Source organism: Zingiber officinale, chromosome 3A (genome assembly GCF_018446385.1).
Source record: "Zingiber officinale cultivar Zhangliang chromosome 3A, Zo_v1.1, whole genome shotgun sequence".
Classification (NCBI taxonomy): Eukaryota; Viridiplantae; Streptophyta; class Magnoliopsida; order Zingiberales; family Zingiberaceae; genus Zingiber; species Zingiber officinale.
Genome location: NC_055990.1, coordinates 141,565,267 through 141,637,355, shown reverse-complemented (window position 1 = coordinate 141,637,355; position 72,089 = coordinate 141,565,267). Strand labels below are relative to the sequence as shown.

The 72,089-nt window shown below is 39.6% G+C and overlaps 2 protein-coding genes across 5 annotated transcripts; one reads left to right on the top strand and one right to left on the bottom strand.

Annotated features, from left to right (window-relative positions):
• Nucleotides 1-35,317: 35,317 nt before the first annotated feature.
• On the bottom strand, nt 35,318-52,442 carry LOC122052573 (RNA-directed DNA methylation 4-like). 4 transcript variants are annotated; one of them, XM_042614161.1, is made up of 10 exons: nt 51,841-52,442; nt 51,674-51,757; nt 50,408-50,502; nt 50,210-50,284; nt 49,635-49,676; nt 48,919-49,070; nt 48,730-48,839; nt 48,476-48,551; nt 48,317-48,390; nt 35,318-35,375 (listed from the first exon to the last, which is right to left on the bottom strand). In XM_042614161.1, the coding sequence occupies exons 1-10, from the start codon at nt 52,250-52,252 to the stop codon at nt 35,350-35,352; spliced, it is 1,146 nt and encodes a 381-aa protein (XP_042470095.1). In that variant the 5' UTR covers nt 52,253-52,442; the 3' UTR covers nt 35,318-35,349. The 4 variants fall into 4 exon arrangements, with proteins under 4 accessions (XP_042470095.1, XP_042470096.1, XP_042470093.1 ...); XM_042614162.1 differs by lacking the exon at nt 35,318-35,375 and adding an exon at nt 47,013-48,239; XM_042614159.1 differs by lacking the exon at nt 35,318-35,375 and having other exon boundaries at nt 47,013-48,390.
• A 2,373-nt stretch (nt 52,443-54,815) lies between these two features.
• LOC122054084 lies at nt 54,816-56,222 on the top strand. Its single transcript, XM_042615925.1, has 2 exons — nt 54,816-55,229; nt 56,055-56,222. The coding sequence occupies exons 1-2, from the start codon at nt 54,880-54,882 to the stop codon at nt 56,146-56,148; spliced, it is 444 nt and encodes a 147-aa protein (XP_042471859.1). The 5' UTR covers nt 54,816-54,879; the 3' UTR covers nt 56,149-56,222.
• The last annotated feature ends 15,867 nt before the right edge of the window (nt 56,223-72,089 follow it).

Below are 72,089 nucleotides of genomic sequence, written 5' to 3'. Positions count from 1 at the left end.
ACGACCCGAGACAAGTGATTGAGCCTCAGTCAGTGCAGATCCAAGAGGATCTTAGTTATGAGAGCAGACCTACCTAGATAGTGGACAGAGCAGTCAAGAGATTAAGAAATAAAGAAGTACCACTAGTGAAGGTCATCTGGCAGAGCCAGAAGCACGAGGAAGTCACTTGGGAGCGTGAGGACATTATGAGACAGAAGTATCCAGAACTATTCTAAGTTCGAGGACAAACTTTTTATAAGGTATGGGGATTGTAACGACCCAATTTTCCCTATTTCAAGTTCTAAAAGTCCATAAAAATATTTAGAAATACTTTTAAAATATTCTAGAGATTTTTAGGAATTTTTAGAGTATTTTTACATAATTTTTGGAGGTCGTTTAATATGTTACAAAAAGAAAGAAGTTTTGACCAAAAATGTTGAAGGTGAGACTCGAATCCAAGACCTCCGACCGAACCCGACCTAACCAAACACAACCAACCAACTAGGCTGCGCGTGATTTGTTAACCAAGTATGTAGTGAGATGTATTTAAGTTATAGTAAAGGGCAGAAATAAAACCTAGGTTATAAAGGGTTAATTTCTTTCCCGAACCCTAATTCCTTTCTCTTCTCCTCACGCATGCGTTGGCGCTTCTGGACTCGGGCGGAAACGCAGCAAAGCTAGGGCTTTGTTCTCCGGCGCCGGCGAAGCCCTTTTCCGGCCAGTCTTCACCCGTGGGTGGTCATCCCGACGAAGGGAGCTTTGAAGCACAAAGGAGCCGTCGAGTTTCAAGCTCCACCCGGAACCCTAGCCGCCTCTCCCTCTCGGTTGTAAGTTCTAAAAGCAAGGGTAAGTACTACTCACCTGTGGTAGGAGTTGTTTTCAGTTTTGTTTCTTCTTGTTTCGAATCTGCCGTGACCTTCAAAGAAGGAACATGGATGTGTTCAAGTTCTTCTGCCGTGCCACCATTCCGGGAAGAATTACTTCAGTTGTGTTATCGGAATTGCACCTGTAGTGAGTTCTGATGTTTAGGGATTCTAGAATAGATCCAAGGTTTTGATTGTTTTCTTGCCAATCTAATGAAGCATGATTTGAGATTTCGGGTTGTATGGTGTTGGTCGCTGCCATGACTATAACTTCCGAATATTCTGGGTTGAATATGATATCACCTCATTGTGGAGTAATTTGGGTTTATAATCTTGCTGTGCCAACCAGTTAGGTGTTAGGAAGATGGGCATAACCAATTTCCTTAAGCTTGCTGTTCGGATTTGAGTTTGTGCCATGAAATGGGTGCAGAATTAGATGTGTTTTTACCTTAGCAAATGCAAGTTTTATGGGAACAACAAACTGTTCCATTGGAGCTTAGAACAATGCATTCTATTTAAGTACAGTTTTTAGTTTTTTCCATTGAATGCAGAATTTTACATTGTAGCTTAGTTTTCCTTGCTAATACCACACACATGATTAGTTTAAAGTTTAGTATTTTAGCCTTGGATTTCCATGTTTCTGAACATGAATAACCTTTGTTATTTAAGCATGCAGTCAGTATTTTCCTTGCAATTCAAAGAGCAAGAACAACCCTTTATTTAGTTAGAATGGGTTTAACATTTTCCCTGCTACTTAGAAAGGCAAGAACAACCTTCATTTAAAATATGTAGTGTTAGTTTCTTGAATTTCTTGAACATGAACAACTATTAAGCTTATCTTGTAGTTTGATTTGCTTGCTTTATTTTATAGCATGCTCAGTTAGTTGCAATTCTCTACTTGTTAGATACACTTGCAGTATTCGAATAGCATGAGCAGTATTGAATTATAATTTAGTTTCTAGTTTCTTGTTTTGATACATATACATATATGTGCTAGATAGCTTTTAATAGCTCTTTAATCTGAAGCATATAGTTAGTTGTTTTTGCTATTTTAATAAGATGAATAGCCAGGTATTTTAGTGGAATAATTATGTGCCCTATTAAACCTTTTGATGATTATGGGTAACTACAAGTAAGAAAAAGACCAAGGTCTAGTTAGAAAAGATAACAAGTAATTTAAAGTAAGAGGCTAGTACCTGACTTCCAAGGTTGTCGTTAAACAAATCCAGGTGACCAATTCCAAGGTCTTGGCCCTGGTAAGACCAAGGTCTTTACCTCATAGGACTAGAGGTGTTGGTGCAACCTTAGGACAAGGTTGACCTGGTTGACCCGACTCGAGTTGACTTGACTCGAGTTGTATTTTGATGTTTGACTTGGGAAGATTGTTGATGCAACCTTAGGTCAAGATTGACCTAGTTGAGTTGCATGTTGATGTTTGACACTCGTGGAAGAGTTGTATTCTTGATGTGAGACAAGAATAGATGGTTGGGAGATTATTGGTGCAACCCTAGGTCAAGGTTGACCTGGTTGACCTGAAAAGTCCAAGTATGGAGACTTGGCAAACGGAAAAGTCCAAGCAGGGAGCTTGGCACGCGAAAAGTCCAAGTATGGAGACTTGGCACTGGAAAAGTCCAAGTACGGAGACTTGGCACGGGGAGAAGTCCAAGCGGGGAGCTTCGCGGAAAGTCCAAGTATGGAGACTTGGCACGGGAAAGTCCAAACGAGTTTGCACGGGAGAAAGTCCAGTGAGTGAAGCTGATGGAAAGTCCCGTGAGTGAAGCCAGGCGGTTGGAGAAAGTCCTGGTGAAGTGACGGGAAAGACCTAGTGAGTGAAGCTGGGCGGTGGGAAAATGTGAGTGAAGCGTGAAAATCCTAGTGAGTGAAGCTAGGTGAAAGGAAAGTCCCGGTGAGTGAGCCAGGTGAAAGTCCCGTGAGTGAAGCCAGGCAATGGGAAAGTCCTAACGGGATGTTAGGCGGTTGGGAAGTCCCGGTGAGTGAAGCCAGGGAAAGTCCTGTGAGTGAAGCCGAGCAAACGGAAAATCCCGTGAGTGAAGCCAGCGGATTGGAAATCCCGGTGAGTGAAGCGGTGAAAATCCTAGTGAGTGAAGCTAGGTGAATGAGAAAGTCCTAACTGGGATGTTAGGCGGTGTGAAATCCTGGTGAGTGAAGCCGTGGAAAGTCCTGGTGAAGACGGGCAAGGGAAAATCCAGATCGATCAAGGGTGATCGGACATCCGGTGTTGAGAAGTCCAAGTGAGTGAAGCTTGGCATATGGAGTCGGAGAGGGCTCGGTAGCTCGTTCTCCGAACTAGGTTAGAGAGGGCACTCTAAACCGAGGAGTTGGATCGGTCTGGTGACCGATCCAGTGATACTCTGGTGACCGATCAGATTCCATTCAGTAGCATACTGTGGAGTTCCTGATCGGTCCACAGACCAATCAGGCGACGATCAGAAGTGAAGAAAGAAGCTCCTGATCGGTCCAGCGACCGATCAGGTGTTTGCCTGATCGGTCTCCACGACCGATCAGGAGACGAGTGCGATTCTCTGAGAGCTGGGATCGGTCTGGGGACCGATCAGGACAGAGCCTGATCGGTCCACAGACCTATCAGTGACGATCCACCTCTTCCCTGATTGGTCTGTAGACCGATCAGGGTTCTAGCCGTTGCAACGCAACGGCTAGTTTCTTCGCTGTCTTCTTCGCAGGTATAAAGGGGTCGAGGGCTGCTGCTGCGCGATGACACTTCTTTCTTCTTCTTCCGGTCCCTAAGTGCTGTTGTGCTTGAGTTTTGTTGAGCTCCTCCGAAGCTTCGCGTGAGCTTCCAGTCGTCGATCAGCTGCTGCTGTTGTCCGAGAAGTTGTTGCTTCACAGGCAGTCGACGAGAAGGCGAGTTAGTGTTTGTACATTGTTCTTGTCCTTCTACTTGTATTCCTTGTATTCTATCTTGCTGTTGCGAGTTATTGTGGCGAGGTTTCTCCACCCACAAGGAGTATCTATTAGCCGGGTTTCCGGGGACTCATCCACCGACGGATTGGTAGGCTTCGTCCACCTTACGGACACGCCGAGGAGTAGGAGTATCATCTCCGAACCTCGTTACATCGCTGCGTCTAAGGTTTGATATTCTTCTTTTCGTTTCTAGTTTATTTTTCCGCTGCGCTAACGAATTGTAGGAAGAAACGCGATCGATTTGGGGCGGCTATTCACACCCCCCTCTCTAGCCGAGTACAAAGGATCCTAACAAGTGGTATCAGAGCCAGGTTGCTCTTCATCGGATCAACACCCGTGGGAGCAAAGCTAGAGATGGATCAATTCGGAGAAGACATCACGATTCCACCCTTCTACAACGACAACTTCACATATTGGAAGGTAAGGATGATGTATTTTCTTAGGACTAATATGTTGAACTGGTTTTGTGTACAAGAAGGGTTTTCTCCTCCAATGGATAAAGAAGGAGAGCCTCTAGAGAAGAACAAGTGGACAAAGGAACAAGTCCACCAATCCACGATCAACAATGAGGTAACTAAAACAATTGAATTTTCATTACCTACTAACATTTTGTGTAAGATAGGTAAATACAACAATGCCAAGGAATTGTGGGATAATTTGGCCAAGTATCATGAGGAGAGCTCCACTTCAAGCCATGAAGAGGAGCCTAGTGAGCCAAGTAGCTCACATCATGGAGGGAGTGAATTGGGAGTTGAGGGCTACTCAACATCCAAGGAAGAAGAGGAGGAGAGTTCCTCTTGCTCAAGTTCGGAGCAAGAAGAAGAAGTTTCCACCTCCGGAAGGGATGAAGGAGAGAGTCATCCATCCCAAACCCTAGGTAACTCAAGCATTTTAGTTTCAAATAAATTACATATATTATGCTTTGAGTGTAGGGAGTATGGACATTACAAGAGCAAATGTCCAAAGAGAGTTAGGAAGACTCCACCGGCGCCAAAGGTCAAGGTAGCCGGAGTCCCAACACGCAAAGGCAAGAAGCACGTGGTGTGCTTTCAATGCAAGCAACGGGGACACTATAGGAGCCATTGTCCGAGGGGGAGGCAACCTCACAAGGACAAGGGATGCACATCGATAGGGGGAGCTAAGGCAAACCCTAAGGTACCTTTTAAGGCACACTATTGCAATTCAAATAAGAAACATGCTAGTAGTTTTATTGCTATTGCAAATAATGATGAGCATGTTAACACTAGAAATCGATACACATGCTTAGGTGCCAAACATGTGAGCCTAGATAAGGATAACACTAGGAAAGCCAACCCTAGAATTACCTCATCTAAGGTTAAGGAGAACCTAGGTAGGAATCCCAAATCAACTAGACACATGCCTAGGAATGCCTCAAAGAAAAATGACAAATCAAAAATTGAGGTATTAGAGAAGGAGAATCAAGTCTTGAGGTCAAGACTTGATACTTTGGAAAAGACTCTTAAGAACTTGGAGAAGTCATCTCTAGGGTTTAAGGGTCAAATTTCAAAGACCAAGGACAAGAAAGGTTTGGGTCACAAACCTAAGTCCCAATTGGTCAAGTCCACTTACCATAATGTTCCATTCGATTATGGAACAAAACCTAGGGCTAGGAAGACCACCACCAAGGTCACAACGGGAGTCACCCCTATAGTTAACCTTGATGAGACCCAAATGACCAAGGCTTCAAAGCCTAAGAGGGTCATTAGGAGGGTTGCTAGGGAAGTCATCCCTAGTGAATATTTAGTGAACCCAATGAGCTCAAATAGGTATTGGGTTCCTAGGAGCATCTTCTCTACCCCATAAATGGGTTAGAGAGTGTCAACTCCAATAAGAAGGGTAGTTAACCCAACTTTGAGGAAATTGACACTCAAGGAGCATTTTCAAGGTTTTGTGAACCTTTTGAAAATGAAATGGAATTATCATTCACTCCTTGGAAGAGTAAAGTGTGCCAAAGTGAGAATATTTTAATCTTATTTGGCACAATTTAAGGAAACCTAGAGAAAAACCATATTTGGGATCTTGGTTTTCTCTTAGGGATATATGGGCAATCTAGGGTTAGATTTTAAGTTAGCTAAGGCTAAGGATACTTAGATAGGGAATTTAGGTATTTTATTTGTGCTAACTTACCATGATTGGTTGCCATATGCCATGCCATGACATCATATTTATCTTATTATCATTTGAAATATCATGATAATGCTTAGGTTATTTATATGTCATGTGTTAGTTTAGTTTCAAACTTTATGCCATGACATCATGACATTGGCACATGTTTTCATTTATGATATCATTTTATGCCATGTCATCATCTCTTGCATTAATAATCAATTGAATTGATTTAAGGATGAAAAACACATTTTGATATTGAGATCAAATTTGTGTTTAGAAAATGCATGAGAACTTAGCCTAAGTTGACCTTAACCCATATCTCACATCAAATTGACTTGGATGTGTTTGATACACTTTAGATGTGTGTGAGATATTAGACTCATGAGTTAGGATCAAGGTACATAGGTCTTGTACCTAGATGAGCCTAATTCAAGAAATGGGGATCATAGGGAAAGCTTGTGTACAAGTCATGTACATCTAGCCCTAAGATTATGGTCCTAAATTCAAATGGTTTTAAAAGCATTTTAAAATTGATTTGAAAAACCTTGATGAAGCTTTCCTAGTGATAGCATTCATCATTGGACATTGTGATACAAAATTGACTTAACTTTGAACTATTTCAAAGCTTTTGAATTTTGTATCAAGATTGAAAAATGGAAACTATTTTCATAGAAAATTATTTTTCCGTGATAGAATATGTTATGAGGAATGTATCCTCAAAATTTCACAATTTTTCGAATTTTCTGGAATTTATTAGGGGTTTCTGAATTTCGGGAGAAGAAAAATCAGAAATCCCTGTGATCAGTGTCTGGATCGGTCACTGGACCGATCCAGAGTGCTGTGGATCGGTCTGGTGACCGATCCAGTGAGGTCTGATAGCGTGCCAATGTGCTGAAATTCGACTGCATGTCTGAAATTTCGGCTGACAGTTGGTTTTTAGATTTATAAAGGTTTGAAACTCTCCAAGACATTGTTGGTGCAATGGTCAAGGGGGAGTTGGCCTTTAGGGGGAGTTTTAACTATTAGTCAAGGGGAGTTGACTTTTAGGGGGAGTTTTTACTCCTTGAGGATTAGTGATATGGGATTATCATTAAGTGGATTGTTGAGCTTAGTATCAAAGGGAAAATAAGAGTTTCAATGAAAGGTATGGGACTTTCATTAGGAAGAAACTCTTGACCTTGATACCCTCCTTTTTTCTTTTTGATGTGTGTCAAAAAGGGGAGAGCGTTCATTGGAGAATTATTGGAAAACCCAAGTTAGGTTATCGGGTTAACCTAAGCTAGGGGAAGAATGTCAAGGAATGTTCGAGGAAGAACATTGGAATACTTTTTGATGTGTGTCAAAAAGGGGGAGAACTATTGGAGAACCCAAGTTAGGTTATCGGGTTAACCTAAGGGGAGAATGTCCGGAGAATGTTCAAGCAAAGAACATTGGACATTGGAAGATGGTTGGAAAACCTAAGTTAGGTTATCGGGTTAACCTAACTTGATTATAGTTTTGTCAAACATCAAAAAGGGGGAGATTGTTGGTGCAACCTTAGGACAAGGTTGACCTGGTTGACCCGACTCGAGTTGACTTGACTCGAGTTGTATTTTGATGTTTGACTTGGGAAGATTGTTGATGCAACCTTAGGTCAAGATTGACCTAGTTGAGTTGCATGTTGATGTTTGACACTCGTGGAAGAGTTGTATTCTTGATGTGAGACAAGAATAGATGGTTGGGAGATTATTGGTGCAACCCTAGGTCAAGGTTGACCGGTTGACTGAAAAGTCCAAGTATGGAGACTTGGCAAGCAAAAGTCCAAGCAGGGAGCTTGGCACGCGAAAAGTCCAAGTATGGAGACTTGGCACGGAAAAGTCCAAGCACGGAGACTTGGCACGGGAGAAGTCCAAGTATGGCACGGGAAAAGTCCAAGTATGGAGACTTGGCAGGGAAAGTCCAAACAGGGAGTTTGGCACGGAGAAAGTCCTGGTGAGTGAAGCCAGCGGTTGGAAAGTCCGGTGAGTGAAGCCAGGCGGTTGGAAAGTCCCGGTGAGTGAAGCAGGGAAAGACCTAGTGGTGAAGCTAGGCGGGTGGAAACTCAGTGAAGCAGGCGGTGAAAATCCTAGTGAGTGAAGCTAGGTGAAAGGAAAGTCTGGTGAGTGAAGCCGGTGAAAGTCCCGTGAGTGAAGCCAGTGAAAGAAGTCCTAACTGGATGTTAGGCGTTTGGAAGTCCTGGTGAGTGAAGCTGGGCAAGGAAAGTCCAGTGAGTGAAGGCCGAGCGGAAAGTCCCGGTGAGTGAAGCCGGGTAGATTGGAAATCCGGTGAGTGAAGCGGTGAAAATCTAGTGAGTGAAGCTAGGTGAATGAGAAAGTCCTAACCGGGATGTTAGGCGGTGTGAAATCTGGTGAGTGAAGCCGGTGGAAAGTCCGGTGAGTGAAGCCGGCAAGGGAAAATCCAGATCGATCAAGGGTGATCGGACATCCGTGTTGAGAAGTCCAAGTGAGTGAAGCTTGGCATATGGAGTCGGAGAGGGCTCGGTGGCTCGTTCTCGAACTAGGTTAGAGAGGGCACTCTGAGGGTTGGATCGGTGCAGTGACCGATCCGGTGATCTTCGTTTGCCACGATCGGTGCGGTGACCGATCGAATCGATCGATGGCTCATGCAATCGATCGATGCCGGAGACCGATCAGAACCTCGCGAGAAGAAACCGTGGATCGGTCTGCGGCCGATCCACCCATCTTTGATCGGTGCGGACCGATCGAGAATAGATCGATGGCGTGAGGCGGCTGATCGGTCTATGGACCGATCAGGAGGTTCCCTGATCGGTCCACAGACCGATCAGGGCTTCGATCGCGACACCTGATCGGTCTGGGGACCGATCAGGTGACAAACAGAAGCCTCATGCGCCTAGGCTGATCGGTCCTTAGACCGATCAGGGTTCTAGCCGTTGCGACGCAACGGCTAGTTTCTTCGCTGTCTTCTTCGCAGGTATAAAGGGGTCGAGGGCTGCTGCTGCGCGATGACACTTCTTTCTTCTTCTTCCGGTCCCTAAGTGCTGTTGTGCTTGAGTTTTGTTGAGCTCCTCCGAAGCTTCGCGTGAGCTTCCAGTCGTCGATCAGCTGCTGCTGTTGTCCGAGAAGTTGTTGCTTCACAGGCAGTCGACGAGAAGGCGAGTTAGTGTTTGTACATTGTTCTTGTCCTTCTACTTGTATTCCTTGTATTCTATCTTGCTGTTGCGAGTTATTGTGGCGAGGTTTCTCCACCCACAAGGAGTATCTATTAGCCGGGTTTCCGGGGACTCATCCACCGACGGATTGGTAGGCTTCGTCCACCTTACGGACACGCCGAGGAGTAGGAGTATCATCTCCGAACCTCGTTACATCGCTGCGTCTAAGGTTTGATATTCTTCTTTTCGTTTCTAGTTTATTTTTCCGCTGCGCTAACGAATTGTAGGAAGAAACGCGATCGATTTGGGGCGGCTATTCACACCCCCCTCTCTAGCCGAGTACAAAGGATCCTAACAAGAGGCTCGCTACCTTAGTCTCTATTAGAGAGCGCGCATTAAATGGTACTAAGCCTGGGCCCAAAGAGAAAGAAAAAAGAAGAAAGTAAAAGAGAAATTAAAAGATTAATTTCAAGTATAAAGCTATAAGTAAATGAAACAAGTACCACCTATGTTTAGAATCAATAAAAGTTTAGTTCCTTTAATTCTAAGCATACAGCATGAGTTTCATTACTTTTCTTATCAGTTTAGTGAGCATGTTTAGTTTTATTTCCAGTATTCAGCTTTATTCTGGTTTATCATGAGTATGCAGTTTATTTGAGTACTTTGCTATTAGATGAGTACATGTAGCTTTTCTTTTAGCATTTCAGTTTCAGTATCGTTTGCATTTTTATGCACTTCGAGTTTTTGTGAGATAGTTTAGTACTTACTAAGCGTTTCGCTTATAGATTTGTTTTTTCTCCTACTGCAGATAAAGGAAAAGCTAAAGTATGAAAGGAAGGCGATAAGGTGGTGGTGATGAAGGTGTGTGATGACTGGACTATGGAGAGATCCAGAGTTTGCTAGCAAATGTTCAGGACTTACCTGTTTAGAGTTTCAGTTTATGTTCTAGTTTTCTTCTTAAATACTATTATGAAGTTTTGTGAGATTGTAATTAAATTTTATTCCGCACTCGTAGTTTGATACGTCTTATTGTTGGAGTTATGTTTGATTACTATTGCTAGAATAGCTTTCCTTGAGTAATAGTGGGTTTTATTACTACATGGTTGTGTAATTATATGTTTCAGCCACCTGTGGCTGAGTATACACTGTTTGTATTGTTGATTTGGTCATCGGTACAGGGGAAACTCTGCCGAAATTTTTTGGTAGGAATTCCTCTGGGGCCGTGATAAATCTAACTGATGCTAATATTAGCATAAGTGACACTAGTAAGTAGAGTAATAGATAGGTAGCGGCCACCTTTAGAGAGTAGTAGTAAGAAGGGTGGTTGTTACATTTCGGGTAGTTTAAGTTCAGTTACCCAGTCGGGTAGTTTAGTTAGGGGTGCCAGCTATTCTGGATCCTCCTTCTAAATTTTTATTTGATTTAAATTGAATTTTTGAATTTTGATTTAAGTTCGAATTTTTAATTTAATTTCAAATTTTTATTTTTAATTTAAATTTAATTTCTAATTTTTAATTTAATTTTGAATTTTGAATTTTTTATTTAATTTCAAATTTTTAATTTAATTTTGAATTTTGAATTTTTACTTTAATTTCGAATTTTGAATTTTTAATTTAATTTTGAATTTTTAATTTTAATTTCGTTTAATTTAATTTCAATTTGATTTTGAATTTGACTTTGAATTTTAAATTTAAATTTTAATGGTTTTTCTGTTAACTCCCCCTGGATCATAGCCTCGATATGTCCTATCGAGGTAGTGTATTTGATCCTTTGGGACCCAGTATTGACCATGTCCAACTTGATTAACCAAGTTTGACTTGGGGACCCATGCTTGAATTGTGTTTTTATTATTTCTATTAACTAGAGATAGATATGATTTATATTTTATGTTGGTTCTAAATCCAAGTCCGGATTTGTTATAAACGGCTCGCTGTTTTCCAAGAATTAGGTTTAAATTCTTGGAACCCAAGGTGAACTATTCCAATGTGTCCTTGAGTTCTTTAATTTGATTTTTCAAGTTGGAATTTTCTTCCTCAAGTTGTTGGCCTTGAGTCGAACTTCCAATTTGAACTGGTTCAGTTAAAGCACTCAAGTCAGTCGCTTCCTTAAGGGTTGTTACCTCCTTTTGGAGCGACTTGACCCGGATGTTGGATTTAGCCAATTTCTTAAGCAGGTAAGGAATTAAGTTTTCCAAATTTTCTAAGTCAATACTAGACATTAAAGAGCTTACAGTGGTTTGGGTCCTTCAGAAACGGATACGGATCCGTGGCTTCGCTCGGACTCGGTGTCTGATTCACTCTCGGTTTCTGAATCGGACTCGAACTCGGACTCGATTTCAACAACATGTGCTAGTACTGGTAGAGTGAGAAGGCTCGCTTGCTCTTCTTCGTCCGATTCGGATTCATCTGATGACTCGGACCATGTTGCCTTCAGTGCTTTCTTTGTCTTGCTTGTTCCTACAAATAATGCAACACCTTCCTCGGCCGGAATAGTATTAGTCTGCTCAAATAATTTATTTATTAAAACATGCTTACCTATTTTCGTATCAGGAATACCTTCGTGTAGCTCAATCAGATTCTCCCGCAGCTCCTTGGCGCTTGAGAATGGGCCGGCGTGATTCAACTCCTTATTCGTTAAACCACACTGAAGTGTATACGTTGCTTTTGCGTTTGCTTCTACCTTTTTGATAAGGTTTGCGTCCCAGTTCTCGTACGGTAGTGGCTTGCCGGCGCCGTCAGTTGGCAGTTGAAGCCCAGTTTTGATGATCATCCAGACTTCAAAGTGAGTCTGGAGATACGCCTCCATCCGGCCCTTCCAATATCCGAAATCATTTCCGGAGAAGAGCGGTGGGCGAGCAGTGTTGTAGCCTTCTTGATGGGCCATTTTAGAAAGACAATCTCGCAAAATAAACACAATAAAACTTGTTCCAAGACTTAGTCTTGGATTAGTAGTGCGGGAGATAAATAAAGATAGTAATTCAGAAATTTCAAGAAAAAATAATAAAATATTATTAAAATAATATTAAAATAATATTAAAAAAAATATTACCACAAATTTTTGAAAACATAATATTTCGCTAATTCCAACCAATGGTGAAAAGATGAAAATTAATTTTTCAAAAACAATTTTGGAGGGAAAAAACGAAAGGTGGTTGCACCAGTTCAAAGCGACTCCGCTCTGATACCAATTGTTGGATCGAGAAGCGCTAGAGGGGGGGTGAATAGCGCTCGCGGCTATTTCGTTCGATTTAACACTATCGGAGTAAAATACGCAGCGAAAATGTAAATAAACACACAAACACAGGACATTTACTTCGTTCGGAGCCTGTAGCGACTCCTACTCGAAGGCCCGCGATCCTTGATCGCTTTCCGTGAGCAACAACTTTAAGCTCGGTAAAAGATTCACAAGTGAAGTACAATTTATAGAAAAGGAAACAACTAATTATACCAACGACAATAGAAAGAACTGAAGGTTTAGAGCTCTGGGGTCGTCGGTGTCAAGTTGTAGCACTTCCAGGTCGTTTTGTTGGTCGTACATTGCACAAGGATTGATTCCAAAAATTAATAATTGAACTGCTGCTCGAAGTTCCCTTATAAAGGGTATCCAAGGCGCCTCTAAGGCCTCCGAAGGCGCCTCCATCCCTTCCGAATCGCTCGTGCAGATCAGCGTTGAACAGTCGTCGCTTATCGCCTTGAAGGCGCCTTCATCCATCTTTAAGGTGCCTCCAATGGAGCATCCAAGGCGCCTTCGCGCACCATGAAGGCGCCTCCAGCGGATCTACACAGCCACGTCACTTTAGCACCCGAGGCGCCTCCAAGCTCCATGGAGGCGCCTCGGACACTGTTCATCCGAGGCTATTCTTCGCACTTTGGTCCCTGCAAGATATATTAATCCCAAATATACTCTGCAGCACAAAGTTAGCACATAAAACATAATAGATATGATAATGACAGTCTCAGGACTGTCCGAGTCTGACTTCGGGTTTCCAACCGGAAACCCTAGGTCGACCCGACGCCTACTGTTCCCTCTGCGGGGAACGCGTCCTCACCTACTCCACTTAGGAGATTTACCTTCTGCCAGTGCGATCCTCCAGATCGACTGGACTTTTGCTCAGAACTCGAAGCTTCCGAACTTTCTACTGGACATTCGCATCCCGGCTAGTCCAGTCTTTCACCTGGTTCACGACACCAGGACTTTCCACCTAGGGTTACCACCCCCTAGGACTTTTGCCTGAAGCATTCGACCTGCCAAGACTTTTCGCATAGGGTTACCACCCCCTATGACCTAGGGTTACCGCCTTTCCCTTTGCCTAACCACAGCTAGGACTTTTCTACACCTAGGGTTACCGCCCCCTACGACCTAGGGTTACCGCCTTTCCCTTTGCCTAACCACAGCTAGGACTTTTCTCCACCTAGGGTTACCGCCCCCTACGACCTAGGGTTACCACCCCCTAGGGTTTTCACCTGCCTAACCGCAGTTAGGACTTTCTTGAAACACTCATTCAACATGTTAGATAACAATACACCTTAACTTTGAATCCTTTGCCATTATCAAAACTTAGGTTCGATTGTCGGATGCTTCCCACACCAACAAAGTTCATATTTTAAATACTAAAGATTACTTAGAAAAATTTACACCCAAATCAAACCAAGGAATCTTTTTAGGGTACTCCACAACCAGTAGGGCCTATAGAGTCTATAACCAAAATACCCTGAAAGTTGAAGAAACAACTAATATAATATTTGATGAAGAAAATAATCTACCTAACTTAAATGAAAATATTGACATTAATCCAAGAATTATTGAAGACGATGAAATTCATCCCAACACTAATAAACTAGAGGAACCAATTTCTGACCCAAATATAAGATCAACTAGAGCAAGTACCTCTCACCCACCTGACCAAATTTTGGGTGATCCAAACCTAGGAGTTAGAACCAGATCCTCATATAGGAACCTGAGTCAGATTACCCTTATTTCAAAGATTGAGCCTAAGACTGTAGAAGAGGCCCTACCCGATCCAGACTGGATCATTGCTATGCAGGAAGAGCTAGCACAATTCGAAAGAAACCAAGTCTGGGAACTTATACCTAAACCCATAGATAAGTCCATAATTGACACCAAATGGGTATTTAGGAACAAATTGGATGATCAGGTTGAAATAGTTAGAAACAAGGCCAGACTAGTAGCCAAAGGTTTTAGTCAGGTTGAAGGTTTAGATTATGACGAAACCTATGCACCAGTAGCTAGACTCGAATCCATTAGGATGATGCTAGCCTATGCAGCACATAAAGGTTTAAATTGTACCAAATAGATGTAAAATCCGCGTTCCTAAATGGGTTCATTAAAGAAGAGGTCTATGTAAACCAACCCCCAGGATTTGAGGACTTAGACTACCCTAATCATGTATTTAAATTAAAAAAGGCCTTATATGGACTTAAACAAGCTCCTAGAGCATGGTATGAACGGTTATCCAATTACTTAACATCCAAAGGTTTTAACCAAGGTCACATAGATCCAACCCTATTTGTAAAATTATAGAAAAAGACATTTTCATAGAACAAATCTATGTTGATGATATAATTTTTGGCTCAACTAACTCTAAATTTCTAAAAGAATTCGTTAAATTATTGGAAAATAAGTTTGAAATGAGTATGGTTGGAGAACTAAATTTCTTCTTAGGTTTACAAATTAAACAAACAAAAGATGGAATCTACATTTACCAAACTAAATATGCCAAAGAACTAATTAAAAAATTTGGCATGGAACATTCTAAAATCATAAATACCCCAGTGGCCACTAACATCAACATTGACTCGGACCCAGAAGGAAAATCAGTAGACCCAAAGTACTATAGAAGTATAATAGGAAGCCTACTCTACCTAACTGCAAGTCGACCAGATATAATATTTGCAATTGGTATGTGCGCAAGATACCAATCTTGTGCAAAAGAATCACATTTAACATATGTTAAAAGAATACTTAGATATATTAAGGGCACCCTAAATATAGGACTTTGGTACCCTAGAACTAGCACCTTTGATCTTTTTGGCTATTCTGACTCAAACTATGCCGGGTGCAAATTAAACAGAAAAGTACAAGTGGTAGTTGCCAAATCCTAGGTCAGTGCCTAGTAAGTTGGTCAAGCAGAAAGCAACATTGTGTTGCTCTGTCCACCACTAAAGCTGAATACATAGCCCTAGGAGAGTGTGCAACTCAATTGTTGTGGATGATGCATACCTTAAAAGACTATCAATTAGAATACAAAAATACAAAAATATTAATTGATAATATAAGCTCAATTAATCTAACAAAAAATCCAATTCACCACTCTAGGACTAAACACATAGAGGTAAAGCACCACTTTGTAAGGGATCACGTCGCTAAAGGTGAACTTGCACTCAACTATATTGAGTCCAAATCAAACATAGCTGACATTTTCACAAAACCCTTACCTGAACTTGAGTTCAGTACACTTAGAAGACAAATAGGAATGTGCTGGGTAGAATAGATGTTGATTTTCAAACTTATTGTCTTACTTAATCATCCTATTTTTTTTCAAAATTGTGAGTACAATTTCAAAACCACTTTTAAATTGTTCTTAAAAACTCTAGGAAAAATAATGATTTCAAAATCCCCTTTTCTTAGAATTTTCAAAAATTGGACTTAATTTAGGTTCTACCCTAGAAATCATGTTCCCCTAGATTTAAGCCAGAGCATCTCACAAACACCTATGTATACCTTGCTTGTGTTTGAAAAACATAGAACGGCGTGAGATGCATAGGGTACAGCCTGGACTCAAGAATGCTTATTTCTGTGCATCAATATGAGTCTGGGCATAATATTTTATTAACAGTAATCAAGTCAAGTCTTCCAGCCTTAGTCAAATCTAACTGGACTAAATGACTTAACTTGACTAACCAAGTGAAAGCTGCTGCCCTCTAGGCAATCAGCAAGTAGCTAAAGGTTAGATAGTTGGTGAAGGAAATAAAAATATTAAGATTAAGCATGCTTATAATTTAGGGCTCTAATACCTGATCAAGACAAGTTGACTCATGCTTGGACTTAAGGACCAACTGAATAAATAACTTAAATTTTTAGCTACTCTCTCTTCATCCTAAAAATTAACAAGTTCTTACTCCTAATTTTTCAAAAATAAGTATTATTTTATTCAAAATTAAGCTAAGTCCCTTTTTCACTTAAGCTATATTTTCAAAATTCAATGCTTGCAAAAGGATTAGCTAAGTGATTCATAGAGCAAATTTCAAACTTCTTCAAACTTAGCCAACCTTGAAACCTAACTTTATAAATTCTTGCTAAGATATTTTCCTAAGTCACCTTTCAGATAGTTTTGCAAAATTTTAATTCAGTGCTTTCAAAATTTTAGGTGAAAATTTATTTTTCAACTTAGCACTTATCCCATTTTTTTCATAGTCTGATTTACTTTTCAAAAAGAAAAATTGAAAATTATTTGCAACTGGCTTATTTTTTGATAAATAGTAAAGGGGGAGAGTAGGAAATTCAAAAGTAAAAAAAAGTAAAAATTCAAAATTCAAAAAGGAAGCCCTGTTTTAAGGGGGAGCTTCACAAAAGTTTAAGTGTTAGCTTAAGTTATGCTTTTATTTGAATTTATATACTTAAGCTTGCTCACTTAAAACCTTTTAAATATTTATGTATTTGTTTTACTTAACTTTGAATTTGGGTTGCCATAATCAAAAAGGGGGAGATTATTGGTGCGGGAAGCATCCGACGATCGAATCTGAGTTTTGATAATGGCAAAGGATTCAAAGTTAAGATGTGTGGTGATCTAACAGTCTGAATGAGATTGCAGGAAAGTCTTAAGTGTACTTAGGCAAAAGCCCTAACTGTGGTTAGGCAAGGTGAAAACCCTAGGGGGCGGTAACCCTAGGTCATAGGGGGTGGTAATCTTATACGGAAAGTCTTGGTGTGTCGAGTGCTTCAGGCAAAAGTCCTAGGCAGGGGGGGAGGGGGGGAGGTAACCCTAGGTGGAAAGTCCTGGTGTCGCGAACCAGGTGAAAGACTGGACCAGCCGGGAAGCGGAAGTCCAGCAGAAAGTCTGGAAGCATGAGCGCCGAGCAAAAGTCCAGTCGATCTGGAGGATCGCACTGGCAACAGGTAAATCTTCTGAGTGGAGTAGGTGAGGACGCGCTCCCTGTAGAGGGAACAGTAGGCGTCGGGTCGACCTAGGGTTTCCGGTCGGAAACCCGAAGTCAGACTCAGACAATCCGATGATTGTTGTTCACTCTGATTATTATGTTTTAAGTGCTAACTTTGTGCTGCAGGGTATATTTGGGATTAATGTATCTTGCAGGGACCAAAGTGCAAAGAATATCGTCGGATGAATAGTGTCCGAGGCGCCTCCATGGAGCTTGGAGGCGCCTCGGGTGCTAAAGTGACGTGGCTGCGCAGACCCGCTAGAGGCGCCTTCGTGGTGCGCGAAGGTGCCTTGGATGCCCCATTAGAGGTGCCTTAAAGATAGAAGAAGGCGCCTTCAAGGCGATAAGCGACGACTGTTCAGCGCTGATCTACACGAGCGATTCGGAACAGATGGAGGTACCTTCGGAGGACTTAGAGGCGCCTTGGATACCCTTTATAAGGGGAGTTCGAGCAGTAGTTCCAAACAACTCATTCCAAGTGATCCTCTTGCTGCGTGCTGCTAAATCGATGACCCAGAAGTGCTGCGACTTGACACCGACAACCCGGAGCTTCTCTTTTTCATCCATTGTTGTCGGTATAAGATTTCTGGTTTAAATTAAGTTGTAAATTGTTATACTTGTAAACCTTATCGAGCTTATAGTTGTTGCCCACGGAAAGCGATCAAGGATCGCGGGCCTTCGAGTAGGAGTTGATCTAGGCTCTGAACGAAGTAAATTCTCGTGTTCTTTCTATTTGTTTTTCTTTATTCCGCTGCGTGTTTTAACTCCGATAGTTTTACGAATCGAACGAAATAGTCACGAGCGCTATTCACCCGAGCGATGACTATAATCTCTTGAGTCAACAAAATCAACAGTCGAGTGGCGGCTATAAACCCGAGAGTCTATGCCAACAATAGTCGAGCGGTGACTATAAACCCCTTAAGTCGACGAAAATAATAGCCGAGTGGCGACTATAAACCCTTGAGTCAATGAATCAATAGTCGAGCAGCAACTATAAATCCTGGAGTCTACAAATCAACAGTTGAACGATGATTATAAACCCTTGAGTGGAGTCTATGAATCAGCAGTCAAGTGGCGACTATAAACTCTTGAGTCTACGAATCAACAGTCGAACAACGACTATAAACCCACAAGTCGATGAATGCACTAGCTGAGCGGCTGCTAAAACTTGGGAGTTAGCACCATAACAGCTTAGCGGTGGCTATAAAACCTATTGAACATCATAAAAACACAAGTGTTGGATGCTCACGATCCAACTAGGCGTAACATAGGAGGGTGAAAGAGGGATCTTCGCATAAAATTGTCCAAATTGGAAGACACTCAGCCCGATCAAGCCAAGCTCCAATTCTTATCTTCTATAATGATGTGCCACTCGGCCGCTGCTTGGGAGTTTCAAAATATGGCACGAGTTAACTACGTTAAATAAAGCACGATAAATCGCTCGAGTAGAGACCCAATGAATCGTACTCAGAAAACCTCGAGGAGGAAATTCTATATGCAGTCGAGCGAGATGAAAATGATTCGGACAGACTTAAGTAATTAGTGCAAGATACCATACCAGCCAAATGAGATAACATTGATTCGTACTCCAAAATTTTTACAAAAACTCAGAAGGAGGGCAAAAAGTTTACAAGAAATTAGGAGAAAAGCTACTCTAGATCTGTAACAGCTTCCTCAAGGAGCGAAGCCACAAGATCGTCCTTTCGAATAGATTCAATGATAATGTCGGTAGATAAGTGGTCGTCATCCTTCAACTATTGGATGGTGCTCACTACGCCCAAATCAAATAGCCACAGAATCCGATCAGAGAAGAGTTGGTTGAAGCCCTTCGAGCGGAGGTATTTGGCCCAGAAGTCCTCGAGCCGAGCAGGCTTGTCCTCCTTATACTTGGCCAATTGGGCCTTGGATGCCTCCAGCTTAGCCTGTAGAGACTTCAGCTCAGATTCTTGATCGACGATTTTTTGCTACTCCGCCGATCGTCTCAATTGCTCTTGGTACAAAGTTGTCTATGTCTCCTCAAGTTTCTTGTCCAAGGTCCAAGCCTCCAATTTTTTCTTCTCCAGGTCCTCTATTGCATGAAGGTTTTGGGTGTTCACTAATCGGATCTTGGAGTCAAAATCCTTGGCTTGCTTGTTGAGTCGCTCGAGCTACTGAGCCTGCTCCTGGCTCTTAGCCTTCTCCGCTGATAAAGCCCGCTTGGATCCCACCAATTATTTGGAAGTCTTCTCTAGATCCTCCTTTAGTTAAATGACTTCAGCGGAGAGTGCTTCAGTAGCAGCTCGAGATGCGCTTTCTCCACCGGGCAAAGCCCGCAGCAACTTGTTGTCATGCTTAAGGAACGCTAGTCTCTGGCACAGTGCCAAGCTCTCCACCTAGTCCTGCACAGGGTATGAGTTAGAGTGGCCTAGTACAAGAGGATAACTATACTCAGAAAGCATACCATGGTGGATTTCCATATAAAGTCATCAGCTAACTCCTCGCGTGGGATTGTTAATGTCCTATGTTGGGCATCCGCCCAACTTTGAGCCAAGGGACCCTGAATGTGGATCATGTGCTCGAGCGCCCGGGGCATGTCGTCCTCGGTGGAACGCCAGGTGTCAATGGATAGGCGGATCATAGTGGAGATGTGTCGATAGCCAACCGGATCATGGGGCTCTGAAGTTGCCTAGCCTTAGGAATTGGACTTTGAGGAACAGATGGTGGAGACTAGAGTCTCCAAACTGGTCAGTAGTGGAAAGAAGGATACCGACCATGCCAAAATGGGGCCGATCGGTAGTTCCAAAATTGATGGAGTCTGATCGGATAACGGGGGCATTGGTAAGACAGCGGTCCTCTCCGGAACGGCAGAAGATGATCTCTCGCCCCACTCAGATGGAGGCCAAGTGGTAGGCACTTCCATCTGTGCGGGTGTCAAGGTGCCCGAGCGGGAGGTCCCCTCTGAGCGGAGCCTTTTCCTCTGTCTTTGAAGCAGCGGTTCGCCTAAACCTACTGAGTCGATTGATCACGACTCAGAAGGTACGAACATCAGAACCATGGTGGGCCGCTCAGACGGAAGCTCACCAGTATTAGTGGTTGTACTACTTCTAGCCGCCCGGCTCGTCTCATCAGTCTGATCCACTAAGCTGCCAACCATCGCGAGCCCGTGATTTTCCAGCTCAGCGGCACTATGAGCGTTGATCTCAGTGGTAGAGAGTTTTCTCTTGCCACTCAGTAGGGAATTCGGCTGCAAAAAAGAAAGTAAAATTAGTTAGATTTTAAGGCGACAGAGGAAAAAATAGTTTACCTAATGAGCCAAGCGGCCTTGAGTGATGAGGACTCAATCCAAAAACATATAGAACACCTTCATGTAGCAGCTTGTGTATATGATATTTTTGACTGGCTAGATGAGCGGTCACCTTTAGGTAGGTCAGCTCCCAGCAATACTTGTGCAGAGTAGGAGACTTCATCAGCTCCATCTTCCAGCCGGTCAGGAATGATGGTCGCTCAGGAAGGTGAACAAAAAAGTAATGCTCCTTCTAGTGTTTGTTGGAAGAAGGCACCTTATCAAATAACGCAGAGCCCACTCGGGCCTATAACAAAAAGGTCCCCTCTTCGGAAGGTTTGGGGTGATAAAAATAATAGAAGATAGGAGCGATGAGCGGGATGTCGTATAGACGGAATAAGATTAGTATCCCATATAGGAGCCTAAAGGAGTTTGACACTAATTGGGGTAAAGGAATGTGGAAGTATCTACAGATAGTAGAGAAGAAGGGGTGGATCGAGAAGCGCAGACTAGCCAAAAATTGGTCCTTAAAAAAAGGTAAGGCAGTCATCTGGCGACGTATATGGTCGGGCATGTGCAGTGGGGATGATTATTTGATGGTCATTAGGAATATCGTAGGATATTTGCATTTGCAATATCTTGTCGCCATTAAAGTCAGACTCGGTGGATGTATACCATAGTCCGGCGATTGGCGGAGGAGGAAGAGAAGTGGCGACCATGGAAAAAAGCAAGAAATAGAAATAGAAGGTCGACGAAAATCAAGGAGTAGATGGAGGGGGGAGAAAGAGCTTACTACGGAATATCGATGGCGAAAAACTACGAAGAAGGATGACGACGAAAAGCTTGCGCGATGGAGAGGAGATACGGTGCAGGAGAAATACAACGGTGAAGAATGGTTTATAAACCTAGGGGAAGGCCACTCTGGGTCGTCTGATCAAGGGTTACACAAAACAAAGCCGAGATCTGACTGTTGAATTCAAAGCGGTGCTTATCACTTCAACGGCGGATATCCACCTGTCACATAAATGTGTGGTGGCAGAGATCAGGACACGTGACAGCTGGCGACAGGGAAGCATTAATGAGGCTTAATTAAAAGGCATGGATGGCGTGCTCAGCCATAATGACCTGAGATTTGCATAGTCTTTTAAAAATCGGGAGGGCTTCAGTAGCCAATAAAAGGCGTGCGTCCATAGAAGCGAAGGGAAATGGAAAAATTACTAAGTGCCATCGCCAACCATCTTGGCCGACATAGATATCTAACTAATTAATAGCCGAGTAGTGGATTTAAACTCAAGTGTGCAAAGGATAGACGAGCGACAGATTTAAACTTAGGCGTGTCAAGGATAGCCGAGCGATGGCTTTAAACTCAGGTGTGTAGAGTATAGCCGAGCGGCGAGTCTAAACTCAGGTGTGTATAATGATAGCTGAGCAGTAGCTCTAAACCTAGGAATATAAATGATAGCCAAGCGGCGACTCTAAACTCAGGTGCAAAATTAATTAGCCGAGGAGTGGCTTTAAATCGGCTTCAATGTTCACCATATCCGAGTTGCGGCTCTAAGATCAGGTCTGTAAGATAAAGCAGAACGGCGACTATGAAGATGATATGAGCCGATCAGAAGCTTGGAAACAGAGAATGCCCGATCAAGGGAAGGTTACTGAAGACACTACTTGTCCAATCAATTGGACTTACAGCCTCCTTCGAACTTGAGGGGAAGGCTTGTGATGTGGCAATAAAGGGAGCCCACCAAGTGTGGGTCAAAGGCGGAGACAACAGTCGACGTGGAAGTCAAAGTCAAAGTGGTCACGGTGGTCAATGGTCCCACCAAAGATAGCCGAATAGAAATCGACACCAACTGTCGATCGGGCATGAAGTGTCTGATCGGCCAGGTGGCTTGTCTGAGCAGAATGCCCGTCCGACTAGGAGCACTATGGCAAGAACATTAGATGCTCATTAGAGATAGGAAGAACGTTAAGGTGACCAAAGCGCTTGTCCAGTCTAGCAGAAACAATCTGCTGAACCAATTCATTGTGGGGAAAGCAACAGAGGTCGATCGAGCGAAGGAATCCATGCCGAGAGGCTACGTAGCTCAGCCGAATAGTGGGACCAGTCCCGTATCTCTTAATATCCCTTTGGGAGGTAATGCCGCTGACAATAAGGCATGATCAACAGGTGAATTGTATGATGGAAGCTTCTATTATCTCATCAGGGATTTGCATGCCTTGTTAAGGTATGGTGTCAGAGATATTTTTTTGACATGTCCTTTCATAGGATGGTTGGGAAAGTGTGCCCATGCCTTGAGGAGCATGCACATTGACCACTGGGACACTATATAAAGGGGGGTCCATGCACCGGTGGAGGTATGTACTATTCACTGTTCACGCTTGTGCTTTCACTATTGCTATGTTGCTTCGTTTTCTACTGTTCCAATGACTGACTTGAGTGTCGGAGGACCAATGCCGAGGACCCCTTCCTTGGCTTGGCACTGACGTTTCTTGCATTGCAAAGCGGAGGGAGTCTTCACGCAATCAACCGAGGAGCCACATCCCCAGCCAGCCTTCTTTCACGATTTTCGGATAGGATCATTCCAGAATTCAAGAATTTAAATTTCAAAATCATATTCTAGAATTAATTTATAAAATTTGTACAATGCAGAAAGTTGATTGTGGTATTTTGCTTGGATGGTGTTAGGTTACTCTAAAGCTGTTGATTTCCAGGATCTGCTAAATTTATGTAGAACTAGAATTGTTGATATTTCTACAATGCTGAAATTGAGAGATGAGAACCAATCATCCAATCTGATTCTTTAAGGTGTTGAATGCAGAGGTTGAACAAGATCAACCTTGTTTACTTATTCAATCATACAACAGAAGGGTACTTCCTCTGCCAACTGAAGGGTAAGAATAGTTTTTGCTATAAAGAAATCAGGGAACTGCAGGAATGAATAACTTGATACTTGAATGTATAGAGATAGTGTCAAACAATGTAATTGCTCAGGATGAACAAAATTTTAAGTGTAGGGGAAGTATTTAGTGTTTGGGAGCCTTTGGATTAGTTCTCTACTGGATGGAAACTCATTTAATTCAGAAATAAAATTAAATCAAGCAAGGAAATAGAAATTAAGTAGTAAACAGGATTTAACCTGGTTACAACCAAGGAGGTTGTTAATCCAGGGCCGTAAGAAAAAGCTCAGTAGAAAAATCTCCTTTGCTGAAGGCGGAGAAGCCTTTTACACTTTGGAAGCTTAGAACTATTGCTAGGAATGGCTACACAATGATTGCTTGAGTTGTTGTTAAATTCCTAGCTCTAGGGGCCTTTATATAGGCCCTGGAAATCTTATCCCGAGAGTCCAAAGCGCCTCCAACAGGGTTCAAAGCGCCTCCAACTCGATCTGCGGATAAAACTTTATTCACAGTGCAAACGGTCAAACTGGACTGCTTAAGGCGCCTTCAAAGGCGCCTTCAAGCTTGTTTAAGGCGCCTTCAAGCTACAGTAACTTTCTGCTACAGTAATTTCCAGCTTCTTTTGACTCTTTTTCTTCTTCGCTTTGGCTTCTGAAGCTCCATTCTTTTGGGTGATTGCAGCCAACCGGAATAGGGCTCACTCGAACCCAATTCCCGGCCTTCTCCTCGAGCAGCCTTCCGTTCCGGCTTAACGTTCCTCGAACGCCGCACACGCTCTTCACGCCCACCGGAGTACTCTTCCGCAGCTCTCTCATCCTTCGGACGCACCGAGCCCGTCGGCTCCCTTCCCGTGCCGTCCTTCTCGCTAGCTGCGTCTTCCGCTCGACTTCTTGTGTTCCTAAGCTCCTGCACACTCAGACACAGGGATCAAACACAGCAGGACCTAACTAACTTAGTTGATCACATCAAAACTACCACGGGGTCCAACAATCTCCCCCTTTTTGATGTGCATCAACCCAAGTTCAAGTTAGGGTTAAAATAGACATAAAGAGTAATTTTAAAGAAAAAATTACTAAACTAATAAGTTAAGCATAATTTTTGCAATTAGTAAAATTGCAACACTTTTTATAAAAATAATAACAGAAATTTTAAATTTTTCTAACTCCCCCTAAACTTGTACTTTTCTCTCTCCCTTTGATCACAGCAAAAATGGGGTCCTAATTAGAGGGAACTTTTTTTTTAAAAAAAAAAATTCTAAGTTAAAAGACTTTTTAAAAAAAATTCCAAGTAAATGAACTTTTAGAATTTTCCTGATGAATATTTAAAAAAAATTCTAAGGATTTTCCAAAAAAATTCAAGTCAAAAAGCAAATTAAGTCTTTAGAATTTTTCAGGAAAAATATTTCTAAAAATGAATTTATAAACAAAATTTTCAAAAATGTTTGATTAAACTTTCAAAGCATTATTTAAATCTAATTTTTAAATGCTTTTTCAGAAAGTTAATTAAACCTTTCATTTCAATATTTCAGCTTCCAGGTCGTGGCGAGGCACTAGGCCTTCTTGGTTATTGGAGCAACAACCACTTCCTTGTCAAAGCTTTATAAAGAAATTTACTGTTTAATTTTCTTCTCTGAAAGCGCTAAGTCTAATATTTCTACTAAGATTAAATATTATGATTTTTAAATTTCCATTTTAACTTCTCATAAGTTCTTAATTCACAGTTTTTTAGAATTATGGCAAAAAATATTGAGCATGCAAAAAATTGTACATTTTCTATTGTTAGTTTGTCAAAATCTTTTAATTGACAAATTGTGTCTTTTAACTCAATATTCTTTAATAGTTTTCCAGTTTTTAATTTAAAATATTCTTTCGACGAAATAATTTGTAATTCACGAAAACCTTTCGGCAATATTTCAATTGAAGTAATTAATTTGCCAAGAGGTGGACACCATACCTGACTTACCTTGTCGGTGGTTGATTCTCCCTCTGTCGAGTTGTTTTCGTCTTCTGATGTTTCTCCCCCTTCATCGATGCTCATTTGTGATGAGCATTCTAGGTCTTCAAGTTGGAGTTCGGTTACTGGTTCTGTCTCGGCACTTACCTCAGTTTCGGACTCTTCTGACGTCGGATCAGTGTCCATCGAGGAGTCGGAGTCAACTTCAATTTGTTCTTCGTGGAGTTTTAAGAACTTTTCCCAAAGTTCTTTTGCGCTATTGTACTCTCCGACTTTGTCGAGATCTTCATTTGGTATTGTGGTTAGAAGATGAAATTCAGCTCGTGCATTTGCCATAAACTCGTCACGTTGCTTCTCGTTCCAGAGGTATTTCTCGAGCTCTTCTCCGTTTGCTTTCTTTGGTGCTTCATAACCAGATTTCATTATTAAATAAATAGAAAAATCAGAGTTAAGGTATACCTCCATCTTTTGTTTCCATGAAGCAAACTCCCCCTCGAATGTAGGTGGGTAGTCACTGTCTCCGGTCATCGTTTTGATCGTTGTGCATCAGTCGGCGGTTAGTCCTTCTGAGTGGTCTGGCTCTGATACCACTTGTTGGTGCAGCGGAGGCCGGCAAGAGGGGGGTGAATTGCTGAAAATACAAAATAACTATACCCTCCTCGGATTTCAACTCAATTAATGCAATAGTAAATAAAGTAAAGGCAGAAATAAAATTAAATCAAGCAAGGAAATAGAAATTAAGTAGTAAACAGGATTTAACCTGGTTACAACCAAGGAGGTTGTTAATCCAGGGCAGTAAGAAAAAGCTCAGTAGAAAAATCTCCTTTGCTGAAGGCGGAGAAGCCTTTTACACTTTGGAAGCTTAGAACTATTGCTAGGAATGGCTACACAATGATTGCTTGAGTTGTTGTTGAATTCCTAGCTCTAGGAGCCTTTATATAGGCCCTGGAAATCTTATCCCGAGAGTCCAAAGCGCCTCCAACAGGGTTCAAGGCGCCTCCAACTCGATCTGCGGATAAAACTTTATCCGCAGTGCAAACGGTCAAACTGGACTGCTCAAGGCGCCTTGAACAGGCTTCAAGGCGCCTTGAACAGGCTTCAAGGCGCCTTCAAAGGTGCCTTCAAGCTTGTTTAAGGCGCCTTCAAGCTACAGAAACTTCTACTACAGTAACTTTCTGCTACAGTAATTTCCAGCTTCTTTTGACTCTTTTTCTTCTTCGCTTTGGCTTCCGAAGCTCCGTTCTTTTGGGTGATTGCAGCCAACCGGAATAGGGCTCACCCGAACCCAATTCCCGGCCTTCTCCTCGAGCAGCCTTCCGTTCCGGCTTAACGTCTCTCGAACGCCGCACACGCTCTTCATGCCCACCGGAGTACTCTTCCGCAGCTCTCTCGTCCTTCGGACGCACCGAGCCCGTCGGCTCCCTTCCCGTGCCGTCCTTCTCGCTAGCTGCGTCTTCCGCTCGACTTCCTGTGTTCCTAAGCTCCTGCACACTCAGACACAGGGATCAAACACAGCAGGACCTAACTAACTTAGTTGATCACATCAAAACTACCACGGGGTCCAACATTCGTGCCAAATTGTTATTGATCTTTCTGAGATGAAATCAATTGAATTCAAGCTGTTATTGATTAAGTGTTAAATGAGATGTCCTACAAAATTAAATGTTAAATCTTGATTAGAAATTAGTGAGATCATATTTCAGAATTTGAATTGATGTTCAGAAATTTAAAATTCCAGCTTCTATGAGTTTCAAATCTGAGATAGAATCTTTGATCTTTATTTCTAGAAATTCCATCAAAGTAAATGAAGGAACATATAAGGGTTTGATTCAAAAAATTTTGGAAAGAAATGCCAAGTCATTAAAGTCTGAAACTAAAATAGAATGCAAATAGTTGAAATTGCAAAATGCTGAAAAGGGAGACTGTGATGAACTGTATGGGCTGCTATGATGGAATTTAAGTTGTTTGATCTCTGAACCACGCAAATTGTGTTCATTGTCCAGCTAACCAAGGAAAGTGTTACTTGTAGATGAAGAAAAGCTGCTCAAATTTGTACTAAATAGTGAAGAAATAAGAATGAAATAGTGAAAAATGTGTCAACTTGTAAACTGAAATTCTGATCTGAAACAAAGTGAATTTTAGCTCTTATTTGTTGCATGCTAAATGAGATCTTTTATAAGGACTGAACTTCAAATACTTGATCTGAGATTCGAAGTAGATCAGAATTAAAATTTTAGCTGAAATTTTAGAAAAAAAATTCAGAATTTGTGGAGTTTTAAGATTGAGTCTAAATTAATCTTTTGAATCTGTGAAATCTAGGAATTAAACTAGAACAAATCAAATGAAGAAGCCTTTATGGTGGATTACTTCCTCAAAATTTTTGGAAAAATAGCAAGTTCACTGATGGCAAATTTGGAAAAAAAAAATAGTACATGGAATTCAAGTTCAAATCCATTGAGTGCTAAATGAAACTTTCGCGCTTTTGAGTTTCTGTGACTAGTTGCATTGAGATGAACTAAAATGAAGCTAGAATTGGGAAATAGAGTTAAAGACTTTGACATAGGGTGCTAATTGGAACGATCAAAATGGAGATTTTGCTTCAACATTGAATTCGGAAGTGGAAATGACAAGTTTACAAAATAGAAAATTATTCCAGCCATTCTAGATTTCAAAATTAAACTTCTAAGAGATTTACTTTTGTATATTGGGCAGTAAGTTCAAAGAAAAGGAGAGGAAAATATGGTCAGAATTCATCTATATAGCATTCTTTTGTATCCAACGATAACTTTGAATTTTATCTTCCTCATTTCTTTTCTTACACACAAACTCTCATTTGATTTGATTCATGCTTTCTCTTTTATCATTATAAACCTTCATAATTATGCATTCTAATGCTTGGGATAGTGGTGAAGAGTAGAACATAAGCAACCATATGGTAGTGCATGAAACATGAGTAGCTTGAGTGATCTCCACTATTTATTACATTTAAAATTAGGTTGAGAGCCACAAAATTTACCTTGTGAGATTTTGTTTGTGATATCATTATCAGTTTATTCATTATAGATTGAAATCATTATGTAGTAAGCAAGCTTAGAATTGAACCCACCCCCATGAATGCTTGAATTATTGGAACTTGACAATCCTAGTTAACTTTCTTTCTCTATCTTCTAAGAATGATCGAGAATTGTTAGGGGTATCATCTTTAGTTTTTTTTTTTTAGTTTTGTTTACTTGCACGGGACATGCAAGAACAAGTGTGGGGGATTTGATAATTCATTTATTTGGCATATTTCTTTTGGTTGATAATGGATGATTTTGAGCTATTCTATTTGTCTAATTGACATTTGAAAGACCTTTTACAAATTGAGAATCATTTTGGGCTTAAGTGTTTTTTCCTCTTTATTCATGATGTATTCTTCTTAATTTGAATTTGGTCTTGTAGGATATTAAAATTGGTACATGATTAAGTGAAGAAGCCCAAAACCCTACTTGGGTTTAATTTGATTCCAACCTATTTCAAGGAGCACACCCATCGAGTTCAACGTAATTCCAATCCCCTACCAAATGCCCTAAAGTCTCATTGGACCATACATAAGCCCACAATTGAACCCAGTTCAAACCTAAGCTATAAAAACCAATTTGTGGCATGATGAACAGTGGCTTACGCTACTATTCATCATGCAAGTCTCCTTCCGCACAATCACAATGCCTTGTCCTACCTTCAGATATGCAATTCTCGTCATCTCCATCGACATAGAAGTTTTCATCAACCGATGGCCAGCTCCCAAACATTTGGAATCGCTGGCGAGAGGTGTCGCAGTGGTACTTATGGTTATCGTGATTCTCTATTTTCACCACAAATTGACGGTGTTCTTCCGATCCAGTGGTTCATCTCCATCTCAGCAACACGAGCGGTGTTCCTTCAGTGTCACTGAACTCCTTCCAATGACAAATCGTCATCAACAACTTCCCACTTGTCCCAAAGTTTCGAGTCTCCAGGAACCCAGATTTTCGTTAGTTGATAATGTTTGAGTGTTCTTAGTGCAGCTGGAGATGTTTCTTCGACGCACTGATCTCTCCAACAACTGAGTCTGTAGCTGAGGTTTCTTCTCTGACACCGCGTGAAGTGCTCTATGTGGTTCTTTTTGTGATGCAAGAAGGAGAAGATTTGAAGTGTGATTTGGGTTTAGAGACGTTTTAGGTTAAATTCTGTGTTCCAGTTCTTTAATTCCTATTTCTTCACTTTTGTTACAGCAAGTTAGATCAGCATTTAGTTTCTTTTATGCAATTTTGTTCACTACAAGGTTTTTCTTCAAATACGTGTCTCGGTAGTTCCATTTCTGCAATACTTTACCTATACATGTTATTCCTGTGAATTCCTTCTTTTATGTTCTTATTAGTTTTGGAAAAACAATCTTCGTAAGTTGATTAGTTGATTTCATAATCTAGCATTGCTTATTTAGCTTAAGTCTAGTTTAGTTGTAATTTCTTCCTTAAGTGCTTTTAACTTTAATTTTGTTAACGAGTAGTTTAGATTAGTTAGTTCCATGTTCATTTTTAGTTGCCATTAGGATTAATTCCTTTCTTTAGTTCAAAATTCACTTAGTTGTAATTAGCTTCCCCTTATTAGCATTGCCATTTATTTACTAGATTAAGTTTCATTTAATGCTTTGCTCTTTCATTCCCTAGTTTAGGGTGCAATCATAACATAGAGTGAAATACATTGTGAGATCATTATTAATGGGTAGATAGGATGTTGCTCATTTTATTAGGGTAAATTTCATACTTGTTTTGCTATCTCATTTGCTAGATTTTAATCCAAAAATCAAACAACCTCCATTTTTATGATGAAAAACCCCAAAATAGTTCTAAGTCTAAGATAAACATCTGATTGTTAGTTACTTAAGAAATTTGACCCTAGGATCTTTATTATATTATCATTGTGTAGTTAAGGGGTTCATTAAATATAAATTATTAATTTGAAGTCCACTCATGACACTCAGTTTGGATGAGCAATCAATTACCTCCTCCTATGTGTTGGAACCCCAAGGTTGTTTTGATGTGATCAACAAGTTAAGTTAGGTCATGTGTGTTTCTAAACTTGTATCTAAGTGTGCAGGAGCTTAGGAACACAGGTAGTCGAGCAGAAGACGCAGCTAGCGAGAAGGACGGCAGTCCGAGGGACGAGGTGCTGCGGAAGAGTACACCGACGGACGAGAATGAAGCGTGCGGTGGTTCCGAGGGACGAAAGCCGGAACGGAAGATTGCTCGGGGAGCAAGAGACGCAGCTAGTGAGAAGGTTGGCACGGGGTGCGACCGAGGGATGAAGACTGCGGATGAGTACGCCGGCGGATGAGAAGGAAACATGCGGCAATTCCGAGGGACGAGAAGCCGGAGGGAAGCGCGCTCGAGAAGACCGAAAGTTGGGTTCGGGTGAGCCCTTTTCTGGATGACAGAGATCACCCAAGCAAGCAGATCCGGAGTAGAAGAACCGAATCGAGGCGGGACTGAACCGAAGAAGAGGTCCCGGACGAAAAAGTCAACATCTGTTGACTTTGGGCTCCGGGGCGCCTGGAATGATTCCGGGCGCCTGTAGCAGTCTGAGGCACCCGGAATGCTTCTGGGCGCCCAGACCTTGAATGTTGACCAGATCAAGATTTATCTCGAACTGAATGTTGGGGGATAAAATTTATCCCCCCAGGGCGCCCGGAACCCTTCGGGGCGCCTCGACCAAGGCTATAAATATAGCCTTGGTGCAGAAGTTTTTAAACGAACTCCAAGTAATCATTTTCAACGTTTGTGTGTTTTAGAGTTGTAGTTGAGCTTCTGTTTCTGTGCGCCAACATTGTAAGAGGTTTCTCCGCCTGAAAGAGTATTCTAGTGCTTTCAACTTCCTTAGATTAACAATTACATCAGTTGTAACCAAGTAAATATCTTGTGCCTCGTTCTTTATGTTTTTAATTTACGGCTTTGCTTTATTTATGCAAGTGTTAGCTTAAAGAGTTCGAGGAAGGGTTGTTTGTTTTGAATTTGTAGGATTATTCAACAACCCCCTCCTAGCCGGCTAGCCGGCCGCAACGGTCCTACACTATGTTGGATTGTAAAGTCGCTAGAGGGGGAGGGGTGAATAGCATTTGTCGAAAATCATAAGTTAAAATAAGTTGCGCAGCATAAAAGGGAAATAAACAACACAACGCTAACAATGCCAAGTTTTAATTAGTTTGGAGTCTGTGATGACTCCTACTCCAAGGTCCGCAATCGTTGATCACTTTCGTTGGGCAATCCACTAATAATTTAAAAAGATACAATAATGAAGTATAAGAACTATAAATGAAAAGTTACCGACAACAAAGAAAACTAAGTAAAGCTTGATGTTCGATTATCGATGGAGCGTTACAGCATCGTAGGAGCCTTTTTGAAACAGTATGTAGGAAGGAAAATCATAGCAGATGATGTCCTGAAGCTATATGCCCATTCCGAGTGCCTGAACCCCTCCGGGCACCTGGACTATGCTGACGTTGTGACCTCTCGTCAAAACTTCATCCGTGAAGTTTTATCCATCTCCAGGCGTCTGGACCATTGACATGGGCTCGGCCAGTCGACACACTCTAACTCAGATTCGGGATGAAATTTTTGGTCTGGGTGCCTGGACCAGCTCTAGGCACTTAGTCCGGCTTTGGGCACCCAGGCCGCCTGGGTGCTTGGCGCCCGCCAGGGTGAGGCTAGTCTGGGCACTCGGACCGCCCGAGTGCTTGGATCCTTTCTAAGCGCTCGGACTCCCCTTTTTCACACTTCTCCTTCCTACAAAAAAGAGTTAATCCAAGCAAATAAAAATATGTTTATCTTGTAAAACAAAGTTAGCACAACATAATAAGATATGAGTAGTAATTAGATCCTATCTCCTCAAGATTAAGATCTAGTCAAGGTCTCAGCTTAGGTTTCCGAAATGGACCTAAGCTGGACTAACGCCTAAGTTCCCTCAACCAAGAATGCATCCTCACTGGATCTCTCCTCTAATTGCTTATCTCTTACTTACCAACTATAGTCGCTTGACTTTCCTTTGACCCACCAGGTCTCCGAACTTCCCGCCATATATCGGATCCCGTGGACCTATCTGAACTTCACACCAACTATCAGGCCCCGCGGACCTAGCTAGATTTCAGCCTAGTGTCAGGTCCTCCAAATCCATCAACTCCTGCACACTTGGTTACAATTAGATCACAAACACTCTAACTTTAATCCATTTGTCATTTAGCAAAACCTGAGTTAGATCATTAGTACAAATTGCACCAACACCCTAGGTTGCCTAGCTTCATTCACTAGGACTTCCATTATCTGGCTTCACTCATTAGGGCTTTCACCATCTAGCTTTACTCATTAGGGCTTCCATTGCCTAGCTTCACTCACTAGGACTTTCACCATTAGGGCTTGACTTCACTCACCAAGGTTTGACTTCACTCACCAAGCTTCTACCTATCTAACCTCCAGTTAGGGCTTACCCTTACTAGTCAACTAGTCTGAACTAGACTTCTCTCTTCTAAACATCAAGTCCTTAGTCAACCTAACCAGACATTGATATATTGTCAAATATTAAAATTCTAGAGGTCAATTGTACCAACATAAAGAACCAGAAGTTTTTTTTACATAATAATTTTTTATGTGTGGCTTATTCACAAGGAAAACTAATTATAAGGCATTCCCCCACAAAGGTTGATGTTGAAACTCAAAGCTTCTGGAAGAGGATTCATGTGGATATTTATAGATCTATGTACCCACCATGTAGATCATTTCAATATTTCATGGTGTTAGTTAATGCTTAACTAGATAGTCACATGTTAGTTTGCTTTCATCTCAGAATATAGTCTTCGCTAAACTACTTGGGAAAATCATTAAACTACTAGCTTAATTCCTTGATTATTCAATCAAGGCAATTGACCTTGATAATGATACTAAATTTAAGTCACAAACATTTGATGACTATTGTATGCCCAGCAGAATTTCAATTGAGCATTCAGTTGCCCATGTTCATACACAGAATAGACTAGTAGAATTATTTATTAAATGGTTGCAATTAATTACTAGACCACTACTCATGAAAACAAAACTTTCATCTTCTATTTTGGTCATGACATAATATATGCTGCATCATTGCTTTGTGTAAGACCAACTAATTATCACCAATACTCATCGTTACAACTTGCCTATGGTCGAGAACCTGATGTTTCTCACCTCCGAGTATTTGGTTATGCAGTATAGGTCCTTGTCACACCTATACAAAGAACCAAAATAAGTCTACAACGTAGATTTGGGATCTACGTGAGATATGATTCACCATCCATTATTAGATATTTGGAGCTTTTGATAGGTGACTTGTTTACTGCAAGATTTGTATATTGACACTTTGATGAAACAAATTTTCCAACATTGGGGGGAGGAAAGTTATATCCTAAAGAAAAATAAAAAAAAATATTGGAATGAAAAAATATTATCTCATTTTGATCCCGGTAACAATCAATGTGAGCGAGAAGTGGAAAGAATCATTCACTTGCAAAGAATTGCAAATAAATTGTCTGATGCTTTTGTTAATAAAAAAAATGTGACAAAGGCATACATACAAGTAGAGACTCCAGTAAAAATCGATGTCCCTATAAGACCATCAATTACTCTACCTACAAATGTATCTAGAATATGCTAGAAGCATGGTCAACCAATTGGCTTGAAAGACACTATACCTCAAAAAAGAAAGATACAAGAAAAGAAAGAATCAAAAACTTTAGAAGAAGCAATTCCAGATGATAAAGTAAGAGAAATCAATGAATCAGATGTAGATAATATTGTTTCTGAAAAATCATATTTATATGAAAATAATGAGATTTCAATAAATTATTTGATGTCTTGTAAAATATGGGACTGAAACAATACAACCATTGATGATATTTTCACTCTTAATGTGGCCTTTGACATCGTGCAAGGTAATAAAGATTCTGAACCACAATCTATCAAAGATTTTTAAGAAAGAAATGACTGGCCAAAATGGAAGGCTGCTATATAGACTAAACTAGAATCTCTACAAAAATGTAAAGTATTTAGGTCTATAGTTCGAATACCTAAAGATGTAATCCTAGTAGAATATAAATGAGTGTAACGACCCGCCTTCTGGGTACTAGGCTGTAAGGCCGGTCGCTATAGTTATGCTAAACTATACTGTGCAGAAAGCTGGGCTAATTAAAATTTTTCTACTAATTGATGACTGTTCTTGGTTCTACATGTGCTAAAGGATGTAATCTGAGGAACACAAAGCGTATCCTACATCCCCCATGGACTAGAAGTTGATCTACTGAGTTTCTTGGTCGAAACTGAGCTTCCCAATTGATCCAAACTGAATTGGATCGATTGCATCCCGTTGGATCGATCCACGGATCGATCCCGGCAGCTACTGGCATGGATGAACACCCTGGATCGGTCAGCTGACCGATCCAGAAGCTGCATCGCTTCTGTATGCTGCTGGATCGGTCTGCCGACCGATCCAGCTGGTCCCTGATCGGTCAGTGAGACCGATCAGTGGCTTACTGATCGGTCTGCTGACCGATCCACGGATCGATCAGGGAGCGAACAGAAAGTTCTGTTGCAGAAACCAGATCCCTGATCGGTCTACCGACCGATCAGAGACTCCCTGATCGGTCTGCTGACCGATCAGGGGTTTCTGATTTCGAATCAGAAACTCTGATTTCAGCACGGCTTCGTGCCAAAACCTCATACAACAACTACCTAATGCATAATAACTATTCTAACAACATGTAGTAACAATTCTAAACTTAAGTTAAAGCAAGGTTCATTAACTCATAACCTTTAACTACTAGAAATGCATAAAAAGCAAAGTATAAGAAAATGTCTTAAGGAAGAACTAGTTTCTAATTTGCTAAACTCTCCAAGGTCTTTTATTCCAGTTCCTGCCACACACACCATCCTTTGCATTGTCCTCCAGCTCCCTTTGCTAGTCCATCTTTCCTTTACCTTTATCTGCAGTATAAGGAAAAATAGTATCTGTAAGCTTAAAGCTTAGTAAGAAACCATCTACCTCACAAAAACATGCAACGATGCAAATATGATTTTAAATCATGCTGTTTAAAACATATGCTGGATATACTGAATAAACTAGCAGGGCATGGCATATAAGCATACAATCATGGCATATCTAAACCTGAACATAAAAACATGTATAACAACTGCACATAAAGTTATCATGCATATTCACAGGGAAAAACTAAACTGGAGCATGATACTGAACTGAAACTGAACTGCGCTAAAACTGATCTTAAACTATAATCACTGGATTAGATTAAGAGTTTGAAAGCTAATATCATAATAAGTGAAAATAGTAATCATGCTGTTTGGGCCCGGCAACTGTACTTGCTGTGCGTGCATCCCTAACTAGACCCGGGTTTGCAAGTCCCGAATTTAGTAGGGTTAACTAGGTTATCTAAACCTAGGGACGACTGTGGGAGTCCAACCCAATGGATATCTGATCCAGTACAGTGCCACTGAAAATAAAATACTGAATATAGCTAACTGTTTTAACTTGCTGTTTCTAGGTTATCTGAACCTAGAGCTAGGTTATCTGAACCTAGAGGCGACTGTGGGAGCCCACCCATTGGACCGTAGTCCCATAAACTGAACTAAACTAATGTGCTGTTTTAAATGCTCCTAATGCATTTAACTGAACTATTAAACATAACTGAGGTGGTATTTAGCTATACTAACATTTTACCAAACACTTGGTGTGCTCCAACTCTCTCCTCTAATAGGGAGATCACCTCTAGGCACCCGACAACGTCTAGAATCTCCAACTAAAGGAGACCAACGTGTCCGACCCGTCTAGAGGTGCTCAACTAGATCCCTAATCCTCGAGGAGGGTTTAAACACACCCTATGTGCTGAAAAACCTGCATATAGCTAAAACTAATGCGTAGAAAACCAACGGAGCTATTATACTGCAGGTGAGGGGTTTCTTACTTCTTTTGCTAATTTTCTTACGGTTCCTTTCGCTAGAAATTCCGGTGGAGACGACTCCTCGACGATCTTCTCGCGTCTAAGCGTACCCTTCGCGAAGGAGAGCGTCCTCGTGTCGGAGTTATCGCCGGAAGGTGCTCCTAGGGCCCTAAGGGTGGAACCTTAGGCTCCTTGGTGGTTGGCGCCGAGAGAGGAAGGAGAAGAGGGGATCGGCGTGAGTTAGGGCGAGGAGAAGAAAGTTGCCGAACCAACACAAAATAAACCAAACCAACTTATGTTTTCCTATTTATACTAAATAATTAATTCGGCCAAACCAATTATAAATATAATTGATTCCCTTTCCTTTCAGCACGGCCCTGCTGGGTTCAATCGGTTACTAACATTATCCCTAAACCATGGGTCTCGGGTTCGATTCCCGCCTAAGCTATTTTGCGGTTCTAATTATTTTTGCTACTTCCGCTACTCGGAAAATTCCGGAAAAATATCTAAAAATTCCAGAAAAATCATAGAATATTTCTAAAAATAATTTGAGAATTTTCGGGCATTACAACTCCCCATACTTTATAAAAAAGTTCATCCTCGAACTTAGAATAATTCTGGGTACTTCTGTCTCATGTTGGCTTCTGTCTCCCAAGTTGCCTCTTCTGCTGTGTGACTGTGCCAAATGACTTTGACTAAGGGTACTTCTTTGTTCTGCAATTTCTTAACTGCTCGGTCTATTATCTGAATAGGCCGACTATCATAGCTGAGGTCTTCGCGGATCTGTACCGACTGGGGCTCAATCACCTGGGTGACATCAGGGGTATGCTTCTTCAGCATAGAGACATGAAATACGTTGTGGACAGCTGACATTTCCTGGGGTAGCTCTAGCTCATATGCTACCTTGCCCACTCTTCTGCTGATAAGGTATGGTCCCACATATCTGGGACTTAGCTTGCCCTTCTTCCCAAAACGCATTACTCCCTTCATGGGAGCTACTCTGAGGAACACTGAATCCCCAACTGAAAACTCTAAGGGTCTGCGCCGTGTATGCGGCTCTGAGCAGTCTCTATCCTCTGGCGGATCTGCCGTATAGCAGCTGTGGTATCTGCTACTAGATCAGTCTGAAGCTCTAGTTCTTCTGTTCACCATTCTCACAGCAGATTGGAGATCTACACTCCGCCCATAGAGAGCCTCATGAGGTGCCATGCCGATAGTGGCACGATAGTTATTATTGTATGCAAATTCTGCTAAGCTCGGATATTTGCACCAACTTCCTCAAGTCTAGGGCACACGCCGAGCATATCTTGAGTACCGGTTTACTCGCTCAGATCGACCATCAGGATGGAATGTTGTCTTGAACTTTAACTCGTGCAATGTTGTACACACTCCCGGAGTGTGATGTAAATCTCTTGCTCAAATAATGGTACGTGAGACTCCATGAAGTCGACGATCTCCCGGAGATACAACTGAGCTAGCTTCTCCATGGAGTAGGATATCTTGATAGCTAAAAGTGGGCTGATTTAGTCAACTGTCGACTATTACCCAGATGGCATCAAAACCATTCGTGGTTCGGGTAGTCCCACTATGAAGTCCATAGAGATATCCTCCCACTTCCATTCTGGAATCAGATAGGTGCAGAACTCCTGTGATGTTCTGCCTTGACCCTCTGACAGGTGAGGCAGATGCTAACATATTTGGCGATGTCTCGCTTCATCCCGGGCCACCAAAAGCGTTTCTTCAGGTCTTGATACATTTTGGTGGAACCTGGATGCATTGCGTAGGGAGTCCTGTGAGCCTCATCTAAAATCTGTCTCCGTAGCTCCTCCTGATCTGGAACACAGAGTCTGTCACCAAAATACAACACCCCGCTATCGGACACTCTGAATTCTCTACTTTCTGATTCAGTTAGCCCTTGCTTGATTTTCTGTATTTCAGGGTCTTGCTCCTGAGCTGACTGAATATCACCAAGCAAGGTAGACTCTAAGGTCATAGTAGAGAGCTGTCCCGCTATAAGCTCGAGACCGAAATCTATTATCTCCTTCTGTAGGGGCGGTGACATGGCTGTAAGAGATAATAAGGTAGCACTGGACTTTCTGCTGAGTGCATCTGCTACCTTATTGGCTTTTCCGGGATGGTAGAGGATATCTATATCATAGTCTTTGACCAGCTCTAGCCATCTGCGCTGTTGCATATTCAGATCCTTCTGAGTGAAGAAGTACTTCAGACTCTGATGGTCTGTATATACTCTGCACTGAGCTCCATATAAGTAATGTCTCCAAATTTTGAGAGCGAACACTACTGCTGCAAGCTCAAGGTCATGAGTAGGGTAATTATTCTCATAATCCTTGAGTTGTCTGGAGGCATAGGCGATCACCTTGCCATTTTGCATCAGTACTGTTCCTAGTCCCAACTTAGAGGCATCACTATAGATGTCAAAGTTGCTGATGTTGTCTGGTAGAGCCAAAATGGGAGCACTGGTCAATCTCCTTTTTAGCTCAGTCCTCTGTCCACTGAAATTTTCTGTTCTTTCTGGTGAGAGCTGTCAGTGGGGAGGCTATCCTGGAGAAGTCCTCTACAAACTTTCTGTAATAACCTGCTAATCCCAGAAAGCTCCTGATTTCACTGGCATTCCTGGGTCTCTTCCAGTTGCTTACTGCTTCTATCTTGCTGGGATCTACCATAACACCATCCTTTGAGATGACGTGACCCAGGAAGGACACCTGATCTAACCAAAATTCACATTTCGTGAACTTGGCGTATAGCTGGTTCTGCTGAAGGGTCTGCAATACTAGTTTCAGGTGTTCTGAATGTTCTTCCTGAGTTCCTGAGTAGATAAGGATGTCATCGATGAACACGATAACAAACTTATCTAAGTACTCTCTGAATACTCTGTTCATGAGGTCCATGAATGTAGCTGGAGCATTGGTCACGCCAAAGGGCATGACTACGAACTCGTAGTGTCCGTATCGTTCCGAATCTGTCTTGGGTATATCCCCTTCTTTAACCTTCACCGATGATAACCTGATCGAGATCTATCTTAGAGAACACTTCTGCTCCCTTGAGTTGGTCGAGCAGGTCATCTATTCCGGGAAGGGATACCTGTTCTTGATTGTGACTTGGTTCAGTGATCTGTAGTCTATGCACAGTCGCATGCTTCCATCCTTCTTCTTCACGAACAATACAGGCGCTCCCCATGGTGAGTGACTCGGGCGTATGAAACCCTTGTCAAGCAGCTCCTGTAGTTGCTCCTGAAGCTCCTTCAGTTCTGCTGGAGCCATGCGATAAGGCGCTTTGGAGATAGGATTTGTACCGGGAATGAGCTCTATCTCAAAGTCGATCTAAGCCTGGTACTCTTCAGGGAAGACTGCTGGGTAGTCACATACGACTCGAACCTCTGCTAGCTGTTGGTTCTTGTCCTGGCTGGCGTTGACCACGTGTTCTAGAAATCCTGTACACCCTGAATCCAGTAGCTTCTGTGCTTTCATAGCTGAGAGGAACTTCTTGGCCTTTCTCTTTGGTTCTTCGCTGTATTCAAATTGCACTGCCGCCTCAGGTTGGAAGATGACTTTCTGCTTACGGCACTCTATGGTAGCACTGTATTTGATCAGAAAGTCCATTCCAAAGATAACGTCATAGTCGGTCATTTCTAGCACTATCAGATCACAAAGAGCTCTCTGTCGCTATAATGAGCCAGTGCGTGGATGCTATGATCTCTCCAAGGTAGTGCCAAAACCGACCACCGAGTACCTCACGAGGGTATTTCTAATTTTTGGAGAACACCGGCTATATATGAATGGGTTGCCCCGGTATCAAATAGAACAGTTGCAAAATGCTAACTGACCTGTGACAACTGTCGAGGCATTGGCTACGTCCTCTCCGGTGAGTGAGTAGATCCTCGCGTTCGCCATAGCTGGAGGGGCTTCTACTGCCCTGGCTGATGAGTGGACCTTCTAGAGCGGCCTGCATAACTGAGCTGGCTGGCTGCATACTGAATCTGCTATGGCTGAGGAAGACCGGTCTTGTTCGGGCACTTTGCTTGGCCATGTGCCCTTCTTGTCCACATTCAAAGCATCCTCGTGTGCCCTTGCGACAAACCCACGGGTGGAATTTCCCACAAGTAGCACACTTTGGATAACCGGGTCGCTTGCTAGATGGTCCTCCTTTTGGGTCACTTCGATCTGCGCTTGCTGTTGGAGTTCCTTTCGAGCTGTGGCCTTGCTGTTTTTGAGCGTGAGAGTTTCCTTGGCCTTTGGACTCGAGGAGACTTGCTTTGCTGCTTTATGCTGTTCTGGTAATGCTCCGTGGTCAAGGCACTGCTCACTAGCTCCTCCGTGGTTTGTGGCCTATGTATGCCACCGGCCACGTTCACTATCTCCGGCCTCGGCATCTTGAGCATCAACCGGATTCGTTCCTTCTCCGTGCTTACTAGCATAGACGAGCCAAACTGTTGAATTTCTTCACGGCTTCCTCAACTGAAAGGTTGCCCGACGAAACTCGGTGAACTCGTCGTAGTGGCGGTTCGAACCCGTATGTGGAAGAACTCCTCGAAGAATTCTTTCTCGAAGTCACCCCATGACATCCGTTTCGCTCTGATTCTTTCCCACCACATACGCGTCTCCTGTCAGGCAGAAGGAGGCACACTTCACTTTCTCGTGTTCCGGTCCGAAGCTCCATCGTGCTCTCTAGTGTTTTGAACCGGGCTTGTGCATCCCATGGTTCACTAGTGCGAGAAGTTCTCGGCTTGACCCGCTGCCACTGGATCGGATAGGCTTCGCTTCTTGGCTCTTGGTGCTGGTGCTGGTGCTGTAGGTTGAGTGGTGGAACCTCCAAGACTACCGGAGTAGTCAAATTCGGTTCCGGGGTGACTGTGTACTCTGTGATTAGCCTTTAAGGTGGCTATTTCTGTTGCTGTTCAGCTAGCTGCTAATGCTGTAAGGTCCGGAGGAGGCACTGAACTGCCTGCCTCTTGCTGGGGCTCAGTAGCTAATGCCCTTCTAGCTGGGCGTCCTCGTGCCATTTCTAAAGACATAGAGAACATAACATAACTATTGTAATCACAGTTATATAACTACGATATCATGTTTAAAACTATCACATACTAACAAGCAGTAGGCATATAAACATGAACTGTAATAACAAGACAAGGAGCATAAATAAAGTAGAGGTATTCTTACTTGCTAAGGGGTGTAATCTGAGGTATTCATGTCGTTATTACCTCCCCCTATGGTCAAGGAACCTAACCGAAGGTTTCTGGCTGATATCAGGCCTCCCAATCGATCTACAAATCGATTGGAATGGTTGGATCTATCTAGTGATCGATCCAGCCTGCTACTGTATGGTGAGCTTGAGTTGGATCGATCCAGTGATCGATCCAGCAGTTTCTGTGCTCGGGCAATTTCTGGATCGATCGGCTGATCGATCCAGGCTGTTGGATCGATCCACGGATCGATCCCTAACCCATCTGTCGCGACCGATGACACCCGGATCGATCTAGTGATCGATTCCAGACTTCTCTGTTCGCGACAGAATCCGTCTGGATCGATCGGCTGATCGATCCAGAAGCTTACTGTTCGCGTACGATCCTCTCGATCGATCGGCTGATCGATTGAGAAGCCTCCAATCGATCGGCCGATCGATCGGGGTTTCTGATTTCGTACCACCAGACCTGATCGGTCTGCTGACCGATCAGGGGTTTCTGATTTCGAATCAGAAACTCTGATTTCAGCACGGCTTCGTGCCAAAACCTCATACAATAACTACCTAATGCATAATAACTATTCTAACAACATGTAGTAACAATTCTAAACTTAAGTTAAAGCAAGGTTCATTAACTCATAACCTTTAACTACTAGAAATGCATAAAAAGCAAAGTATAAGAAAATGTCTTAAGGAAGAACTAGTTTCTAATTTGCTAAACTCTCCAAGGTCTTTTATTCCAGTTCCTGCCACACACACCATCCTTTGCATTGTCCTCCAGCTCCCTCTGCTAGTCCATCTTTCCTTTACCTTTATTTGCAGTATAAGGAAAAATAGTATCTGTAAGCTTAAAGCTTAGTAAGAAACCATCTACCTCACAAAAACATGCAACGATGCAAATATGATTTTAAATCATGCTGTTTAAAACATATGCTAGATATACTGAATAAACTAGCAGGGCATGGCATATAAGCATACAATCATGGCATATCTAAACCTGAACATAAAAACATGTATAACAACTGCACATAAAGTTATCATGCATATTCACAGGGAAAAACTAAACTGGAGCATGATACTGAACTGAAACTGAACTGCGCTAAAACTGATCTTCAACTATAATCACTGGATCAGATTAAGAGTTTGAAAGCTAATATCATAATAAGTGAAAATAGTAATCATGCTGTTTGAGGGTTTTTGTTGTAGCGCATCCCTAACTAGACCCGGGTTTGCAAGTCCGAATTTAGTAGGGTTAACTAGGTTATCTAAACCTAGGGACGACTGTGGAGTCCAACCCAATGGATATCGATAATTCCAAGAAAATAAAATCTTAGAAATAGCTAGCTATTTTAACTTGCTATTTCTAGGTTATCGAACCTAGAGCTAGGTTATCTGAACCTAGAGGCGTTGTGGGAGCCCATCCATTGGACCGTAGTCCCATAAACCTGAACTAAACTAATGTCTTTTTTAAATGCTCTAATGCATTTAATCGAGCTATTAAACATAAGCGGGTGGTATTTAGCTATACTAACATTTTACCGAACACTTGGTGTGCTCCAACTCTCTCCTCTAATAGGGAGATCACCTCTAGGCACCCGACAACGTCTAGAATCTCCAACTAAAGGAGACCAACGTGTCCGGCCCGTCTAGAGGTGCTCAACTAGATCCCTAATCCTCGAGGAGGGTTTAAACACACCCTATGTGCCGAAAAACCTACATATAGCTAAAACTAATGCGTAGAAAACCAACGGAGCTATTATGCTGCAGGTGAGGGGTTTCTTACTTCTTTTGCTAATTTTCTTACGGTTCCTTTCGCTAGAAATTCCGGTGGAGACGACTCCTCGACAATCTTCTCGCGTCTAAGCGTACCCTTCGCGAAGGAGAGCGTCCTCGTGTCGGAGTTATCGCCGGAAGGTGCTCCTAGGGCCCTAAGGGTGGAACCTTAGGCTCCTTGGTGGTTGGCGCCGAGAGAGGAAGGAGAAGAGGGGATCGGCGTGAGTTAGGGTGAGGAGAAGAAAGTTACCGAACCAACACAAAATAAACCAAACCAACTTATGTTTTCCTATTTATACTAAATAATTAATTCGGCCAAACCAATTATAAATATAATTGATTCCCTTTCCTTTCAGCACGGCCCTGCTGGGTTCAACCGGTTACTAACATTATCCCTAAACTATGGGTCTCGGGTTCGACTCCCGCCTAAGCTATTTTGCGGTTCTAATTATTTTTGCTACTTCCGCTACTCGGAAAATTCCGGAAAAATATCTAAAAATTCCAGAAAAATCATAGAATATTTCTAAAAATAATTTGAGAATTTTCGGGCATTACAATGAGTGTTCGTATGAAAAAAAAAAGTGAAATTATGAGATGTAAAGACAGACTTGTAGCTTAAGGTTTCTCATGAAGACCTAGAATCCATTATAAGGAAACATATTCACCTGAATAGATGTTACTACTTCTGATTTTTTTTATTAGTTTGGTTGTATCAGAAAAACTATACATGCAATATATATATATATATATATATATATATATATATATATATATATATATATATATATGAAAATCCCTGAAGGATTCAAATTATAGGATAGGAAAGACGCTGGAAGGGGGGTGATTAGCGATTGTCAAAAATCAAAAGAGAGTTAAAAACAAGTACACAACGGAAGAATAAAAGACAATACTAACATAAGTAGTTTTACTTGGTTCGGAGCCTTCAACGACTCCTACTCCAAGGCCCACACTCGTCAAGTGCTTTCGTTAGGCAATATACTAATAGTTCGAATGATTACATAGGTTAAGTACAAGAACTAAAAGCAATGTTACCGTCAACAAAGAAAATAAGAAAGTCTTGATCGTCAGTTGTTGAAGGAGCTTCATAGAGTCGTAGGAGCTTTTTCGGAGCACCGAGCAAGAGTGAAAGTCATACCAGTTGTTGTCCTGAAGCCCCTAGTCAAAGACCTTTATATAGGCTAATTCCGGACGCTTGGAACCCCTCCGGGCACCTGGACCATGTGGCTCAGTCAATCGACGTGCTCCACATAAGCTTTTGGATGAATTTTTAGGTCTGGGTGCCTGGATCGACTCTGAGCACCTAGACCGCCCGAGCGAGCTTGGTCTAAGCGCCCGGACTCTCCTTTTCTTCATCAAATTCTTCCCTGCAAAAAGGTTAGTCCGGACAATAGAAAATATATTTATTCTGCAAAACAAAGTTAACACAACATAATAAAACAGTAGTAGTAATTATTCTGTCTCCTCGAGACCAAGATCTAGTCAAGGTCTCAACTTAGATTTTCCAAATGGACCTAAGTTGGATAGACGCCTACAGTTCCCTCAACGGAGAACGCGTCCTCACTGGATTTCTCCTCCAGCTGCTTACCTCCTCAGTTACAAACTGCAATCACTTGACTTGCCTTTGACTCACTAGGTCTTCCCGCCAGTTGTCAGGTCCGTAGACCCAACTAGACTTCGACCGGTTGTTAGGTCCCGTGGACCCAACCGGACTTCCCGCTAGATATCAAGCCCAACAGACCTATCTAAACTTCGCACTAGCTATCGGGTCCCACAGACTTAACTGAATTTCAGCCTGGTATCAGGTCCTTCAGACCAGTCAACTCATGTACACTTGGTATAAAGGTTAGATAAGCATCACATCTAACTTTAATCTATTTGTCATACATCAAAATTAAATGATTAGTGCAACTTGCACCAACACAAATTACTAGAAACAAATGATGTAACCCCCTAAGATCATGTTCTCAATAAAGTTGCAAAAAATCATTAGATGGATTAAAGTAATCAGGGCACATGTGGTACAATCGTCTAAGTGAATAATTATTATAAGAAAGTTATACAAATAATATTATTTGTCCATGCATTTTACAAAAAAGATGGAAGAAGGTTTTTCAATTGTAACAGTATATATAGATGATCTAAATTTACCTTAGATTGCAAATTGAGCATTTACTATAAGTAATATTTGTTCATCAATCCTCATACACACAAAGAAAACTAAAGTACTTTTATAAAGATAATGAACATGCGTTGTTTTCACCAATAGTTATTCGATCACTTTAAATTAAAAAATAATAATTTTTTTGTCCACTCAAAGATGGAGAAAATGTTATTGGTCCAAAAGTACCATATCTTAATACAATTGGTGCATTATCATATCTACCAATTACACTTGCCTAGATATTGCATTTTCAATTACCCTTCTAGCAAGATGTAGCTCTTCTCTAATTGGAAGACATTGGAATGGTGTAAAACATATATTTCGTTACCTTCATGGTACAACATACATGGGATTATTTTATTCAATAAGATCATATTTATCTTTAATAGTATATGTAGATGTAGGTTATCTTTCAAATCCACACAAAGCTAGATCCCAAATAAGTTATGTGTTTACACAAGGAGACATTTCTATATCATGGAAGTCAACAAACAAGCTTTAACAGGGACATCGTCAAATCACTTTGAAATTATTACAATGCATAAAGTAAGTCGAGAATATATATGGTTGAGATCTATGACTCTACATATTCAAGAATCATGCAAACTAACAACAACTAAAGGGAGACTATATTAAAATGGATAGAATAAAACATATTTTATCAAAGTTCTTCTCCACACATCAACTCCAATAGTAAGGTGATATTGATGTCCAGTAAATTCATTCTAGTTACAATGTAGTTGATTTATTCATAAAAGCATTGTTGACGTCGATACTCAAGTAATTTGTGCATAAGATAGGGATGCATCAAATAAAAGATTTTTAGTGATTAAAATTAGGAGTATTAACTGTTGTATTCTTTTTCGTTCGTTCAGGTTTTTTCCACTTGATTTTACTGACAAGATTTTAACAAGGCAGCGTCGAATTCTCTATCAATCATCTAACGAGGAGTGTTATAATAGATGATTAATTTGATTTGATTGTTGATTAAAATATCATTGTATTCTTTCATTTATGTGTTACTCCACCTATCTTATAAATATGGGTATTTAGTAGAACTATTGAATAAAATAATTCTCTTCTTCTACTATTAAATTATAATAAAATTAATTTACTTTGATATTAATTAAATCACATAGGATTATTTTTAAATTTATTAAAATATATTTTAAAGCACTCATATTTAATCTTAAGGGTAATTTATTAAAAATACACCCTCAACATTAAAAGAGTCAAAATATGTACCTAACTTTGATAAATGACCGTTCACCTTAATCTATTTTTTTAATAATAATTAAAACAACAAAATAAGATTTTTTTTTATGCAAAACACCTTAATATATTTTTTATTTTAAAAATATATTTACTCTAATATTATTATCATAATTATAATCATAATTATTATAATATTTTTAATAATAATTGATACAAATATTTTAATAATAACAATTTTAATTAAATTAAAATTTTTTATTTTATATTATAATAGTTTTTGAAATCGTATTAATTATAATTTTATTGAAATTAGAGTATTTTTAAAATGATAAATATATTGTATTATATTTTATAAAAAAAAGAATTTAAAATGGGTTAATTTTTATTTTTAAATAAATATTTAATAAAGTTAGATGTGCTAGGGTCGTAAATGAACCGAACGTTAGTGTTTGTTTATGTTCGTTCAATACACATAAAATCAATTAAATAAATAAGTTTGAACAACTTCGTTAAACTAAACAAATAAGTTTGAACACATATATGTTCAACTTGTTAATATTTGTGAATAATATTCATGAATAACGTTCGTAAATAATATTTATAAAAATTTTCCACTTGTAATTAGGATAAATAAAAAGTACTTACAACGAATGATCTATTAGCTCAATATTTTTAGGATGATTCTATCAAAAAAATATAAAATTATCCATTAATTAATAATACAAACTAAGACTCTTAAATGTCTAAAAATTAAAAAATTGAGATGGGCCCTACTTTCCTCTTGGCCAATGGGAGTAGGGGATCAAATCGTATTGATATACATTCATTTTTAATCCATAGAAAGTTTTGACTTCAGAAATGCAAATAATGTAAATTTTGGCTTCAAAAATAATAATGTTATCACAAGAAAATATTTTATTTTAACGTTCATACATAGTGGCATATTATCTTATTAACTTTTCAATTTTATTGGAATTAGAGTATTTTTAAAATGATAAATATGTTATATTATATTTTATAAAAAAGAATTCAAAATGGATTAATTTTTATTTTAAAAAAAACTATTTAATAAAGTTAGATGTGCAGACGTAAATGAACCAAATGTTTATTTATATTCATTTAATTTGCATAAAATTAATTAAATAAATAAGTTTGAAAAATATATCCATTAATTAATAGAAAATAGATCAGCATTTTTAGGATGATTTTTTATTTGATGATTCTATCAAGAAAAATATATCCATTAATTAATAGAAACTAAGACTCAATTCTTAAATATCAAAAAAAAAAAAAATTAAAAATTAAAATGGAGCCCTAATGGGAGTAGGGGATCAAATCGTATTGATATACATTCATTTTTAATCTACAGAAAGTGTTGACTTCAAATAATGTAAATTTTGGCTTCAAAAATAATAATGTTATCACAAGAAAATATTTTATTTTAACGTTCATAGCATATTATCTTATCAACTTTTAAATTGTGAAATTAATATTTTCACTTTGTTTATTTCCATGGATTGTTCTCAGCTGCAAATAAACAAGTATTAATATTTAACAACTTTAATATGAGTCAAATTAAAAGGAAAGAAAAGATATAGTCATACCATTTGAATCATCACTTTCATAATCAGATTGTGACGGACCATCATAATAATCATCCTCTATATAAACTTGCACCCTGTAGCAATCATACATAAACATAATGAATATCAAAATTAAATTCCAATTGTTAGTTCAGATTAATCAAATGTCCAAATTCATACAATGGATATTCATCAATGTTATCCGTGTCTGTATCCACACCAACGCCCGTGGTATATATGTCGTAAACAAAGTTATCTATTCAAAAGAAATAAAAGGGGCAATTTAGCGGTGAGCAGATCATAAAGAATCTCACAGAAGATCTTAAACTGCATATAAAGTTAATTATAGTATGCAAATTGGATTTCTTGTTTCCAAGCATAAAATATAACATAAGTTGTCATTGGAAGATTAAAGATGGGGGAGAAGATGGAACCTTCTGTAGTTGCTCTGTCATGTTCAATCTGTTCAGCTACTTGTGGAAGGATTTCCCATAGAAGTGGTAAATACTTATCCAAAATTGCACCATCAGCCTCAGGAGCAACTCTGCAGCATTCAAGAATCTTTTATATAAACCAGAAAAATATACTAAAGAAGCAATAGAAACACTAAATATTAAACATACTTGGACTTTGGCACCCTTTGGTGAGTTTCATCTTCGGCATCAACTTGAACAACATCATACAAATGACACTTTTCATGCAAAGAACATTCTTCTGCATCCATGCTTCCCCTCTTCTTCCATATTTGTTCAAATCGAGCACTTCTAGCAAGATCCTATAAGATTTAATAGGCCTTAGCCACATTATCTTGGGAAAAAAAACATCCAGATTCAATGTTTCATAATTTTAACAATGAATTGATAATAAAGCATCTCATGATAAAACCAATTAAATGCGCAAACAAACAACTAATAATCAAAATCATTCCAATGGTCTCGTAATGTTCAAGTTATTAATTGAGCAATTGGCTTGGCTAGGAGGAAATTAATCTATCAACTTTCAGAAATAACAATTAGACATATGATAATAGAATGTGAAGAGTATATAAGAGTAAAACTGTGCTTACATTTACTCGCTATAACAATGAAAAACTCTTTCTTATCACAAACACATTATTGATCTTGTCATGTGCATAACTGGTGCATCTACAAAAAATTATTTAAGTTGCATACTTCCAACAGATTGAATCTAAATACGTAAAATGATAAAACCTAAGTCCAAGATATGTAAAATAAATGTTACATTAGAAGACATATAACACAAAAATTTAGATGTGCATGTTTCATGCACCGCAAAAATTGCAATAACAATTCAATGACATGAAAGAGTAATAATTTACCTCATGCTCTTTTATAGCCTTGGCCCGCAATTGATTATGTTTCTGTTGGCACAGGAAGTACAACAAGAATGAATATATTATTTGAGGCAAAAAAAAAGCTAAATATTCTAGGATTAAGTAAAGTTATTAAACTAGAAAAAATAATAATGGAATCAAAGTAGGCAAATCAAGAGCTATGCATTTTCCAAAAAAATTTGAAAGGCCAGGGATGATAACAAAAAAGAGTCCAATAATTTGTTTTTGCAAGTGATTTTAGAAAACATGCTCAATATCATTTGATAGAATAATTTACTCAGCTCTTTGTCATGTGAATTTTACAAAAGATTAATAACCAATTCTCGGTGAGAATTATGAGCTGGCAAAAACATCCTTTCGGCAATTTATGGTTTAGGAATCATGATATAATAGATGGCAGAAATTACATAAAATTGTGTCATTTTAGCAGTGTCGATAATAGAGAATATAAATCAAAGGAAAAATGCAGCAGTGAAATGGTAAATAATTCTGCAAGATTAGGTTAAGATAACATCTTTTCATGGATAATGTAACATAAGAAATTGAAGTGATAACATTACCTTATCAGGTTTATACAAACTTCTACGCTCCTTAGATCTCCCCTTAACTTCTTTTATATTTCTGGAAAGTTGCTGCTGGTTGAAGAGAGAGAGAGAGAGAAAGAAGATTACTAACAGATTCAACAGATGAAATCTAAACCAATGACCATATCAAATGACATAGGAGTATACAGAGAGTAACAAAGATTAGGTGTTAACCAGAAAAGAATGCAACACATCTTTGACAGACTGGGAGTGCCCAACTGTCTCAAGATGCTGAACTAACATCTTCTCACTTGCAAGCTCATTGAGAACTGCATTTTAGAAGCATCGTTGGTGAGAAATTTTCAGTCATATGTTCACAGAATAGGCAGCCAATCAAATCTACTTATCAAAAATTACAAAGAAAAACACAGAACATGAGGGGCTATCATTTTTTAAACATAGTCAATTACAAACTTATAAGAAGGAACTCCTCAAGCCTTTCCAGTAGCTTTATATTTACATCATTGGACATTATACAAGAGTTCATGATTCCCTTTCAACAAAACAGAAAAACTCAACCCATGTGAGTTTTCAATCATATATGTTCACAGAATAGGCAACCAATCAAAACTACTTATCCAAAATTACAAAGCAAAACACAGAACATGAGGGGCTATCATTGAGAACTGCATTTTAGAAGCATCGTTGGTGAGAAATTTTTAGTCATATATGTTCACAGAATAGGCAGCCAATCAAAGCTACTCATCAGAAATTACAAAGAAAAACACAGAACATGAGGGGCTATCATTTTTTAAACTTAGTCAATTACAAACTTATAAGAAGGAACTCCTCAGGCCTTTCCAGTAGCTTTATATTTACATCATTGGACATTATACAAGAGTTCATGATTCCCTTTCACCAAAACAGAAAACCTCAACCCATGTGATTCAGAAATTACAATTTACAAGAAGAAAAGTTGAAACACGAAGACAAAAGGAACTTCATAATGCTATACAAAGATCATTTTCTTTTAACAATGACATGATATCTTCGTGGTTAAAACCTAATGAACAAAACATTCACAAAAATCCACCAGTCTAACTGTTCTGTCAGAATCAAGTTTCCGTCATTTATCTAATGTTTAAGTGTATGAACACAACACCACTGCACCCGATTCAAAGTTCTCAATGAGTCATTTCAGCATCATGATTACAAAATTCATAGTTATATTCAATATCATTTATAAATTAATATAAGCTACAAGCAGACAACTATATCATTTATAAATTAATATAAGCTAATAGCAGACCATTGATGTATGCTACCCCACTTCATTTTGACTCATTGTTTCCATGTCCCTAGCATATAAAGAACATAGATTATATCTAGAAACCATTTTCGAGTTCCTCCATTTTCAAGTAGCAACAACTCAATAAATGCATGCATTGAAATTATGATAATCCCATTAAAAACAGTAAAAAGAAAAAGTGAAGGTTATACCTTTTCCTGTGCCGCAATCAGATATGGAGAGATTTCCAAGACCTAAGAATGCCTTTTTATGTGGCCTTTCATTAATCTCCAACCCTGAGCGCATAATAAAAAAACACCTTTATCTCCCATTCTAATATTATCCAAAGAGGGAAAAAAGAAGAAGAAAAATAACATACAGAAGGAGTCAAGTTTTGATTGGGAGGCCTTCCGTTTAACCCTTACGATCACCGGCTTTCCAGTGATTGAACTCAGTGGAAGAGGCTTTCCTGTGAACAAACTCAGCGGACGTGGGTTTTCTGTGATCAAACTCTGGGGAGGAGGGTTTCCTGTGATCAAACTGAGCGGAGGAGGGTTTCCTGTGATCAAACTGAGCGGAGGAGGGTTTCCTGTGATCAAACTGAGCGGAGGAGGGTTTCCTGTGTTCAAACTCAGCGGAGGAGGGTTTCCTGTGATCAAACTGAGCGGAGGAGGGTTTCCTGTGTTCAAACTCAGCGGAGGAGGGTTTCCTGTGTTCAAACTGAGCGGAGGAGGGTTTCCTGTGATCAAACTCAGCGGAGGAGGGTTTCCGGTGATCGACGGAGGAGACATGGAACTCAGCTGAGGAGACTTTCCAGTGATGGAACACAGCGGAGGAGGCTTTCCGTTGATCGACGGAGGAGACAGCGAAGGTTAACGCCCGGAGAATAAGAATCGCCCAGAAAATCGCCTCCGGATAACAAGAATCGCCCGGAGAAGAAAAATCGCCGGAAGAAAAGAATCGAGGTTTCGGTGAATTAGGTTTGTGAGAAAAAAAGACTCCCTGGTCTACTTATTTATAGGCTAGCCCATCCGTGTAAGCGCGCCCGGAGAGATACATCAGAATACATGGGCCCCAACTGGAATTCTCCTACTCACCGAGGGGATAAATGAAAAGGCTCAAATAAGTTGCAGCAAGGTCTATTTATTCTGATGTATCTCTCGCTAGCCTTCGAATGAGAGGTCCCCCCTGAGGGGAGATTTTATCAATTAAAATTACTTTAAGGGTGATTTTCAAAAATACTTTCAATATTTATTAGTTATCGTTAAAATATCACTAAAAAGTAAAAACGTATTTTAGTATTTAATTATCACGAAATACTGGAGATAAAGAGGGAATATTTTAATAATAAAATAAAAATAATTAACTTTTGATATTTATTAAATCATAGAGGATTTTTTTAAAATTAATTAGAAATATATTTTAAAGCACACTTATTTAATGTAGTCTCAAGTCTTAACGGTAATTTATTAAAAACACGCACTCAACTTGATAAAAGATTAAAATATGTAACCGTCCGCCCCGACTAAAGCGTCGAATCTATTTTTTTAATAATAATTAAAACAACAAAATAAAATACTCTTTTTTTAAAAAAATAACACCTTAATATATTTTTAATTTTAAAAATTTATTACTCTAGTATAATTATAATTATTATAATATTTTAAAAATAATTGATAAAAATTATTTTTAACATAATAGTAATAATAATTTAATAAAATTAAAATATTTTTATTTTATTTTATATTTTAATAGTCGTTGAATCAAACCAGTTGTAATTTTATTAAAATTGAATTCAAAAACGGGTACCGTTTTAATTTTATCCTTTTTAAAATTAATTTTTATATTTACGATTCAAACTATAAATCAGCCTCTCTGCTCCTCTCCCCCTCTCTCGCTCTCTCTCTCTATCTCCTTGCTCCATCGATCGGGTCTCCATTCTGGCGATTCCATCAGGAAGTAACAGCAGCGAGAAGGAATTTCTCTGGTTTTCCCCCAAATGGTCCGCCTTGGAGTTCAAAGTGGATCCGAGACCGCGCCTTCGTTTGCAAGAATCACTTCTCCGGTCTTCCCCCAAATGGTCCGCCTTGGAGTTCCCGCGGTCGACAGTTTTGATTGGGAGAACTTGATGGTCAATGAATTTCTAGACTGGTTTGATAGAGATGATCTTAATCCAGGTTCCTTTTCTTTTCCGATCTAATCTCTTCCACCGCCATTCTTTTTCCGAATCTGGTTTTCTCCTTGTTCGATCGGGAACCCGAGCTCTTACCCTAGTTCTTGGCTTCCAAATTGAAATCTTTGCAGAAGATTTGAGCATCTATGAATTCAAAGTGGATGGGATTCCACGGCCCTTAACCTGCCCGTACTGCAACGAGCCCCATGATCTTGGTTCGCTGTGCTCTCACCTTGTCCAGAAGCATTTTTTCGAATCTAGACCTGCTGTGAGCACTGTTCATTCCAATCTATTCTCGACAAGATTTTAGGCCATTTGTTCAAATTGCTTCGTTTGCATGATTCGTTGTAAAGGTAGTCTTAAAGTTGATCTTGCTTTCTTGTTGACAGAAGTAGCTCCAGTGTGCTAGGAATAATTCAAAATTTTGTTTACAGACTGAATTTGTTCTCTATTTGGAAATATGAAATTTTCTCAATTTGCCGCATTCAAACTTTAGGTTTCTATCTAACGAGTTCCCTAAAATTCGATTCTGTTAGAGGCTTCTTCATTTTAGGTTTATATTTCGTTCTGTCTTTTTTTCTTATCCCAAAGTTACTACAAATATAATTTCTTTGAACTGTATGCCTAAAGACATCAATATCCTCAAACCGTTTCACCTTGCGAGCAAGTGAGTATTTCATCCAAGAATTGGCTATTTGGGGACAGATTTCTAGATTGAAAGAAAATGGAATAAATCAATATTGCCATTTCACAAATAGTACTAAACATGGATGTGCCTTGAGCTTAAAAAATATATATATATCCTCTTTGCACTTATGTTTTTCTCTTCTACAAATTTAAGATGAATTTAAGTTTTCATTAAAAGAACTGTGAGATAAAAACTTCGATTAAATTTGTTTGCATCTTTTTCATGTCCATCTAAAATTTTCTACTTGTAGATTGGATTGTATTTAGTGCAAATGTGCTCGACTTTTTAGAAAATGTAAATCCTTGAATTTTCACATCTTGCGAGCAGGAGTCTGATTGCTGATCTTTTTGTTCATTTTTGCAGGTTTGTCCTGGCTGCGATTCGAATCAAACAAAAATGCTTTATCACATTGTAGCAGCTCACCGATCCATGTTGAGGATATCCTTTTTTCCCTGGCATAAGTCAGCCAACTCTTGAACTATGATGTTTATCCAATTTGGATCAGGAATCATGTCAAAATTTGAAAAGGAGATAAATTCTTGGGCTAGATTATTTCTATGTTTGTGTGTTTTGTCTCTTTAACTTTGCATTACATTAGCAGACCTAATTATCTGCAATTTCCTCCCATTAGCCCCACGTTCATGAATGCATTATCTCAAGAAATTAAACAATCATCCGAATTCAAGATGTCAGACTCTCAACAAGCACTCTTAATCAGTAAGGAATCCTCTTTTCAAAAACTCCTAGAGAGCAGTAAAACCCATCTGCAAAGTTCAGTCCCCAGGGAAGATATGTTGAGGAACAACATCTCAGTTGCCTTAGATGATTTTGTGGCTGCATCTAACGCTGAAGATACACTGACACCTTCTGCTTGTGAAGCAGAAAACAGAAAAGAGAAAGAAGAGAGGTACTTGCTTCATTGTCCTTGCCTTTCTCATTGGTATATTTTATTGGTATTCATTTGTATCGTTTGTGATCGACATGAAAATGACATTAGGTTTTTGCGTACATTTATAATTTCATGACATTCTCTCATTCAAAATGTCAATTAGGATAAGCAAATATGCAGAATTTTCAAAATCTATATCTCGTGTTAATGCTTGTTTGATTCAATTTATCTATTGTTAATGCTTCTCTGACACAACTTTTGCAACTATGATTACCACCAACCAAAAGAAAAATAGCACTTTAAGATTACAGATGTTGAAAAGTTGAAATGGATATGGCAAAATGATAGTGGAAATTTGATTTCTGGGCTTGTTTGGTAAAATTGTGATGAAAGTATTCATAAGCTATTAGAATCATCAGTTTATCAATACAGCAATCAATGTAGAATAGTTTTCTTTCCTCTCTCATATTATTTGCATAGAAAAAAGTATAATGTAATTGTTAATCCACAAAGGATCAGGTATGTACTAACACCCTCCATAATCATAAACTTATATCATCTCTCTTTTTAAATTATAGTAGTTATTATTTATGAGAACTCTGAAATTTCAAGAGATCAATTTTTCTAGGAGCACCTTGTCAATTTTTTTTCAGAGTGATTATTTGAATATGAACTTAGTGTTCCTGTCATTTTTATAAGATGATACTTTTATCCATGTGAAAGCTCAAAAAGTGTTTCTCATATACTATATGGTTCAAATTTGTTTGATGATATGACGAAGTATGATTGCTATTATTTGTCTGGAACCCTACCTCTAATCCAAGTTATTCTTTTTGGTATCAGTGATGCTTCATTGACTCCTGAGCAGAGGGAACAAAAGCAAAAGCGAGCAGAGTTTGTGCAAGAATTGGTTATGTCCAGTATTTTCGATGATTAACAAAATTTAGCTTACAGAAACTTGACAGTGAATAGATGACTAGGAACAAAATATGAAAATATAGATAAAAAAAGAGAGAATTCTTTTAAAGAGAATCGAGATCTTGAATTTGTTCTTTAATACAAAAAAAAATCTCTACTAAGGAGTAGAACGTTTGACCTTTAAGAGTGAGAGTTTTTTCTTTGCCAATTATATGTTCTGGAAGTTTGATTGGAGCAAATGTAGGTTACTATCTTATATACATCACTGAGAGTTTGTATTTCTTCTGGATTTATCATATTAATGGTGAAACATAAAATTAAAAAACAAAAAATAGGTACTAAAATTGAAAATGTGTTATCCACGTTAACTTCATGTAGTTTCATATTGATTCAATTTGCTAAGGGTTGAGCACTACAAAAATATTTTGGTTCACTGACGGATTTTTCCATCGGAAATTCATTGGTATATTTGTTTATTGACGACATTCCAATGGAAACTTGTTTGTCGAGAGATAATTCGTTGGAAATGGTTTTGCCGATGGAAATTAAATTTCCGTCGTTGTAATTTCCGACTGAATGCATATTCCGTTGGTAAATTTAAAAAAATAATTATCGACAAAATCATTTCTTTCAATATACAACGCCAGAATGACTAACAATTACCGACGGAAAATCTATTTTTAGTCAAAAATTACTATGGACATAGTATTTCTGTCAATACCCAATAAAGATATATATTGACGGAAACCACTATTTTTGTCAATAATTATCAATGGAAATAGTGTTTCCATCAGAAAATATCGACACACGGTAATGATATGAAACAGTATTTACCGACGAAAACAGTGTTTTCGTCGGTATTCCGTTGGTAAGCAAAATAAATTTAAAATGAATATTTTCTATTTAGATCTATATAAAATCATCACAAGTGATGACATTTCATACATATAAGCATCACATTTTATAATCCACAAATACAATCACATTTTAAATATCCTAACGATTCATAAATACAAACAAACTAACATAATTATAACTATTCATAAATCCTAGTAATTCATATATCACAAACACAAATAAACACAAACAAATAGTCTTGTGGATAGAAACAAACACAATCTAAACAATATACAAACATAATAATAGAAACAAAACACGAACACAATAATAGAAATAAATATCCATATCCAAATTCAAATGTACAGAATCAAATATATAAATACATACCATGATACAAAATACTCCAAATAATACTAGTAATATAAAATTCTATAGAAAGTCCAAATAATACTAGTAATATAAAATTCTATAGAAAGTCAAATATGATAGATTATGATCCTATTGATATATAATTAAAAATTTTGCATATATGTATAACTAATTTTACATGTATAACTAATTTTACATGTAATAAAAAAGATACCTGGATAGAAAGATGATGATGATAATGATGATAATGATAATTGATGCAGTGATAATGGAGGGCCCACTAAGTGCGGATCAAAGGACAAAGATCACAACCGATGTGGAGGTCAACGCTAGAAAACCAACAGGCTCGCCAAAGGGGGTCGAGCGGAGTCCTGAGGTGGTCGATCGGGCATGAACAGCCCGACCGACAAGGGGCTAGTCTAAACAGAACGTTCATACAACCAATATTATCAGGCGCTCATCACAGAGTAGAGGAACGTTGGGACGACCGAAACGTTAATCCGGTTGGATGGAAATAAGCTATCGAGTCACCGCAGGGAAGAGCAGTCGAGCCCGTCCGAGCCGAGGAGTTCCTAGCCGAGCGGCTATCCCGCTCGGCCGAGTAGAGGGATCATTGATGTATCTATTAATATCCTTCTAGGAGATAGTGTTGCTAACACAAGGCATGGGCAATAGGCAGCTCGTACGGCAGAAGCTTCTACTATCTTATCAGGGATATGCACGCTCTGTTAAGGTATGGTGTCAGAGGCACTTTCCTGACAGGTCCTTTCATAGGACAAATTGGAGAGCGTGCCCACGCTTTGAGGCGTGCATGTCGCCCATTTGGGCGCTATATAAAGGGGGTCCATGCGCCAGCGGAGGTACGAGTTATTCATTGTTCACGCCTGTGTTTGCTATTACTTTGTTTTCTTCCCCCTTTCCGGTGATTGACTTGAGCATCGGAGGGCCAATGTCGGGGACTCCTTCCCTGGCTCAACACTGATATTTCTTGTGTTGTAGAGCGGAGCGTGGTCTACATCCAGTCAACGCAGCATCCATATCTCCAGCTTGTCATCTTCTTGATTTTTGGACAGGATCAATAATGATCATGATCAATATATAAATAGGTACTCCTAAAATATATAGTAATATAATATTTAAAAATGAGCATATTAGAATATGAAAATAAAATAAATATATTTTGCATGGTTTATGTATGATAAATAAAAAATTAAGTTGTAGTTGAACAAACCTCAGAAAAAATTAATCCTCATAGTCAAATGGATCTCGAGTCTCTTGTGACTCAAAACCGTGTGGTGTCTGGGTTTAGGAGAAATTAGTCATGACTGCTCGTATATGAGCAAAGAGAGCTTCATTATTCATGTCATGTTCGACCCTTCTCTGATCCTCCTCGGCTCTCCTCTGGTCCTCAATGGCCCTCCTCTGCTCCTCAATGGCCCTCCACTGATCCATAATGGTCATCCTCTAATCCATTGACTTCAATTGAGTGCACAATTCATCATTTTCGCGTCTTAAAGACTACACCTCGATAAAAGAAGAGGAACTAGGGTGGCCCCTAGGAGTCCTCAAACGATCAAATGCAACTTTGGTCTGGGAGCCAAGGCCGTAGAGGGTAGAGTTTTTTGGTCTTCTACCGACAATAATATAATAAGTCTCATTTAGCGCATTAGTTGACAGAGGTTGTTGTTGGTGCAATATCCCCTCGATCAAGTTGACCACTTGACCAAGTTTGAGTTAGCTCAAACTTAAGTCTTGATATTTGGGTTTCGATATTTGACAATGCATGAAGATTGCAGATGCAATCATCTGATTGGGAAGATTGTTGATACAATTCTTCTTTGGTCAAGGACTGACCAGTTTGATGTGAAAAAGAGTCAAATAGGTCAAGGTTAATCGGATACGTGACTGAAAAAGTCCTAACTGGATGTTAGGTAAGGGAAAATCCTGGTGAATGAAGCCAGGTGAAAGACCTAGTGAGTGAAGCTAGGCAGGTGAAAGTTCCGGTGAGTGAAGCTGGGCAGTGTGAAAATCCTAGTGAGTGAAGTCAAGTGAAAGACCTAGTAAGTGAAGATAGGCAGAAGGAAAGACCTAGTGAGTGAAGTTAGGTGAAAGTCCTGGTGAGTGAAATCAGGCAGATGGAAAGCCCTAATGAGTGAAGGTAGGCAGAAGGAAAGACCTGGTGAGTGATGCCAGGCACATGGATATCCAGGTGGATCAAGGTTGACCGGACACCTGGTGTTGGGAAGCTCAAGTAGGTCAAAGGATTAACCGGATACTTGGCATAAGGAAATCCAGATGAGTCAAGGTTGACCGGACATCTGGTGGAAGTCATGGAGGACCGGACACTTGGCATGAGGAAGTGGGTCAAAGGGTTGACCGGATGCTAGGCATGAGGTCCCAACAGGTCATGGTTGACCGGATATTGGGTTTAGGGACCTTGGACTTGAGTTTAGCCAAGTCCAAGGATGGTCAATCAATCGACTGATCGATTGAACCAGAGCTCAATCGATCAGCCAATCGATTGGGAGTGTGGCGCAAGTAAAGGTTGGCCCAATCGATCAGTTGATCGATTGGGAAGCAATATCATGAGCATAGAGGAGTCCCCAATCAATCAACCGATCGATTGGGCACCGCTAATCGATCGACCGATCAATTGGAGGCTGAATTTCTCACACGATAGTGAGAAAGGCTGAATCGATTAGTCGATCGATTTAGGCTTTTTCAGCGAGAGCACAGAGGCGCTTTGAATCAATCGACCGATCGATTCAAGTCTCCCCAATCGATCATTCGATCGATTGGGATTCGATCGTTGCGTAGGATATAGGCGATGGACGGCTGCGATAGCTAGATGTGACGTGGCAATCGATTGGGACGAAACCCAATCAATTGGGAGCCGCAGGAGTGCACAGTATATAGCCGTTGCGAGCATTTTTCTCAGCAGCTTTCACGAGCAATTCTTCCCAATTCTTCACGCGATTTCTCCATTGCTCACAGCTAGTTCTTGGAGGCTCTTGGGGACAAGTGCTGGTGCACTTCCAAGGTTCAAGAGGCAACAACAAGCGACAAGTAAGCAAGAAGAGAGGGTTTTTCATTTATATTCATGGTATTTTTCTTCTTGTGTTGAGTTGTTATATGTATGAGTGTTGTACGAAGTTTCTCTACCTCCAGTAGTTACCGAGAAGGAGCTTTTTCATAGTGGAGTGAGCGTCGTGTGTGTGGATCCTTGGATTAGTTACCTCATCTTGAGGTGGATACTAAGTAAATCTACGTGTTAGTGTTGTATTGTTGTTTCGTGTTCTTTCTGCTGCACATCATCATCACGAAGCAAGCAATCGAAACGCGATAAGCTATTCACCCCTCCCTCTAACACAAATCGATCCTAACAGCTGTGACGCCCCTCTAATGATGGCTGAGATGCCTGAGTCATTTTTGTTGGACCCCGTGGTAGTTTTTGTTGTGATCAACCAAGTTAGTTAAGTCTTGCGTTTTGTCTGAACCCTGTGTCTGAGTGTGCAGGAACTTAGGAGCGCAGGAAGTCGAGCGGAAGACGCAGCTGACGAGAAGGACGACACGGGTAGGGAGCCGACGGGCTTGGTGCGTCCGAAGGATGAGAGAGCTGCGGAAGAGTACTCCGGTGGAGCGAGAAGAATGTGCGCGACGTTCGAGGGACGAGAAGCCGGACGGAAGACTGCTCGAGGAGAAGGTCGGGAACTGGGTTCGGGTGAGCCCTATTCCGGATGGCCGCAATCACCCAAGGAGCCAAACCGGAGCAAGTCAACTGGAGTTGACTTGTCAACGGTTCGGTCGACCGAACCCCATGATCGGTCGACCGAACCTCAATCCTTAGAAGACCAACCGTTGGTGATACGTCAGAAGCCAAGCCAGCCGTTGGGGGACTGATCGGTCGACCGAACCTCTTGATCGGTCGACCGAACCAACGTTTATCCAGAGACTCAGTCGAGCGTTTTGATCGGGCCAGCGCAGAGGAAGACCGTTGGCCGATCGGTCGACCGAACACAATGATCGGTCGACCGAACCTGAGCTCGATCCACAAAGACTGCACCTAGACGGAAAGATGGGCAGGTACAGCAGGTTCAGTCGACTGAACCTGGGGATCGGTCGACCGATCCCTCTCGAGTCAAACCTGATCCCGAAGATCAGGTTAACAGATAGGCTCTAGAACCCCTATATAAAGGGGGTCTCAGGTAGCTTTTGAATGACAACGATTTCGAAATACAACTCCTGTACTCTCATTTCCTAAGCAACAGTTCTGTGCTCTTCAAGTGTAAAAGGCTATTCCGCCTTCAGAGAAGGAGACTTCTTTTAGTGTGCTCTCTTACTGTCTTGGATTAACAACCTTCTTGGTTGTAACCAAGTAAATAGTTGAGTCTTCTATTTCTGTTTATTTTAGTTCTGTTGAATTTCATAATTGTTGCTTTATTATTTAAGTTGAAAAGCTTTGAGGAGGGTTTAGTTTTTATTCGCAGGCAATTCACCCCCCTCTTGCCGGTCCCCGTTGCACCTACAATTTTATCTATCATTTGCTTTTGTGTGTAAAAATATAATATGATTAATATCCAATTTGATCACAATTATTAAAGTTAATCAAAATAGAAACGAACAAATGTAATAAAGTTAATAATCTTACGTGTAGGGTCTGGGATCGAGAATTGACAAATGTCTCATCCTTCTTCTTGTGAGTGTTAGGGTTACAAGGTTGCAAATATAGTCTCACATTGAAAACATATGGGAAATATCATGGGTTTATAAGATAAAGATATCTTCAAGTTGGTTAGTCCTAGGAAAATTGTACCAGTTCCACTGTATAAAAATTTTGTACAAGTGTCGAACCTTTCCTTAAATAACTTATTGTGTTCTTTAGAAGTTAAATTAGGAATCACAGACGGAACTTAACATCATTGATTCCAAATTTAACTTATCAGTTCTTAATGGTTTAGATTTGAATCACAAGCGGAACTTAACACTATTGATTCAAATCCACCTATGTTATTAATTCCATTAAATATTAATTTCCAAAATTGGCTTCCAGGACTTTATGGCGAGGCACATGGCCTTCTTGGATATGGGAGCAACCACCACCGCCTAGACAAAGCCTTTTAAGGAAAGCTAATATTTAATTTCCTTAAATAACTTTAGGTTAACCAAAAAGAACAATCGAATCACAAATTCGAAAAATAAAGAAAACACAAACTCGAAAAATAAATTCGAAAAACTAGATCTAATGCCTCTTGTGTTTGGAATTCTTACAAAAAGAAATAACTAGCATGATGCGAAAAATAACTGCTACTTATACCTTCTCTTTGTATGCTAATGACCTCGAGATCTTCTACCGTATTCCTCGTCTCGCCTTGGACGTCGTGTGGGCGACGATCCTCCAAGATGAACACCACCCAAAGAGCTTTCTTCTTCCTCCTCTAATATCCGGCCACCACCACCACCAAGGAAAAGATAACAAGGGAAAAGAAAGGGAGAGAGGGGCCGGCCACACCTAGAGAGACTCCACCAAGAGAATAAGAATTGTTCTAATCCCTACTTCTCCTCTTCTTCTCCTTCTCTTTGTATCCGGCCACACAAAAGCAACCACAATGAGGTGGCTGGCCCTAGCATAAAGAGAAGCAAGGGTCGACCCTTTGGAGAAGACTAGAGAGAAGAGAGAAAAGAATAGCTACTTCATGAGGCCTCCCCTCCCCTTCTTTTATATTATTTGCCCAAGGCAAATTAGGAAAGACTTTTACAAAAGTTAAAATCTTCCTCATGGTTTTCTTTTTTCCTTTTATTTTTCCTTTTCTTACCTCTTGATTGAATCAATCACCAAACATTAATTGGATAATGATTTTTATTTTAATTCTATTTGGTCGGCCACCTTGCTTGGGCACTAAGCAAGGGTGGTCGGCCCCCTTAAAGAGGAAGGAAATATATTTTTTATAAAATTTTACAAGAAGAAAAACTCTTATAAAATTTTACAAGTTCTCTTTCCTAAAGTAGAGTTAAAAAAGGAAAGTTTTTAAAAATTAAAAACATGTTTTAAAATTTAAAACTTCTCTTATAAAATTTCCTTTTTTAACATGGTAATAGAAAATTTAAATTTTAAAACTTCTCTTCCTTTTTTCCTTAAACCATGAGGATGGTTAAAAAAAGAAAGTTTTAAAACTTTTAAATTTTCTTTTAAAACATGTGGTCTAATTCAAATAAGGAAATTTTTTAAATTTAAAATTTCTCTTTTAAAACTTGGAGTTTTCTTCAAAGAGAATATTTTAAAAATTCAAAACACTCCTCCTTGTTTGAATTAATGTGGCCGACCCCCTCTTGCTTGAGCACCAAGCAAGGGGCCGACCCCTTAAGAGGATAATGTGGCCGGCCCTTGCTTGGTCACCAAGCATTGGACCGGCCACCTTCTTGAACACCAAAATGGGTTTTTCTTTGGATGTACTTGAGGCTTTAATGAGGCTACGACAGGGACCTAGAGGAGAAATTGGTTTTGGTCTTCCGATGAGCTTGAGTATCCCGTGTTCGCCCCGAACACACAACTCAAGTTCATCGATAATAACTCATTCCACTAGAGAGTTATTATCGCATTACCGCACCAATCCCAAATTACATTATGGGCTCCTTCTTATCATGAGTGTGTTAGTCTCCCTGTGTTTAAGATAATGAATGCCCACTAATTAAATGAGTTACTGACAACTCACTTAATTAATATCTTAGTTCCAAGAGTAGTACCACTCAACTTCATTGTCATATCAGACTAAGTCCACCTGCAGGGTTTAACATGACAATCCTTATGAGCTCCTCTTGGGGACATTCTCAACCTAGATAACTAGGACACAGATTCCTTCTATAATCAACAACACACACTATAAGTAATATCATTTCCCAACTTATCGGGCATATTGATTTATCGAGCTAAACCTCACCCTTTGATAAGTCAAAGAAATAAATATTAAATATATGTACTTGTTATTATATTAGGATTAAAAGCACACACTTCCATAATAACTAAGGTCTAGTTCTTTTATAAAGTTAGTACAAAAAGAACTTACCTAAAATAGTCATACTCAATACACTTGGAGTGTATCAATGTAATTTATTAGTTAAGATAAACTAATACTTAATTACACTACAACTACTTCAACGGTTTGTTCCTTTCCATCTTAGTCGTAAGCAACTGTTTATAATTTATAAAGAACCGACAACATGATCTTCTGTGTGTGACACCACACACCATGTTGTCTACTATATAAATTAATTGAACAAATTACATTTAACAAATAAATGTAGGTATTGGCCACTGTGATTCTTTATTTCTAAATAAATGTTTATACAAAAGCTAGGCTTTTAGTATACACTCTAACACTTCATTGGTATGAGGCCTTTTGGGTAGAGCCCAAGAGCAAAACCATGAGGGCTTAGGCCCAAAGTGGACAATATCATACCATTGTGGCGATATCTAAATTTTTTTCGATCCTACAATTGGTATCAGAGTCCGGACTGCCAGAAGAACTAACCGTCGACTGTGCACAAGAGTCATGGTCCAATCGAACCATGTAAGTGGAATATTGACCTCAAATGAAGAAGTGGGGGTTCCCGTGTCCGGATCAAGAGAACCAGTCATTAGGTAGGAAGTCCTAGTTGCGGCTAGGCAAGGAAGTCCTAGTAGGTCAGATAGACGAGGGGCAGAAAGTCCTAGTTGCGGCTAGGCAAGGATGTCCTAGTAGGTCGGGTGGATCGAGGGGCAGGAAGTCCTAGTTGCGGCTAGGCAAGGAAGTCTTAGTAGGTCGGGTGGACCGAGGGACAGGAAGTCCTAGTGGGTCAAGGATCGGACGTTATGCAGCCTATGGTCCTTTGTTTGATTGTTTGAGGGGGGATTGTTGGGGTTACAAAGTTGCAAACATAGTCCCACATTGAAAACACATGGGAAAGATCATGGGTTTATAAGAAAGATATATCCATTGGTATGAGGTTTTTTGGGTAGAGCCCAAGAGCAAAACCATGAGGGCTGAGGCCCAAAGTGGACGATATCATACATGTTGGAATGTATACTAAAAGTCTATCTTTTTGTATAAACATTTATTTAAAATAAGAATCACATTGGTTAAATGTCTACATTTATATGCTAAATGTAGTTGTTCAATTAATTTATATTGTAGATAACATGGTGTGTGGTGTTATACACAGAATATCATGTTATCAGTTCCTTGTAAATTATAAATAGTAGCTCACGACTAAGATGGATATGAACAAACCATTGGAATAGTCATAGTGTAATTTTGTATTAGTTTATCTTGACTATAAAATTACACTAGTACACTCTAAGTGTATTGAGCAGGACCATTTGAGGTAGTTTCTTTTTATACTGACTATATAAAAGAACAATACCTCTGTTATTATGAAATTGTGTACTCTTAATCATGATATAATAATAAGCACATATACTTGATATTTATTCCTTTAATTTATCAAAGGGTGTGATTTAGCTCGTTAAATCAATAGGCCCAATAAGTTGGGAAAATGATATTATTTATATGGTGTGTTGTTGATTATAGAATGAAACTGTGTCCTAGTAATCTAGGTTGATGATGTACCCTTGAGGAGCTCATAAGGATTGTCATGTAAACCCTGCAGATGGACTTAGTCCGACATGACAATGAAGTTGAGTGGTACTACTCTTGAAGATAGATATTAATTAAGTGAGTTGTCAGTAACTCATTTAATTAGTGGACATTCTATATCTTAAACACAGGGAGACTAACACACTCATGATAAGAAGGAGCCCATATAGTAATATAGGATTGGTGTGGTAGTGCAATAATAACTCTTTAGTGGAATGAGATATTATTGATGAACTTGAGTTGGGTGTTCGAGGCGAACACGGGAAGCTCAAGCTCATCGGGAGACCAAAATCAATTCCTCCTCTCTGTCCCTATTGTAGCCTCTTATTTATAAAGTCTTATACTCACCTAAACCCTACTTCTTACCCACCTTAAAGTGGTCGGCTAAGCCTAGCTTGGAGCCCAAGCTAGGGCCGGCCAAACCAAGGCTAGATGGGTTCAAGTGGTGGCCGACCGTAGCTTGGAGCCCAAGTAGGGTGGTCGACCATATTAGATTAAAAGGAGTTTTATTTTTTAAAAATATTTTCTTATGTGGAAGCCATGGTTTTAAAAGAAAGTTTAAAATTCAAGTCTTTCCTTTATAGCTTTCTATAAAAGATTAACAGAAAGATTTGATATCTTTCCTTGTTTGTAGTTAAAAGGAAGATTTTAATTTTTGATAAAACTTTCCTTTTTGTAACCATCCTCATGGTTTTAAAAGAAAGTTTTAAAAATTATAAATATTTCTTTTTATATCTTTCTACAAAAAATTAAAAGAAAGATTTGATATCTTTCCTTATTTGTAGTTGAAAAGGAAGATTTTAATTTTGGAGAAAACTTTCCTTGTAACCATCCACATGTTTTAAAAGAGAGATTTTAATTTATAAAAGTTTCCTTTTATAACCAACTATGAAGGGAATTTAAAAGAGAAATTTTTATTTTAAAATTTTCCAGAAACAAATAAGGAAGTTTTAATTTTGTGTTTAAAACTTTCCTTGTTTGGAGCTAAATGAGGTGGTCTGCCATAACAAGTTTATAAGGAAATTTTTAATTAAATTTTCCTTCTTAGACATTGGCAAGGAATATAAGGAAGTTTTAATTATAAAACTTTCCTTATTTGTCAAGACCAAGGAATATAAAAGAGAGGATAGAGGTGCCTCACCTCATAACATACATCTATTATTCCTCTTCTCTTTTCCTTGGTGGTGGTCAACCCTCTTCTCTTGCTCATCCTCTTCTTTTCTTCCTTGGAGACTGGCGACATCACATCTCTTGGAGCTTTTGGTGGCCGGATCTTGTTAGAGGAAGAAGGATAGAAGAAGGAGGCATTGTTTCTTAGCATCCCTTGGAGCTTGGTTGGTGGCTGAAGTTCTTTATCTCTAGGAGATTATTGGTGGCCGAAACTTGGAAGGAAGAAGAAGGCTTGGGTGGATTCTCATCTTGGTAGATCGTCGTCCACACGACGTCCAAGATAAGAAGAGGAATACAATAGAATATCGTGAGGTCTATAAGCTACAAAGAAAGGTATAACTAGTTGTCTTATTCCACATCATACTAGTTTTCTTTGTATGGATTTTGAAATACCAAACACAAGAGGCTAACGATTCTAGGTTTCGGATTTATGATTCGAATTTATGTTTCTTTTGTTTTTCGATCTTGTGATTCGATTGTTCTTATTGGTTAAACCTAGGGTTACTATAAGGAGATTAAATATTGAATTTCGTTGAAAGGCTTTGTCTAGGAAGTGATGAATGCTCCCATAACCAAGAAGGCCTAGTGCCTCGCCATGTTTAGCCTGGAAGCCGATCTCTGAAATAAATATTAAATCGAATTTGTAACATGGGTGGATTTGGATCAATAATGTTAAGCATCATTTACGATCCAAGTCTAAACCACTAAGAACAGATAAGCTGAATTTGGAATCAATAATATTAAGATCTGTTTGCGATTCCAAATTTAATTTCTAAAGAACACAATAGGTTGTTAGGAAAGGTTCAGGACTTGTACAAAATTTTTGTACAGGAGAACCGGTACGATACTCCGAGTAGCAACCAACAATTGGTATCAGAGCTAGGGTTTGCCTCTATGTGTTTGGTTTTCAATTTAATTATGCACATGTCATACATATTTTAGGCAAGATAATAGTAGGATGTGCTAACTCTGTGGTTGCAGGCTCCAACTATTATGGCTTATTGTGATTATGTGTGATTGGACCCTTGGACATGTCAAGGGCATTTTATGTGTGTGCATGATTATATTTATTAAATACAACATGAGCTATATTAGCCCTAGGATTTTACATTTTTGTTCAATCTAGATTACATGTACATTCCTTCGTGGAATATAGGATTGATAAATGTAAAATTCTATTTTTGTCGCGGATCGTATCCTTGCGAGGCATGGTACTATTTGAGGACCAAAGGCGCAGCGGAAAAAGAAGCAAGATAGATGCGACAACTAGACCCGATTGCAGTGGCTAAATATGGCAGCAGTTAGGGCTGGCAACACACGGAGGACAGTGATGGAAGAGGTCATAATAGTTGGAAAATTATTTTTCCATATTTATTGCTTTTTATTTGTTGTGATGTGTGTGTGTGTGCATGTGATGTGTGCTTGCATGATAAAATCCTCATCTTAAAAAAAACTAAGTGGGAGAGAGATTAGTAAATAAATTCCACGGTCTCCATTACTGGTTTGTAAGTGATGCAATAAACTTGTGTGTTGGCTCTGAGTGCCTCCCTCCACAATGGATGAGTTTGTTTGCGGATCACTAGATCAAACTTTCTTTATGGATGGTTATAGGAAATTATTTAAGAGCGTGTGATCTTCTCCAACTGAAGGGGCACAATCCTATTTAATGGACTAAGTATCAAGTAATGGTATACACTTAGGCACATTTAATAATATCCTCCCCAACGGAGTCACTGCAATTAATTGTGTGACCAACGGAAAACCAACTATTAATTTGTCATAAAGCTAGGTAAAATCCCCTCTTACAAATGTTTGAATTTGTATATGTCCACACTAACGTGGCATACAAAATTCATGGTGTTTGAGGTAATTTAAGTTTGACAAGATAATTAATGGGTAAGACCCTCCTCTTACAAATGTCTGAATTTGTATACGTCCACACTAACGTGGCATACAAAATTCACGGTGTTTGAGGTGTTGGTGAATTTAAATGATATTGTTTTGAAGAATCAATATTATTTTAAATTCTAAAATTTTGACCAAATATTTGATCAAAGACATGTTGGTTGGTCCTAGGAAGATCATACCGGTTCTACTATACAAAAATTTTGTACAAGTGTTTAACATTTTCCTAAACAACCTATTGTGTTCTTTAGAAGTTAAATTAGGAATTGCAGACAGAACTTAACATCATTGATTCTAAATTTAACTTATCTGTTCTTAATGGTTTAGATTTGAATCGTAAGCGGAACTTAACACTATTTATTCAAATCCACCTACGTTATAAATTTCATTAAATATTAATTTCCAAAATTGGCTTCCAGGACTGCATGGCGAGGCATATGGCCTTCTTGGGTATGGGAGCATCTACCACCGCCTAGACAAAGCCTTTTAAGGAAAACTAATATTTAATCTCCTTATATAACTCTAGGTATAACCAAAAATAACAATCGAATCACAAATTCGAAAAATAAAGAAAAACACAAATTCGAAACAAATCTAAAAACTCTAGAATCATATGTCTCTTGTGTTTGGTATTTCCAAAAATAACTATACAAAGAAAACTAGAATGATGCGGAAAACAATTACTAGTTATACCTTTCTTTGTAAGCAAATAACCTCTTGATCTTCTACCGTATTCCTCTTCTTATCTCGGACGTTGTGTGGGCAACGATCTTCTGAGATGAGAACCACCCAAGCCCTTCTTCTCCTAGCATGTTTCGGCCACCACAAAAATGTTGGATCGAAAGCGCTAGAGGGGGGGGGGGGGGGGAATAGCGCTCGTGGCTTTCACAATCGATTTCGAAATCATAAAAGTAAATGTAGCGGAAAAGAAATAACAATAACACAAAAGACACGAGAAGTTACTTCGTTCGGAGCCTATCTCGACTCCTACTTGAAGGCTCGCGGTCGTTGTTCGCTTTCGGTGGGCAATAACTATATAGCGCAAATCTTTACAAGTAGATAAGAACAAGTATGAACTTAAAAAGAAAGATTATACCGACAAAATATAATATATTAAGAGTGGTTGCTAATTGTCGGAGCAGCAGGGCGTTGTTGAAGCGTACGGAGCAGCACACTAGAGCACAAGAGATCTTCTATTCGAGAGTTGTGTTTAAGTTGCACCTTGAGGCCTCCTTTTATAGCTCTGCAAAGTCTGATCCAGATCCCCCAAGCTTCGGGATCAAGTTTGACCCAACGCGGATCGGTCGACCGATCCCAAGGTTCGGTCGACCGATCAGGCGATCCCTCCTATCTGATCCGCCCTATCTTCTCGCTCCGCTTCGATCTGGTCAAACTCCATCTGAGGTTCGATAGACCGATAAAAGGTCCGGTCGACCGGTAAGCCCTTCTGACTCAGCCTAGTCAGCCTGATCTAGTCGACACCCAACCTAGGTTTGGTCGACCGATCCCCTGGTCGAGCCCGGTCCAACCTCTGGCGATCTGATCTGCTAATTTGTGGGTTCAGTCGACTGATCCCAAGGTTCGGTCGACCGATCCCGGTCACTTCTAACTCTGCATAAAAATGTTAGTTACTTGCAAAACAGAGTTTGAACACAATGGAATATATAAACGAATAAACTGACAGCCTTCGGACTATCCGGGTCTGACTTCGGGTTTCTGACCGAAAACCCTAGGTCGACCCGACGCCTACTGTTCCCTCTATGGGGAACGCGTCCTCACCTACTCCACTCAGGAGATTTACCTATTGTCAGTGCGATCCTCCAGATCGACTGGACTTTTGCTTGGCGCTCGTTGCCTCCAGACTTTCTGCTGGACGCCCTCTTCCCGACCCCGTCCAGTCTTCCACCTGGTTCGCGACACCAAGACTTTCCACCTAGGGTTACCAACCCCTAGGACTTTTGCCTGAAGCACTCGACCTGCCAAGACTTTCTGCATAGGGTTACCACTCCCTATGACCTAGGGTTACCACCCCCTAGGGTTTTTCCCTTGTCTAACCGCAGCTAGGACTTTCCTGAGACACTCAATCATACACATTAGATAACAATTAAATTTAACTTTGAATCCCTTTTCCATTATCAAAACTTGAGTTCGATCGTCGGATGCTTCCCGCACCAACAATCTCCCCCTTTTTGATTATGGCAACCGAAATTCAAAGTTAAGAAAAAAAATACAATAAGGATACGCATAAATAAAACGTAAGTACATTAAAGCTCCCCCTTAATTGATCCTCCCCCTTAACAAAAATTTTCTTTGAACAGTCTTTAAATTTTCTTTGAATTTTCCTATTCTCCCCCTTTAACATTATTAAAAAATATGTTTGAGAAAATACCAACTTTTCAAAAAGATTTGATAATCAGAGAGATAATTTGGGGATAAAAATGTTTGGAAAACACTTGGCTTTTCATAATTAATAGAGTTTAATTTGGGGATAATTTTTGCTAAGTGAAAAATAGAGTTTAATAGAGTTTACTTAGCTCAATTTTGAATAAAATTTGAAAGATTATTTTTGCTTTGAAAGTTTGAAAATTTTGATATATTTGAAAAATTTTCTCAAAAATTGACAAAGTTTAAAAGTATTTGCTAAAATATTTGTAGACAGCTATAGAGAGCTAAGTATTTTGCAAATACTTTAGTTGAAAATATTGAATTTTGAAGGATCCTAAAAGGATATTATAAATTTGATAAGATGTTTTAATATAAAAATATAGCTAAAGTTGGAAAAAGGGGGAGTAGTTTGACTTACAAAAATTTAAGTAAGGTTATTCATTCAAATTCAGTTGGTCCTTAAGTCCAAGCATGAGTCAAGTTAAATATGTTTCAGATTATCCAATTTACTTTAGAGAGGTATCAGAGCCTTAAAGATCATGCCTGAGTAAACTCAAAATGGTTTAAATATCAAGCACGTTGTTTTGCGGCCACATGTCTAACCATTTAGCTACTAGCTGATTACTTAGAGGGCAACAGCTTTCACTTGGTTAGTCAAGTT

Bases quoted from the DNA above. Each gene is read 5' to 3' on its own strand.
- LOC122052573 (XM_042614159.1), bottom strand. From the start codon at position 52,252: ATGTCTCCTCCGTCGATCACCGGAAACCCTCCTCCGCTGAGTTTGATC. The intron at 51,758-51,840 runs GTATGTTATTTT...TTATGCGCTCAG, and splicing joins ATCAAAACTTGACTCCTTCT to GGTTGGAGATTAATGAAAGG. The intron at 48,840-48,918 runs GTATGTTTAATA...TGAATGCTGCAG, and splicing joins CAAAGGGTGCCAAAGTCCAA to AGTTGCTCCTGAGGCTGATG.
- LOC122054084 (XM_042615925.1), top strand. From the start codon at position 54,880: ATGTTTGTGTGTTTTGTCTCTTTAACTTTGCATTACATTAGCAGACCT. The intron at 55,230-56,054 runs GTACTTGCTTCA...TTTTGGTATCAG, and splicing joins AGAAAAGAGAAAGAAGAGAG to TGATGCTTCATTGACTCCTG.